Source organism: Anser anser, assembly GCF_964211835.1.
Source record: "Anser anser genome assembly, chromosome: 7".
In the NCBI taxonomy this organism is placed as follows: domain Eukaryota; kingdom Metazoa; phylum Chordata; class Aves; order Anseriformes; family Anatidae; genus Anser; species Anser anser.
Genome location: NC_139727.1, coordinates 32,830,545 through 32,892,691, shown reverse-complemented (window position 1 = coordinate 32,892,691; position 62,147 = coordinate 32,830,545). Strand labels below are relative to the sequence as shown.

Genomic DNA, 62,147 nt, shown 5'->3' with positions numbered 1-62,147 from the left:
CATGAGTTAACACTTCTCAAAAATCATTAATTTCATGGTTCCTGGAGTCACACATAGCTGCAGAGCGTGACAGGTTCTGAATCCTGTGCCTGACCCACCTCGAGACTCTATCACATTCAGGAAGGAGCAGCTGATGCATACAGTGCCTGAGCACTGCTCCTGTAAACAGAAGTAAAAGATGCACTTAAGAGAGAAGGTATCAGACCCGCTTACAGGTGGGGTTTTAAAGCAGACAGCAAGACCTCAGGATTCCAAGCCCCAAGGCATCACTGTCTACCGAAAGCACTGTACCACCCTAACCCGACAGACGGGTACAAATACTGGTGCTTGCATAAAATTAAGCTATTCTAGTCGAAGAATATCATGCACGTCTCTTCCCACACAAAGCTAAACAGATCAATAATTTTGTAATCTGCACAGAAAATATTTTCTTACCTCCACAGCATAGTACTAGTTAAGAATTGACTACAATAGCAAATACTCAAAAAAGAACCAAACCAAACAGAGAATACTCCAGCTACTACAAACACTGTTCATAAATGAAAAGTCTTTTAAGGATTAAAACGAAACCCTGTTGTTTTTCAGTGCTATATCATTTTTATTAAGTTTTTCATTACCTCCATTTCAGAAGCTCCACGTTATTACAGAGTTTCAGTTCATATTTGTTTTGCTTTGAGGATAAAGTTTGTAAGTAAAATTTAAGAGACTGGATGCTATAAATTCATGTATTTCTCATTACATCCTTTGTTCAGACATTATCTCACATGAAAATTTACTTAAAAATTAGATTCTATACTAGCATTTAGATATATAATTCACACAGACTTGATAGAGTTTATCATCACTTCAAGAAAAGACTTCAATTACAGATTAAAAGGAGCAGAGAAAAACAGAACAAGAGGAACCCAAGGCTACATATCAGGAAGTCTAAGAGGTTTCCATATTTCTTGTGTGATTTGTTCTTAATGTTCCACAAGACTTCATCTGAAATGGAGTAAAATAAAGCCTTTGAACCATTCCAAGTCTCTTCTCCATTTCTTCCACTGTCTAGAAAAGGTTAACCGCCAAATAACCTCTCACTGTGTCTAAGTAGAGCACCAACTTCGTTCCATTTTTTTAATGACAGATTAGAACAAGCAAAAATTCAATCTTCATATTTTTCTTTTTTCTGCTTTTCAAATGTAGACAAAAATGACTGTTAGTCTACTGCAAAGTCAGCAACTAGTTGTTTAGTTTCAGAAGATTCGTATTAGCAGCAAGGAACGGTGGTATGTGGAAAAGTGAACAAAAGCTGCAGGAGAACCATAGCAGCAGTGAGTTGTTTTGCATGCAAGTAAATGCTTGTAAAGGTCACACTTGTCCCAGGAGGCTATGGGGACACATAAGATGGACACAGGCGTGTTTCAAGACTGAGGCACTCTAGAGTGCCAACAGAACCAAGTGGAAGAGTCAGTTTAATTACACTGCAAGAATAAAATATAACAAAATAAGAGGCAGGAAAAATATCTGAGGCAATTTAAGTGTAATAAAACATTAGGTCAAACACTTCACTTTCACAAAGAAATTTAATATCAACATCCTTCTACTTTGAACAGAGCCAGAATTTAACATATTTACTTCAAGAACAAAAAATGTATCCCCGCAGCTTTAATAAGCAAGTATCTACTGTGCTCTATAAATAATGATTTGGCATCCCTTAGTAACATTGCCACTGGATTAGTCAGCAATGACAAGAAGGTATCAGCTGCATTAGAGAAATACTGAATCAAATTATGAATGGGCTGTCACATCCCAGAATAGGACTTCTCTATTAGTGTGGAAAAAAAATGACAGGGTTGAAATCTTGACAATGCAGCTACCTGTAAGAGACAGAACAAAGATCTCATACAACTCCAAAATATTCACAGGTGCAAATTACACAGCATAAGTGTAAACAAACACTTGTGCACACTTAAGTGTTTACTGATTTGAGAACTACCTATTTGCAGCCTAACACAAGATTCATCCTTTAACAATACTGAAAACAAGTTTGAGAAAATTTCAGTCTAACTTCAAAGACAGGAAATTATGTTGACAGAAGACTGTAATCAAGATAAGATAGCAAATGAAAGTAAAGAAAGTAAAAGAAAGTAAAATTAATGGTACCAAAGTTGAAGTAAGCTTTAGATTACAGTAATTTTAAATCTAATTTTACATAATATATTCAAAGTGCAATGACCACTCCATAAGGTTATGCGCATTCAATACCTAAGTAAAAGTAAAAAAGCTTACCAACACTGTGGTACCAAAAAAAACCCGAACAGAAAATTTAGCTTGCAGATTTGAAAACACTGAAGTTACATACTTATTTCATAATAACAGTCCAAGCATACAGATTGATACAGTTATTTAAACTGCAGAATTTCTTCTAAGTGACTTTCATTTTTAGTACGATGAATACAATTGCTCTTCCAAAAATGGAATTGCAGTAACCTGGTACGCATACAAACGAAACAGCACGTCACAGACTTAGCAGTCCAACAGTTTTTTCATTTCACTGAACCCATCTGGATTCCCATATTTGTTTAGAAGGAAGAGGAGAATCTGTTCGTGTTTTTTAAGCTGTGGAATAAGCAGAAAGTATTAGAAACACAGTTCTAAAAATTGAAGTGTAAATTTGTAATTTACATTACAATTGTAACTTACAATTGTTGTAATTTAATTTGTATATCCTAAAACTACAAACTCAGCCAAGTCCCACACTAAGTCACTGAATATACTGTTCCTTTCTGTAGTAAAATCTTCAGGGGGGAAGCCAGCAGAATTCTAGCCAACTTGATATTTTTTTATTTTTTAAAAAGAAAATTTCAAGACCAAAATCGACGGAATACTCAAATTATGGCATAGATCAGGTTGTTAAGTTTTTGTTATTTACACACACCTATTTCAGTACAACTTAAAAGATCAGGAAATTGTCTGTCTTCTCTTCATGTCATGAGACTTTGAGCCAAACTTGTTGGAATGAGGAAGGATGATAAAAAGGTAACCAAAGTGAAGTCACATGAGATTAGAGAGAGAACAAGCCCCAAAGAACTGAAAGATCAAAGAGATACAGGGGGGAAGGGAAAGGGAGCTTCAAGAGCCTACACTGGGACAGGGAAATCTACTAGACTCTTCCCAAGCTTAGTTATGTTATCTTTCTGCTACTAAACTGCTGGTAACTACGCTGCCTTTGAAACAGCAAGATCCTGAACCACCAGAAATGCTCTCTTCTTACCTCCCAAATATAGTAGTGCATGTTTTTCTTTTGGCCTAGATGCCTCTGGCTGAAAAATCAAAACACCTTTTCAAAGGTGTTTGCCTTCAGAATTCCAAGTTTTGCTTATTCCTCTGACAAAGACCCTTACTTCAGAAAAGGTTGCTGTACCTTTTCTGGTACACTTTGAGTCGCTTTCAGTAATCTAGAGTTGTTTCTAATATTTCACGAACAGCCTAAGTTAAAGATTAGCGGTGCTAAAACCGGAAAGCTTTCAAAAATTACACAAACATGCTATTTCTGTAAAAACTTTTCCCCTGCAAATAAAGAGGAAAAGATTTTGAAACTAGCAAAGCAGTTACACGTTCCAACTGAACGCAGACTCTCATCCCTAGCACCATGACAAAACGTGGCAGACGTTAACACTCATCTGTGCTACCTGAAATACATATTGTGAGAGTCCTCTTACATGCGCAGCTGTCTGCCAAGTTGCATCCACAGCAAGACACAGCTTTGTTACTGAAAACAATCCAGTTGCCCTTGGTCAAAATGCTACAGTCTATGCAAAACACTGCAACTATCTTTACACAGTAGACAAAATTAGCATCCCTGAGCCCTTGAACTCTACCGGAAAAAAAAACCAGCTGGATGTGTGGCAGAACACACAGAGTGATACATACACAATATCTTCTCAGTTTCGGGATGTTCTCATTACTACCATGTACAAAAACTGAGAAAAGTATTGGGATATTCACTTCACATACCTTCAGTGTTTCAGTTAGCTATTCTCTCCCTGCTCCCATTTGCTTCCCACACAGGGTTTCTTTTAAATTCTGGAAAAACTTAAAGTACTGTTTGGACTGAATCTTACCTGTATTTTTAATTCTGTGCAGCAGCATTTGGTCTCACTTCCATTGCCTACAAAAAGGACAAACAAACCACAGAGTAAATGAATGATCTAGATTAACTAGGAAAGCAGTGCTCATGTGTGAGAGTTGGTATGTGGAATTCCCTAAAATTTCAAAAGAACAAGTCACTCGGGCATCCCACATGTCAAATTAATTCCTAATTCCTAATTAATTCTTCAAATTAAGTTTAAATTAAGAAGTCTGTAAAAATAAGTACCTTGATGCACAATATCTGAGTTTTCAGCTTTGCAGATTAAACCTTCTGTTACTAGTTTGTCAACTATATTCACACTACCATTTTCACACTGTTTCTCCACTTTTACCAAGTTCACGTTTTCGTTGATTCCCTTCACAGTAATTGTGACATATTTATTCAACAACATTTCTTTCAACTTGTCAAGTAACAAAGGAGACCACTCAGCTTTCTTTATTCCTGGAAAAAAGAGAAGTACAATCAAATTTGTTCTATGAAGAGTTACTTTATATCACTTCATCTTACATATAATGTCATCACAGCTTTTGAAACTATAACACTAAATTTTCATAGTAAATAGTTAAGATTCTACAGCTAGTTAAGAACGTTTTCTGAAACAGCCTTCACGGTATTAACCGGTATACTATTTCAACAGATCGTTATGTTTGTTGTTATTAAGGAATGAACACTATATCATCAGGATAGACGCAGATTTATAATGAACTTTTGTTGTTGTTTTTATTTTTTTGTTACCTGCAAGTGAACATATAATTGTTTGAAAAGGAAACTTTAAGTAGGAATCTGTGATCGGCAGGACATTTGAAACTGGTAAAGTTTCTGTGTTCCCATAGTCTGCATATAGTACTTTCACTGTGGACTGAGAAACTTTTAGAACAAGAGCTCTGTACCAACGCCCATTACCTGAAAAGATCAAAACAAGCAGAATCAGACAGATTATGATGAGAACAGAAATATTCAGCTTCACAGTTTCCCAGGAATTTTTAAATACTCTGGTATACAGACAATGCCACTTGACAAGGTAAAAACCCACAGAAGAACAAGAGAACAGTTTCTGATTGCGGTATTTATACTGACTTAAGTGTTTCTTTCAGAATTTTGCCCAAATCATACAGACAAGAGTTTTACTGTGCTACTGTTTTGGGACGTCTATACACCCACCCCATTGCTAGCTCCTTTATCTGTTTTCCAACACATTCCTTTAGCGTATGCTCAACACTTTAGCGTATGCTTAGTGTTCTCTGCCTAGTATTTTTTTAATTCATCTATGCTGTTTTCCATGAGCTGTTATCTGATCTAGCACCTACGTTTATTTTTATAGCATTTTCTAAGTTAAGGCTGTTCAGCGCTTAGCTGGATTTCCTGTAGCAATGCACATGCAGTCAATGTTTAATATTACTCACTATTTTTTTATTTTTTTTAAAGGTGAGCTAATGCATCAGCAGGGAATGCCCTCTTCTAAAAGATTAAGGCAATAAATGAAGGTTCCTAACAGTTAAAAATACCTTTGACTTGAATAACAGTTCACTAATCCCTTGTTAACCTAACAAGGCTGAATTATTAGTTGTTATAGCCAGTGGCACCTACCCATGCACAGAGAAAGCAACAAAACAGAAAAACATCCAGCCACCTACAAAACAGAAGTGGGTCTGTACAGATGCAAGGGCACTATTGCTCTGCTATAAATTTCATGCCCCAAGACGCAGGGCAGCACAAATAAATTTCAGTTTAAGCAGTAACTAGCTATTCTTTCCTCTTCAAGTTCCATACATTTTGCAGTGCACAACATATTCCACATTCTCCTGGTTAAGAAAATATAAGAAAGATGGATTCCCTCACCCGAAAACCTGGCACAACAGGCTTCACCCGTTTTTGGTGTGAATGACTGCATCTTATAAGATTTGCAGTAGTCATCTAGTTCAATCAGCTGCCTAAGTAGTTTCTCATGATCTACAGAAGAAAAAAAATGAATGTAACGAAGAGCACAATTATTCTTAAGCTCCCCTGCCCCCACTCTTGGCTTTTTTTTTTTTTTTAATATATTTGTACTTTTCTCCAATCCAAGCTATGTTTCTATGTAGTTCAGTTCACTACAGGCAATCATTTTATTAACTAGCTCGCAGCAATAACTTCTTACTGGTATTAGGAGCAGAGAACACTGTTTCTTACCTTTACTTTGAACTGGAATAGCATAGAACAAATCTGGGCTTACAACTTCTGTTACACAGACAGGTACGGTTTCATCCATAGCCAATTCTATTGGCTTCCAGCACCCAACTGAGGTTTCTAAGAGGAAGAGCAAGAAAGTGCTTCATGCTGCTTTTTTTCCCAAGCATATACATGTTTTAAGTATGTTACGGAACACACTTTTGAATTTTAGTGACAACCGCATGGCTTTATTTCAAGAAGATAACTATAAACCAAGATAATTCTTGCTTAATTTGGTGTTCATTATCTACTAGGTATAGAAGTAGTTAATTAAAAAGCATTCTGGAGAAATAAGATACAGGAAAGAAAACATGGAAAAAGTTTTCATCATGCAGCAAGCGTACAACTCTCCACTGTCAAACATTCAAATAACATTCAAGACAAACACAGATTTATACTTCTTTTTTTGTCTGTAATGCCACCTGCAGGGCACTTGTGTTCAACTATAAAAACCTCAAGATAATATCAATAGTAAACATACTGTTTTGAGTTTATCTATGGTTAAAGGCTGGAAAGTTGAAAATTGTCGTTCAATCTAAAAGTTAACATTCATTTAGTTACCTTTATTGTCAGACTTATTTGGAAGATTACTTTTGTCTTGTAGATCTTCCCTTACAGCTAGTTTTTCAGAAGTTAGTATCTCATTGATCACTTTTGGATAACCTGTGGAATTATCAATAAGCTCTACACCTGCCCCATCTCCAGAAAGGGAAGTTACTTTGGCTTGAAGCTTCATCCCTGCAGAGAATGCATGAAATCTTTCTGTTGCTTCTGGAATCCATTTGCTGTTAGCAGGCTTTATACCTAAGAAGGAGGAGATCTGTTCAAGATAACTCCATTAACTGACTTTCTCCAACATTGTATTTTCCTTTAAAGATCTAATTTTTATTTATTTTTTAAAACACAACTTGAAATACCAAGGCTACTTTGGCTACCTTAGGAATACACAGTGTACTTCATACTTGTTAGCTGGTCTCCTTCCTTTCCTCAAAAAGGAAACATTTCCTCAGGACTCCCAAGTTTTATTTTCTACATCTTACAATACTCTACCAAGTAAATCCCTAACCCTTAGCACAAATAACACTGAAGACTGTTTATGAAAACGCCATATTAGACTGCTTTATAACGGGTGCAGAAAATCATAGTGTTTTAAGAGACAAAAAGAGCAGAATATGCCTCGATGAAATGAGGCATATTGTTTCCAGACTCTGGAAATAACACAGACATTTATAATAAAACACAGTTCTGTGAAGTATACCATGCATTTACCTCCTTCCCCACAAGCAACAAGTTTCTACATGCAGTAACACTTGTAAGGAGAGAACTCCTAAGAAGATCCACCTGAAAGCCAGCATTTAATTCCTTGAAATGGCAGCTGTAGGAACGAGGATGGAATCTGCCGTATTTTATCCAGTGGTACTTCCTCAACATTCCCGTAGTCCACAAAGCATACTTTAACAATTCCGTCTGAAATAACATTTTGCACCAAAGCACGATACCAGTTACCATCATCTGATTTAAGAAAAGATTAAAGAAAAAAAAAAACACATTTCACACATCTAGTGCATTTACCAGCAGATTTTTTTTTTTTTACTAGTAAATAAAACCAATTCTTTGCTATCTTCTACCAATATAAACTATCAGTTAGGGTGGAGTTTTTTGTGCTTTATTTCACCCTGTTAAACTGAAATATTTTAGTCTGCCACTTACCAGAGAAAAAAGCACAGCAAGGTTCTCCACTCTCTGGCTTAAAAACATTTGGAGGAGTTTTCCGGCAGTATTCAGACAATGATTTATTAAGTAAGTTTAGAGTGCGTAACTCTGAAGAATAGGAAGAATTAAAGACAAGATCAATAGAATAAGTGGGATTGAACATTATCAATACTTCTGTGGTATAGTTTACATTTAAAAGAGTTAATGGAAGATTTCAGTGAAATTTAGTATTTTATTTGAAAGAACTGTGACACTGAATTAACTAGTTAACTTACCAGGCAGACTGATTTAGCAAGAAGTGAGAAAGCTGATCTTTACTGACAAATAGGTAAGTAGCCACAAAGTTTGTCTGCAAATTGCTGTATAGGAGCCTTTGAGGTCTGGGCCTCTTCCACAAGTCTAACAATCTGTGAAAGAGGTGTATCAGCTCTGACATGGGTTGCCAAAATTAGCAGTGACCCATTCTGATTAATAGTACCTCCAATAACTGTATTGCCAGATTTTTTAGTCACATTCGTCAGTTCACATGAATTAAGAGATTTATCTACCACTAAACACCCTTCAGTACTATTCAATTGCTTAACTTCAACATTTTCACATTTCAGTCTCAGAGCCACTACGTGCCCTGATTCAATTTCATCATTTTTCTTGTACTCTTCGCTCTTACATACAAAAATTCAGAGGTAAGACTTGGTGCTATAAACTCACTTGAAACAGCAATGCATTTGAACTATAACAACTGAAAAATCAGGAAGCAAATAAACTATGCAGGAAAACAAAAGCTGAAGAAACTTACCACTGTTTGAAATCTGACAGTAGAATTCTCCAGGATTGTACAGCGTACACACTATCACATCTACTGTTTGTTGAAGAGTTAATTTATTCCATCCCCACTTTTTTTTGTTTGCTGTGTCCTCTAGAGAGGAAAGAGAGAAGTAGAGGAATTAAAATAATTTTTATAGAAAAAAAATCACATCCTGTATATTCATTCTTTGTGTACTATAATTTCTCATTATAAGTAAACCAACAGACTAATTACCAGTGAGAACCTTTTTGTAATAAAAGCAAGAGAAACATGCCAGTTGCTTCACTACAGAGAAGAGCAAGCCATAGGTATTTGGGGAGCGGTGATCACAGAAAGTTTCAGACTAGACAACAGTAATCTGAGCATGAGGGACTCTGTGGAATTGTAGTTCCTAGAATCTAAGTTGGTTCCTTAGTCCCCTACCTATCTCACACTGAAGCTTCGATCACTAAATGCACGAAAGGCAGTTTAGGCCACTAACCCCTTTAGTGTTGAAGTTACACAGGCTACTGCAGTTGAACAGCTTTTGAAAGACTGAACATATGGCTTCAGATGTTAAATATAGACAAAGATGAGCTAAAGGGCAAGGGCATAGAAACGGGCAGGTATTAACCAGTCATATCCTACTTCAACTAGAAATTTTAAGACTTCTGACCAAAGAAAATTAAATTCTTGTAAGATCTTCTACAAGTAAACAATTGCAACTTCACTATGTATGTGCACACATACACAAACACATGATTTCTTCATGGAAAAGTCACAATAACTAGACTTCAGAGCTGTAGAGGCTAGATTTCACAATCTGGACTGGACAAAGAACGTGGTTCTCTGTACATACTCTAGTAGGAGGTTAAATACTACCACTTGAGCAGGACGTGCTTGTACTCACTATTTGCTTGCTTAACATCGCTTATTTCAGTTGCTGGCAAGGAGGCTATCCTTGATTCCTCAGCTGCACAGTTTTTCAGCAGGAGATAGCTCGATATATTTATTTCCGGAATAACAGATGCATCCACAAGCTCCACCACAGATCTATAACTCTCTTTATCCACTACTTTCACTGTCAGCACTTTGTCTTTCACTAATTGTTTCATACGAGAAATAGCTTCTGAGGACCAGGCTCCCATTAGTGGCTTTACACCTGAAAAGTCAAATAGCATGGAAAGATTCAGAGGGCAGATTTCAGAGGAAAGATTCAGAGGGGATTCAGATTTGTCCCAGTGGAGGGGAAGAGACAGAGTTCAGCATTTCAAAATACAACATGAAGTTTTATCTTCTCCTGCAGTGTTAAAGCCACAATAGATTTAAGAACTCCACAAATCCAGCAGGTGACTGAATTTTGCTTAGAAAAAAAAAAAGCACACGCAAACCTAAGAATAGGCACATTAACATAAGAGTTTTCTAAGCATACAAGTCACTAAATAGGTTAGGAAAGATTTTAAATACGTGAGGAAAGATTTCTTCTTGTTTTGTACATATGCTACAACAGTTAATTAAGAATTCTGAAAATTCTTAATTTTCAGAAAAAAGTTTATTTCCTACCTGCCAAGGTACATCTTATGGCTTGAGCTGGCAAGTTCATTAATTTTGGAGTCATAGGACGAAGTCTGGTTGGCTGGAGAACTTCAAAATTCCCATAATCTATGTATCCCACCAGAACAGTATCTTCAGAAGCATATGTTATAACAGCAGCACGATACCAAAGATTGTCTTCTAGAAATGAACACACAGACATTCGTTATACTAGATACTTGCTTCCAAGAACAGAATGATTTTTTGGACAGAACAATATAAAACACAATAGCAATGTCAACACAAGACTTGAAACAACAGAATTACAGTTCATGCTAACCTTGACAAAACCCTGTAGAAGACACATACCACCATCACCCCTCATGGGAGTTAAACGTTACAAACATTCTTTCCATAAAGAAGCCCCAGCACGCAAAGGCATACTGCAAGAAAAAATAAGCACTACACCCACACAATGTAGTTAAATTCAGCGTTAAAAAAAAAAAAACAAACAGGATCTCAGCAGACTGAAATGGCATGCAGTTCAAAGACCACATAACAGATCTAATATAATTTACGTATTTTAATTCAATTAAAAGATTTCAGAAACAGAAATAAAAGCTCTCTCTCAAATTTATCAAGACAGCTGAAGTACTGAACTGATGGTTTTCCCCAGCTAAGCACCTGAAACCAGTGTCCACTCAAACACCAAGACAGCTTATTGACAGTACCAGCTTTTTCTGAATGTGTAAAAAAAAAAGTTTATTTCAGCTTATCTGTTCAGTTTAACAGCTAATTTATTAAAAGTAGCAAAAACATATCAGAAACAAAAATAAATGATGAGGAATGCTCATAGATTATGTAAAGAGGCTGTAACAGCAACATTTCTGACCAGAAAAAAGGTACAAGAGCAGCAATTTTTTGTCTGTTTTAAAAAGGTGAATGAAAAGAAGAAATATCTGTAAGGAGGAGATTCATCTTTACCCTCCTGCTCTCAGGCAAACAGGACCTCATATTCTTACAAATAAAAAGGTATTTCTTTCATGTAGACTGGACAGTTCCAGGCACATAACACTGCCTTATGCAGAATACTAGTTTAGGTTTAAACAAGATGTAATTTTGTAATAAGACTTGTAGAAACTTGACAGTGATGGCTGTCACACAGAAACTAAGTTATGAACATACAGTTCATAATTACCAGGGTTTTGCTAAATAACCTGTTGTGAAGAACCCCATCAGGGCAACAATGCTATATATAATCCTGTCTCTTCTTTACCTTTTTTGGGGTGTGAAATTTCAAGCCTATGCTTATTTCCAGTCACAGGAAACAGCATTAAATCAGTTTCTTCATGGTCTCCTAAAAAGCTCCTTTACTCAAAAATGAATGCAGTGTTGTTTGTTTAGTGATGGGGCCATTTTATGATTCTTGTTTAAAAATTGGTAAATGATGATGACATCTATCAAATACTATTCAATTTAAATTTAAAAAAACCACTATGAAGTGCAATGCAGAGCTAAAACTGGACAAATGAAATAGTCTGTATAAGACATTTCTAAACATAATTGTAAAACTCATTTAAATTTGGCAGGAAGTTAAGCTGACAAATTCAGAGTCGTACTTCCACTTTTACCTGTGAACTGGGCACAGCACAAGTCTCCTGAAGCAGGACGGAAATCTGGATTGCTAGGAAGTCTGTTACAGTGTTCATCAAGACACACCTGAAGCTCAGCAAGATGACCTGGTATTAAAATACACATGTTGTGGAAAATACACTGCCTGATAATTAAGGAAGTATATAAATGTTAAGTTTAAGGCCATAAAGAACAGATTGTAACATAACGGAGGTTATTTCATGTAATGTTAAATGTAATACTAAAAAAAAGTGATCAAACTAGGACTTGCACAAGGAGAGTCTTGCACAACTCTGAGAAATCACTACAGTAAAGAGGACAGGGAACGCCAGTCAGACTCTTTCAGTACAGTAACATAACTGAAGCCAGTAGGAATTGAACACGGATAGCATAATCACGCTGTAAGGAAGCAAAAGGAAGACAGCTCTTCAAACAACAGGTAGATGTCTAGCGTAACTTTTTGCCAAAGGAATCGTAAGCTATGAGTCTACCCAGAATTCAGAGGAAGACTGGGTAAGTATAAAAGAAGAGAAAACCACTCAGGATTAGTAAACATGCCAGATCCCATCCAGCTGCAAAAGCCACTTCAGCTGAAAATAACCGTACACTCAGAGAGTGCTAGGACACAACCCACAAACTTACTCTGCTCTCTCCCTCCCCCAAACATCTGTTTAAGGGCATTGTGTGAGATGCACCAAAGCTCCTCCTAGCCTAGCATTCTGATCCACTGTAACTGTTACTCATCTTATATTCTACTGTATCAGAAGACAACAAAGCAGGGTTTGGGAATTGCTATCCGGGCTCCTCTCCCTTCTGAAACTCAGATATTCTCCCCACTCTACATAACAAAGAAGCTCAGTCCACACACCCAGCCTAAAAGGCAACTTCTCCCCAGTGGCATAGCATTACAGGCATTATAGGAACAAAAAGGAATAATTAGAACTTGACACACATTTCTGAATACCTGTGATAACATGTTTAACATTTAAGAGAACACATTTATTGTTTAAATATACAAATTCACTCAACAAGATTGCTATAATCCATACAAACACCATCTTTCTAGTTTGGACTACTCAGACTGGCAACAAATGATAGCATCGCCTATTAACTTGGAGGTGAACAGCTAATGCTGCCAAAAACATCCTCTACAGCACCATGGCTCTTAACTGAGGCACAGCCTGAAGCCACAGGAAATCTCCATTATAAGGTCAAACTATCAGACCAGCAATGCCTCCCTCTAGAGGATCTCTCTTGAAGAAAAAAGCGCCATACTAAATACCCCACAGCCTGTTTTCAAGGAGTCACTTACGGCCACTGCGCATCTGCTGACAGAAAAAGTTGTCTGGATTTTGAATATGGGAAACCACACCAGGGAACGTGTCTCCAATACATACAGAGACACACTCTGCTACCGACTTTCCACAGCAAAGCAGATCTTTATCTTCAGCTGTTTTTCCTTTACCTCCCATAGAATGGTTTTCCGACACTGCACATTAAAGAAAAAGAAAAAGATGTCACTGATCAAAAGCTAGATGACTTTGCAATGTGCGACCTCACCAGGCCAGATTCAGAGATACTTACACAAATTATGCTAAATTAAACTACAGAATTAAAACATGCTGAAGCAGTTTATTTGTTTTGCTATACTCTTTGGACTTTGAAGGCTCATGCCATTTTATCCACGAAATTAATAGACACATCATCCTCACTCAACAAGCATTTCATACTATTAAAAAGCACAGGTGCCAGTGTCACTAGTGAGCTGAAGGAAGCTTCCCTGGCCAACGTTTAAGTAGGACGTAAAGCTAATGAACAGCTAGAATATGTAAGCTACATAGATTCTCACATATGGGGTGATGCTTTATAAGACTCCCCAACCTTTTTCAGCCCCCTACTTAGAAAGTATGGTTTGCTTACTCACCTTTTGGAGAGTCTGTTCCTTTGGTATTACTTCCTGGAGTTAAATTAGACCTCATTTCTAAAGGCAGTTTATCTAAACAGATGCAAGAAGTAAAGCAGTTTAGCATACAAGGTAGTCATAGTTCAGTTTCATTTAAGAACCATCTTCTGAATCTATCCTATGTTACTATCCTGTTCTTATTTATCAAGCAATTAATACACTTAGAATGTGAGACAGAAGTAGACTCAGAGTAACTCAAGCATTTAAGCTTCCTGACAACATGCATAGCTCCAAGACTGTTTGACTAAACAAACAGTCATGATCACCATTTTCTTGTAGACATTACCAGAAAATACTTGGCTGAAAAGCGATTGAAACTTTTCAATTCTTCACAGCCTGTGTCTAAACTCGCAACACCAAGTACACAGGATTTACAAAGAAATCCTGAGTTTCTCAGTAATTACATATTCCATTTTGGAAGCATGAAACAGTATTTCAAGTTTTCAATATAATTCTTTTCAAATGAAAGCCTGAGTACAGATGTTTAAATTGCTTGTAAGGTCATGAAATGCTGCATGTGTCTATTCCATGACCAAGAGACTGCTGTGATCTTCTCTCCAAGAGGCTGATAAGTTATATTAGTTTGTCAATGTAGTAAAAAGCAACTGGATATGAAATATGCCCAGCACGGTCCTGAAGCAGTGGCATTTACACAGGAATAAGGTGAACCATCCATAGACTGCAGAGACTACGGCATGAAGATAAGCTTCCTGCATGTGAGGAATTTTATCAGGTTAAGAAAATGAACTATCACTTTCTTCAAAATTTCTGGGGCTGCAAATTAATGAAAAGAATATTATCTCATCACTATACTGTACTTGCTCTGGGGCCAGATTAAAAATAGCCCTCCTAATGATGACAGCAGGTACACTTTTTCTGTATTGATCTGGTTCTACAATCAAACCCTTAAAGCTCAACTGAAAATATCAATTCAGACTCAATTTTAAGGTCATTAAACATTAAGATATTTCAGGTACAGGTACTTTAAAATAGCCTCTATTAAAAGGCAAAATATAATTAAAAAAGTATATAAAAAATAAAATCAAGGGGCAGGTGGGGAGGGAGGGAAGCAAAAAAAGAAAAAAAATCCTCTTCCAAGGGTCTTGGGGAGTGTTGTGGAGAGGGAAAGTGAGTATGAAAGACTTAACAGTCGTGTTCCCCACCTCCCCCCTAGCCCATTTCCACCCCCACTCCAAACACTTACAAAAATCTGGAAGAACAACATCTACAGCAAATCTTGACATCATTTCCTCCTGTAATATGTCAACAACAATTACTGAACAGGTCTTTCCCATGAGCTGGGAAGAAAAGATGTCGACGCCTTCATTCCATCCTCTTTGTTTTGGATCATAATTAGCAAAGGAACACTTAATTGCCTGGAAAGAATTACCATTAAAACAAGGAAGGTTGGGGATTATTTGCCCTTTAAAAATATGAATAAGTAATTAAGGCCCTCCAAAATATCATCCGGTCTGTAAGAGTAAAAGCTGCTGCTGAAATCTGAAGCACTATCAATTCAACTAACTTCTTTACAGAACAGTTAAAAAATAGGAAGTTATGTTCAAACTGTACACTGCATTTCCTCAGGACTACAAGGTGTGCCTGTATCACATTACGTCTGACTACGGGTGTATGTCGTAACTTGCCTGCAGGAGACACTGAGGGTTTTAAGACAAAGTTCAGAAGGCTGTCAAAGTCTACTACAAACCCAGCAGAGTCGCGTGAACACACTATGAAAGACTGTTCCGATAGCTGGTACTCAGGGCACCCACTGGTTGAAAGAATGCTTCTTTATTCTTTGTGTCAAGTCAAACATACCGTTTTGACCTGTGGATTAAAGCTAGACCATTTATTTTGTAATGGGAGATATTCACACAGCATGCAACGAAGTCAGTTGGATGATGAACAACTACCAGAACAATTGCAACTTAGACCAAGAGCTGTCAATACTGCAGACGAGGTTTGCCCAAATTCTGAGTCATTTTCACCACTGCCTAAAACCAGATTAAATTACTCGAGCAGGCTGCACCCCCTACCACCCTCCAGCACAGAAGGGAAATGTGAGCCCGAACATCCCACAGTTATTTTACCAGCTCAGAAAACAATTCTAGGACTAAGGAAAAAAAATAATATAGGTGGCCTTCCTCACTGCTATGGAACATTTCAGGACATGAACCTCTGCGTAATATAGCAGGTTTTATGCATCACTTTCACTGAACACAAAATACTGTGATAATGACAGTTACACTGATACAAGAGCTATACTTATTTCAGAGCTACTCATTTAAAATCTCAACTACTGTTACGGAAATAGAACTCACACATGGAGGAAGCAGTTCAATGTCTTTGTGAAGAGCTTTAATCCAGGAGAGTGGAATATTTTCTTCCTTTCCATAATCTATATAGAATACTTGCGCTTTCTTTTGCGATATATCCACATCTTTAACCAATGCTCTATTCCATGTCTGTATGGGAATAAATACTCTTAGTAAGAACACAGCATAACAAACAACCACAATTACTGCACTCCTCACTAAAACACACACTTCAAAGCTTACTTTATTCCACCAGGTTTGTTTTTAAACAAAGGCAACCAAGCAATTTTAAAGCAAATCAAATGAACATGACACACGTCAACACTGACTGCTGTGAAGATAGTTATACTCCTATGGATCTGGGCTTTCCTACAGAGAATCACATCTGCTAACAATGGAGGAGGAAAAAAAAAAGGAAAGAAAGGGGATGGGAAGGGAAATGAGAACTAGAGGTGACTACAAAAAAAGCAATCAGCAACCAGGTAAGAAATGAAATAAATAAGCAGAGGCATACTCCAAACTAACTAAAGTAATTTAGATTTGTTATAAACTCCCATAGCCTTCAAGAAACACTAGGACAAACCACTTCTACACAGTTTAAGTACATAAAAATATATAAAAGTAAACTTTTTAGAGGGAAAAAATAGAGCGCCTTCAATTTGAGTTCCAGGTATTATAAAGTTGCTAACTATCACAATTTCAATACAATAAACAGATGTCTAATTAGCAACTTTCACCTGTAGAGACATAAAAGCAAAACTTGCAAAGACATGATAAGCTCATTATAAAAGTGTTATTTTATGGACAATCGGATCTTACCTGATCCAAAGAATTCCTTGCAACGCAGACTTCTCCTTTGATAGCCACATAATGCTCCTGAATAACCGTGTTAGCGTAACAGTCTTGCAGTTTCACAGAAAGTTTACTGATCTGGTCTAAAACTTCTGGAGAAGTCATCTGTATATAAAATTCACTTGGACTCCTGAATTCTGTTACTGTACCCTGAAGAGAGAACATAACAATGATACAAGAACACCCCGCAGTCCATTATTCAGCACCAGCGTGCATTTCAGTAAATGCATTTCACCCTATACCTGCTGCTGTTCTTTTGTTTTGAATCTAGCAGTAGTATCTACTCAGAACAAAGAGACAGCGATGTTCACTATCACAGAAACAAATCTTTCTCCATTATTCCCTCCCTTTGCATTTACTTATCTTTATAAAAATAAAGACACTTTACAGGCAAACAAAACGATACAGATTGCTGAGGTAACATACAGCTACGCATGCTTAACAATGCTTCAAATGCCTCTTGCATTCTTTCAAAATTGAAGTACCTGTACTTCCATAGCTTTTTTGAGACCTAGGCTCCGGAGATCTGACAACATTATTTTCTTGCACTGCTCTTCTGTCTTGAGGGAATCTGCAGACGTTGAATTACCCTATTTAAAGGAGCTACAAGTTATGTTTAGACTGGAGTTGTTCAGCTGCATCTTTGAGTAATAACAAATGAAAAAAAGAACATTTTATCATCTCAACAAAAGCACATTTGTAGATACTGGTTAAGACCTCCTCATCGGAATTCAAAGACTTTGTATTACTCTTGGAAATAACTATAACATAAATAGTTATATTTAGTTCATAAAATAAATAGTTATATAATAACTAAATAACATTATCAAGAGATACACTGAGGATGAAAAACAAGTGCTGAAGTAGTCTAGGCAGCAGTCATGGCTTCACCTGTTCCTTTCACACAGGACCAATGACTCTGCTATACTTCCTGCTTATGAGGCTCTCGGAAGAGGAATTCAATTCCACCTGCTTCCTTGCAGCTTTAACAGAGTACATTGCAGCTACTGCTTAACAGCACTTATAAAAAAAGTAACATTGCACATTTAGTGTAATCTGCCTAATGCGTACCATCCGTGTCTGCGACACCCTAAAAACATCACAAAAAAATCTCATACACATCCTTAAGGAAAAGTACTCTTATATTCAGACCAACATACTTTGGACAATGCATGACGACAGAGACTGCTGTTATAACTTCCAAATTAATTGCTTACTTGCAACAAAGATTCTTCAGAACATTTCCCATAAAAATGCTCCTCACAGTCCAACGGTAAAATACATTACATATCGAACAATCTTTTAACGTGAGCTCTCTTACTTCCCCAGAACTTGCTTGAGACTCAGAAGATGAAACAGGGAGAAATAAAGCCTTCCATTATTTCAAAATAATCCTCTAGAAATTGTTTATTCATGTTGTATGCCCTCTTGATTTAGAGGTCCCTTGTTACCAGTTTATCAGTTTTAACGGAACAGTTACAGACACGCACAGACAGCAGAAAGCTTTCGGAATGTACTAACAGAAGTCTCATGACCAAAAATGAAGCCTACTTTCTAAATTTTTTCAAGAAGTTAAACAGATGAACGAACAAAATGATAGCAAAATGATCTCCTGCAAAGCTGTTCTTAGGAAGTCCACAGGAAGAAATGTTTGTCTGAAAATAAGATCAAAATGCTATGAAGGAGAGCTGCATCATGTTTAAATCCTGTTACAGCAAACAAGCAAGAGTTCATCTGCATCTGTTAATGTACAAGACTACATGACATGTATTCCTCCAATATTTGCCAGGCTTCCAGCTTTAGCTCATGGATACAGGTAGAAATACAGAATTGTTCAGAACTGGACAAGCTACATCTGTATCCTTCCTAAGATATTTCTCTAGCAACATCATACATCTTAATTTTTAACTTTATCACAAATGTTTGTGGTTTTTTTTTTTCGAACAGAAATCAAGTTTATTGACAGTCTTGCTAGTAGCTCTAGAAGTAACATACTTTTGAATGTCTCTCCTAGTAACTTTTGATTAGAAGCATTAATCTTTCTAAAATGAGTAGGTTATTATCTTTGGAATTTGCTCCTTCCCTGGACAGGTTAGATCATATCCTGCAACTAGCTTACAGTAACTTCATTCAACACATAGTAAAAATCATATTCTATACCTTAAGGTAAAGTCCTGTCTTTGTTTTAGCAGGTATCTTGCCTCCATTGTTATTACTTGAACTGTAATCAAAGAAAAACATGTTAGTTTTGAAGAACCAAAGACCAGAAAAGGAACATTCATAACACCTACTTTCAAATAAAACAGAAAAGCTGCGTTAATAATGAGACGTTTGTGTCAACCCTTATTCCTCCTCCAAGAAAGGACAGAACAAATTTGTTAGTTCTCTGTCACATAACATCTGGTGTGCTTTTTGTGATACCATCAACAAAAACTATTTAATTTTGGTTAAATTGGAGAAGAAATCTCACACTGTTGTGGCATTCTGCTAACACTGCAATCCCAAATAAGCCTTAAAAACTGTAGAAACCGAAAAAAAAGATAAATCTTGCTGTTTCAATTGAACACACAGGTAAAATCCAGATAACGTGCCAGACTGAATCCCCTTCTCCTACACCCGTGATTCAGAGAGTGTAGCAAAACTTGTGAAAAAACACCTCACTCGTAAACTGATTATGGAAACCTGGCTACAGGCTCATGGAAAAATTGCTATCATCACTCTTTGCTAGTGTCAGCCTAAACGCTCAGATTTCCAAAACTTCTCCAAATCCAGGCAGTTTGTACAGTATCATAACCTAACAGAGCTCCATTTAACTGAAACAGACTAGACAGCGATCTCTTGATCATCTCAACTGGCATGTCAAAAAATGATAAAGAGCAGCTAGAGAATGAACTGGCTGAAACAACATCTTCTAATTGCAACTGTGCTGATCAAAAATAAAATATCCATAAAGCTCAATGACGCTACAGTTACATTTAAAATTTGCCTCTTCAGTCTGTTAAAACAGTCCATTAATTGCGCCACTGCTGATAAGTACAGGCTTATTTGTCCTCCATTCCCTATGTCATCAACAGCAATAACACAGGTGATGAACTGGTATTCTTACCACATGCTCACATCATTCCAATACTAACACAAAGCAAAAACATTTCTGTTGACTTAATTCACACTTAAGAACTCTAAACACTATCACGTCATCCTGATGTAATACTAGCCTAAGAATAAGCAACATATTTTACTGTTATAGTGCCCTGATACGGTAATTTAAGTTGTACTAAGAGGGATATCATTATATTTCTGTAAATATTATTTAGCAGAGCTTTTAACAAACTTACTTCTGTTTAACTGGCTCACACACAACACTATGGGATGGCCAATCTTTCTTCTGACAATCTACAGAGCAATAGTATATTTGCTTACACTGCGAACATCTGAGGGATCCTAAAAAAAAAAGTCAAAAGTCAAATAGTCCCATCTATATGGGAAAAGACAACAGCTGTTAAGATACTAACTCCATGTATTATTAAATAACTGCTTACAAGGGGGTCCTACTACAGTTCTAAGCAGATACAAACAGGTGTTTTTATTCATCTGTAGCTACCTATTACTGCTCCAGTTGCCCCAAATTCCTTCTGTACTGAAGAAGGAAAAAAACATTTTGATTGAGAGAGATGCTCTTCATTTTCTCACTTTTGTAAATCCAATTACGTTATGAATAGTCACTACATTTGCATATGACAAACAAAATACATTTCTATGTTAAGGCATTTTTGAGTAATTCTTATGATCCTGCTTCACTGACAAATACACCATGCATCACAGACTACAGAGTAACAGCAACTTACCAAACAGACCACAATGATGGCAAGTTCTCATTTGAGGAGGTGATGCTAGTGAATTGAAGAGACTCTTATCATAGCCAATAGAGAAAACATTCTCATAGGAATATTGCAACTTCTTTGGCTTCTCAATCAAATCAGAATGCGATACCTGTAAAAATCTAAGGTGATTCTTACCAGAAAAAGCAATCCCATTGGATAGAAATATTCTCATGTATCAAAACGTGACAAAAGTTTCAAAGTTCTAGAAAGAGATGATCAATTTATGCTGATCATTCTGCTATCTAGAAACACTCAGAATACGTGGGGCAATTATAAAGTGCAGTAACTCACAGTACGTCCTTTATCAGTTCCAGCTGCTTGTGGCAACTTTCTTCTACTGGTTGTGCCTTCCATGGAACTTCCTAAGAGAAGAAATATTTGCAAAGTGATCTAACAATACTAATGTGTGCCTGTGTTATGGAGTATTTACAGGAAAACACACAAGTCTTCTCTATTTCTACTGTTCTGCTAGCACATTTGAGCAAACGGAGATGTTACAGGAACATTACATATTCTGCTAGTCACTTCTTATCATTCTGATACCGCATTTATTCAAACCCTACCATCAGTGGTATTATTTGAGCAACAGTTTCTCTGCTCTGGTCCTATCACTCAATAGAGGCCTTAATGACCACCATCCATAAATAAGCAAGTACTCAAAAACAAAACACTCTGAAACTACTTAAACAGATTTTATTTTCAATTGAGTGCCTTATAAGCCTTATGATTTCCCAAGTTTATTCTTTATGTGAACGCTTGTCTTGTAGAAGTTGTTTGATAAACCTGCATACCAACGTATTCGGAACTATATTTTTTTTACTACTGGGTAACTCATTCATCTACAAAAAAGACGTTGTTTCAGTCATAGACCACACATGCCTTTTTGAGCTTGTTCCAGTCCAACAGGCTCATTAGTCCCAATTCTCCACTAAGCCAATATAAAGCTTATGCGGCCCTTTTTCTACGTGGAAGCAAATTAATTACATTTAATGAACCCTCCAGATGGCTGCATACCAAGCTACCTCAGATCTCCCAGTAGCAATCCTCCCCCTCTCCCCCCCATTTGGAATAACTGAGAGCATGGAGCAGAGAATAGTGAAGGCAAAAAATATTCCTGAGTGGACTCCGATTCCCACTGCACAATTGCACCAAATTCCCCAGTACTCCAATTACTCTCTTTTTACAGTTATCTAAGGCATTCCTGGCCACCCAAGTCTGAATTATTAGGAATTAGTTGCATTTATAAGCCAAACTTTTACTGCTGATCCTTACAATGATTACGCATATACAGAGGAAAAAGAGTTAAAATACCTTCGTCAAGCTTTGGACAAAATCTCTTTTTATTGCAGTTGTTCACTCTTGTGCTGCAGCTTAAAGTAACACTTTCTGTACTTTTTTTTTTAAACACACACATTTGACCAAAAAAAAGTGTGTAATTGCTTCACAAAATACTCATTTCTGTTATATATTTCACAGGTTCAGCCTCCAAACTGAGGACTTTGCAACAGAAAAGTGGCTCTCCTCTGCTTTAACCTTTACCTGGAACTTTATTACCATTGTCCTTCACGTGAAGGGGCTGGGCCATCATGTCAGCATTCATACCCGAGTATGACAAAGGGCGATTGTATGCCAGGTAACTAAAGAAGCATAGATTTAAGAAATCAATTCAGGCAAGGACACAAATTTAAAAATTGAATATTTTGAAGTCATATTGTGAAGTTATCTTTAAAAATCACTTTTGGAAGGACAATTCACCATCAGTTTACACACTAAGAAGTAACAGCTTGTGCTAAAGGTATTAACAACAGTTCTGACCAAAGGTAAGTAAGCAGCAGTGCTTTACAAGAGGGATTTGCTGAGAAGCAGGAACGGTTGTCACAAAGGGTGACAAGCTAACTGAACCACTCGCTTCAGTAAGTTACATCTACTTGTAGCACCAGCTAAAATCCACCAGTTCACCCACCCAACAATGGGATCAGAGCCCCATGTGAAGGCTCCGCAGCACAGCAGAGCCCTGAAGCGAGCCAGCTTCTGGACCAGCACCGCCAGTGTCTGAGGGGAAGGCAGGCAACGGGATGTTACCAGAAGGAATTTTTAGCACCTGCTTTCCAAATGTTAATGCACCATACACCTATTTTAACTATAAAAAGGTTCTCTTACTACATTACGATGAAGAAATTAAGTTACAATCTACTCACAAATAAAGCAGAGCTGCCTTTGAGCATACCCATTTACATGGCAATCAAGCAAACCACTAACTAACTCTCACAACTGAAACCACATAGAACCAGCAGGCGCTACTTTAACTAACTGGGGACAGAATTAAGCATTTTTAGCCCCAAGACACCCAGCTGGGGCCCGGCCAGGCCAGGCCAGGGTACTGGCTCTCACCCCGACCTCGCCGACCCCCGGAGCACTGCGAGGGACCGGGGCCACCCTGCGCCCCCCGGGCTGCACCACGCGGCCGCTGGGCCTCGCTCGAAGGCCGAGGGCAAACGAAGACACCCCGGCTGCTTCCTCCTCCGCTTCCTCCTCCGCTTCCTCCTCCTCCTCCTCCTTTCTCCTCCTCCTCCTCAGAGCCGCCGTCCCTCCCCCGGAAGGGCCCGGCCCGGCCCGGCCCGGCCCGGCCCCGCGGGACACGTGCTGCAGGGGCCGCTGGAGTTGGCGGTGCCTGAGGCAGCGCCGTGGGGCAGGCACCTTCCCTCTAAGAGCTGTGAAGCTCAATAATCAATAAACTTCTGTTTTAAAGCGATTTTGCCCTGTGGCCTAGAAGATGTGGTGCTTCATCCATCTCCCCTTTCCTCGTGTCCCGGACGAGGCGCACCCTGACGTCCCGACCCTGCGGAGCGCTGTGGTGATCCCAGTGCCATGCAGTTAAACATTCACTGAGAATAAGTGAACCGTGGCTCTTCTGGTGCTTAGGCTGCTGTACCCACTGCCAAGATGTGTAAAAATCAGGTAGAGTTTATTCTTACAAGTCAAGTGGGGCGGGTAGAACGATCTCTGTCACAGACACACAGAGGCGTGGATCTAGGCTCCTGTGTGCCAAATTACTGATCCCTACTAAGTATACTCCAAATGTGTTGTGTTAAGAGCTGGCTAAATTTTTTCTAGACGACTGAGTTATTACCTACCAAAGTCAGAGAAGCAACTCTCCTGGCTCCTGTGAACTTCAGCCCACTGTGGCAAGCAGCAGAAGCTGGCTACAGTGGAGTGGCTGCTGATAAATTTGGTAGGAGTATGTGGTATTGCAGGAAAATGGCCAAATTGCCCACCATTTCACAGCAGAGTATGCACAGCGGGGTTGCAGAGAGTTGGGGCAATCACAATGCAGCCTCCATTACCTCCCTGCACCATGTTCCTCTGTCCCTAAGATGAGCCCAGTAATTAGTGCCTAAGAAGCACTAATAACTGAGGCATTAAGAAATGCTTCCCTGGCATTCAAATCTCTCCAAAAGAAAAAAAAAGTTTATACTATCTTTGTAATTTAACATATCCAAATATTTTTAGTACCTTTAGCTGGCTAACCAGTTCCACCCCCAAGGATGAATCAAAGCAACACTGCTAGTCTGAACAGTCTTTTGGAATGACACTAATTAACCTTACAGACTGAGCTGGAAGAATACTGACAGGATGCAGTGAAAAGGAGAATCAAGGATCCCACTGGGGACAGAACTTTATCAGCACGTGAACTGGCATGAAGTTTTCTTGCAGTTAAAAGTTTCAAAGAATGACTGAGCCACAACGACTGTTCATTTCGTTGTTTTTGTTTCTTAAATGTTACTTGGTCATTTGGGACATTCCATGCCTTAGGATACTGCATCCAGAAAGGGCATGAAATGACAGCAGTGAAAACTAATTCTGAAAAGAAAAAGAACAGGTCTGGCATCGGCAGTGGAAAATGACAAATGCAAAGGAGTGCCAGAGGTAGCTGGGGGTAGTGCTGTTAGCATGGAGACTGATCAGGAGCAACATCGCAGTAGCTGCTGGAGGTCGATGTGCTTTGCCTGCAAATACTAGTCAGAGCTTTGGGCTTGTCCGCGTGCAGGTTTTGTAATACTGTACCAGTGTGTTATTAGCTCTAATTTGTAGGATCCAAGTGCCTAGGAACTAGCTGGGACACCACTGCGCTACATGCTGAACAAAGGGCAGTCTGAGCAACATACAATGAAAATAGTTTTTTCCAGGTATGACTTACTCAGAGTGCTTGTGTAATTACAGTCACGCTTAGGATTGAACGATTCCATGCATAAATTAGACACGACAATGGTGGACAGGCCTGGGCACCAGGACTGCAGCTTCAGCTGCAATGCTGTACTTATCTGACTTGGGGAGAGAAGACAGGCTTCCTGGGGTTTTGGTGGTGGTGCTCCCAAAGACCCATGGCAAGCCATGCTTACTTAGAATAAAATAGTTAGTTAATGAAAGCAATTCTTAATGAAGAAAATAATAACTCTTTAGGTCATCTTGCCATTATACGAAAGGCATGATGTGAAATTAAATCAGCTTGCAGTAATTACATTACAACAGAGCAGCCTGCTGATGATTGCAGAGGATGGGGCCCTCCTCCCAGCTCCTCCTCTGTGTTGCCAGCCACGGCTCTCCAGTGCCCGCGGTGTGGAGGAGTGAGGAGGAGTACAGGGTGTTCAGCACTTCTGCAGCTTCAGCCACCTCCTTGTTTATTTACGCCTAAAGTGGGGATGCTGACACTTCCACAGCTGAAGGGAAGAACAGAGGATCATAAGCCCCTGCAGTGGGCAGAGCTATAAAGATCCTATATAATTAACAAACGCCAGCTAGAAATCGAGCAGTTATGTGAATACTTTTTTTTTTTTTCTTAGAAGACAACAAAATAAGAGGCAAAAGCTCTCCAACTGTGACTTTTTGAAAAAACAGGCCAAATTCTGCTTCTGCCTCTGCAATGCAGAGCTTATGTCTGCAGCAGAAGGGGAGTCCGTGCATATGACTGTCTTTTAGAAGGTAAGTTCTCTCACTCAGAAATTGTCTTCCACACCATTTGTGGTGCCGAATGAGAGCTGTTGCTGGCTACCTAAGAGTTACAGTCATTTGGTTGTTCTTACTTAATTTGAGCGCAGACAGTTTGGGGAGGGAGCTCAACCTGTGGTCTTGGCATTATCATTCACAATGTATCCGTAGCTGCCTGCTGGGGATAAGATAGTGTTTAGGTGAAAATTTGGCTTCAACACGGGTATTGAAAGAGGGTCAGAAGTACCTGAGCCTCCGTGCTGGGCCCAGAGCTGTGGAGAGTCCAGCTGCCTACAAAAGTCCTTTTTGACTGCCTCTCTCGGAGAGCAGAGCCTCGATTTTCTTAACCTGATTTCAACACCGCTGAAAAAAAAAATCGTATGTGTAAGGTTTTCTATGCATATAAAAACAAATTTGCCAAAATAAAGGAGTGGGCTGACCTAACAGCAAAGTCAGCCCTGCCAAGGGGCGGGCGTTGGACATTGCACTCCTGAGGTCCCTTCTGACCCAATTACTCCAAGTGGCTCGTTATGTTTAAGGAGTTCCTACAGGACAGATGCCATTGCTTGGGGTAGCCAAGCTGCTACAGTAAATGCAACTGTTATCATTTGCAGCGTCTGCTAATGTACTTCTATCAATTTATTTTTATTAGATTAAAAAAAGGCATTTATGTTGTCCTCGGGATTCCAAACTGTGTTCCATGGAGCAGTTGCTTCTGTCACCACTAGACACGCTCCAGGCTTTTGCTACCCAGCAAATTTTATTTATTTTTTTAACCCCCTCAGCAAAAAGCGGTGAAGTTCTGGCAGATGCTCGCCAGGGCCAGACCCCGTAACACCCTAACACATGCTATTGCACTGCAATACAAAAGTGAGGTGCCATTCTCTTCATGATGAAGGGGTGAATGTTACTTGGTACAGCACACCCATCTTGGACGAGATGAGAGGCGTCGGGATCTATCTCTCTAAAACCCCGAGGGGCACACAGCTCCTGGGGACCGCCCTCCCTACGACGCCAGCCATGAGGCGCACCCCGCTCTGACAGAATCCCGGAACCACTCCGGCTGGACAAGATCCCTAAGACCATCCACCCACCCTTTACCCCAGCACCGACAACCCCACCACTAAAACCATTCTCCTGAACACCTCAGGCCCGGCCCCTCACGGGACGTCCCCGCGTCCCCTTGCGCGTCCTCCGCCCACTGCGGGCCGGCCGCCGGCATGGCTCCGCCCGGCGCGGGCCCGGAGCGCCGCCCGCCGCCATCTTGGCTGATGTGTCAGGCCGCGGCCATGGGGGAGCTGTCGCCCTCCCCGCCGGCCCCGCACGGTGAGGCGGCCGGGAGCGGGGACAGGGAGGGGGCGGGTGGGTGTCAGCTCGCTGCCGGCCCCCTCAGCCCCGGGGGAGCCCGTGGGTTCCGTGAGGGGGCCGTGCGGGGCCGGGGCTGGGCTCGGGGGGGGGGTCCCCGTGGCGGGGGGGCTCGGTACGGGGCGACCCTAAGCCGGGATGTGGGAGCGCCCCGCTCCGGCCTCTCCGCGTCGTTAGGCGGCTCGCCCCGGTGTCTGGGGCTGCGGGGGGCTCGCTACGCGGTTAAATAATCCGCTGACGAGAATTAGCTTTATGGTGTATCAGTACGAAGGTTATTTTCCAGCGGTAGGGTGAGCGGTGCCCTTGTTTTTGCGGGTGGTGTTTGCTGAAGCCCCTGCTGGGTTGGCGAGCAGGGAGCGCTGCTGCGAGTTGGGTTGTGGTGTAGGTATGTGGGGTTTGGCTCCTGGCCTGGAAAATCGGCTGCCCAGGTGGGTCTGGCGTGGGTGTGCTTCCAGTGAGACCGTGCACGCCGGGGGAGGATCTCTTGTGGGACTGAAACCTGTATGTAGGGATAGGGATAGGGTCCTCTGGCTTTGTTGTTGGTTTGCTTTATCGCGTAAACTTTCCAGAAGTTAAAATGTGACAGGCGGAACGTGCTAAAAAATCCACATGTGACCAGTGTCCTGCTATGTTTTGCTGTATTAAGGAAATTGTTGAAACAGCATGGAAAACAGCTGCTCTTTTATATTGAGAAGGAAATGCAATCACTGACTGCGACGAATGCTTATGTTGCCATTGACTTTAGGAGGGGATGGTTAAGCTCTAAAAGCAGAAGAAATTGAAATTCTGAAGTGGCATCAAGAGACAAGGCAGTCCACTTGAAATGTCATCCATTTTAGAGGGGGGGAAATGTAAACTTGAACCTTATTGCCTCTGAGCTCTTCTCGTCTTTTTCTGGAATTCTTCAATCATCCTTTTTTGCCTTGGCTTTAAAACAATATTCTCTATTGTTTTAAAAGACTTACTTGATTTGGTATTGTTGACAGGTGTTTATTAGTATTGCAAAGTTCAGTATTTCAGTGTTGAGAAGAGGACTAAGGAACGAAACAGAGAGAGTGGTTTCTTTGGTCCTAATTAACAGGTATGTTGCTTATCGTTTCCTTAGGCTAATATTGGATTTCCTGAAGCTGGCTTTTTAAAGAGTTATGGAAAAAAGCAAGTCTTTTTCTGGATAGGCTGTTGTTATTAGGTAAAAGGCAGTGTGTTAAATCAGTAGTCCTTACGGATAGCTTACATTCAGACTATAGACTGAGACCCTGCTGCCTCCAACTGAAACAAAAAATCTCATCAGAAGCAAAACAGTCTCAGAAGAGAGGAGTTGTAGAAGAAAATGATCCTATCTTCAAGAAGGGCATGGAATACTGATGTTTTTAATGTGCAAATGTTACATAATACCTCTTATTAATTAACAGGAGTCCATCTTCTTTAGAGCTCTCAGTTGACTCATTCAGATTTGCAAAAGATCAACTCTTTTTCCCTGTTTGTTTTTTTTCCCCTCAGGGGCTCTGGAGAAGCTCTGTAGGAAGATCAGGTTAGAAAACAGCAGTGCCTTACCATCCTCATGAATGGTGTTTTTCAGTATACAGAGGTCAGGCAGACAGAAACGCCTTGGTTGGAGTTTCACAACCCTGTTGTATGTTCTGGAAAGAACATTTGAAAATAGCCTTTGATTGCAAATATGCTGGCATCTTCAATACTAAATAAGCTAAGACCAGTAGCTTAACTAACACAATACCATGACACTACAGCTTTGTAATGGATGAAACTTCTAACTCGGTTAGCGATGGAGAAGACCTGTCGTAGAATATATGCTTTGTCCAGGCTGTGATCTCAGTCATTCAGGGAGGATTTCTTCTCCTCCCTTAAAGCATTCTGCTCTGCACAGGTGAGAATGTCAGTGTCAGAAAGCGAATGCAAACGAGGCAGTAGTGGTGACTAAACTGGCCGGTATTAGCCTTGTTCTGAGCAGAGTTGAATGCATGATGCTAAAATCCTGAAAGACTGTAATGGTGTTGTTGGTGGTATGGCAGCAGTTGCTGAGCAGTGTAGGTGAGACCAGTTTTCCTTACTTAGAAGAGTAGGAGTTGTGTGCTGAAGAAGCTTGCCCACAGAAGATTGCAGGTCTGTGCATAATCCCGTATGTCTCACTTGAAGCTCAGGGTAAAAGGGCCGTGTTGCTCGTATGTGGTTTTTCCTGAGACACGGGCTTCTGAGCCTGGGGCTAGAGTGACAAAAAAAGCAATACTCAGGGTACCTGATGCCTTGTGTTATGGGGAACAAATCCAGTCCCACTTACTAAACCTTAACCGATAAACTTTATTTTGGAGTTGTGCCGTTACTTGGCTCTGTGTGCGGAGTTAATGGGATTGTGATATTAACCACTTGCAAGACATGGGTAGAAAACCTGGTGATGCCGTGAAGAAATTCATACAGTGTTGCTCAACTGTTTAACTTGTGACATAAACAAAGAAAAGCAAAGTTAAAGTATGAGTAAGCCTGGTCTTCTACAGTACTTGACTCACGTTGAAAGAATTGATAGCGGTGATGAGCTTTGCACCTTAGCATGGGGCTATGCAATCAGTGCGTGTATATAAAGTAAGATTAAAAAAAGAGGAAAAATGAGCTTAAGTATTAAACTGATACAAGCAAGGAAATCTAGAGAGTATTTGTGTATATGCACACTTCCACTCCCTGCTCTCCAAGCGCTTGCATCAATGCAGGTCTTTGTGTGAGCTGAATTGGGAACTGTGTCGAGTTATGCCTGGGCTGGAGAGCTCGGTGTCGCAGCACGCAGCCAGCTTTACCTCTTGTACGTGTCCTGTCTGCACTGTAGCCCTCCAGCGTTTCCACACAGACGGAGCCACGTGTCGATACATCTTCCCTCTCAGCAGCACTGGCTGATACTCCGTAAGCCCTTTACCGTTTGTCTAGTATAGAGCTATATCCAGTCTTTGGTCTAGGGTCAAAATGAGTTAATGTTGGGAGAGCTGGTGTAGGTGGGACTCGGGTGGTTTTCTTCTGTTTCCTACATGTGCCATCTAAATACAAGAAGGCCGTCAGTGTACAAGGCCTCATGGCCTTCCCCTCTCTGTTTTGTATGGCATGCAGGCAGTAGTTAGGAACTAAATGTCCTCTGAAGCTGTTCTTGGCTGAAATCTTTGATCTGTTCCTCTACATAGCAGCTATACAGCAGAGATACTTCTCAGATCTGGTCACGTAAACAAGAATTTATTTCAGTGAATCCTCTTTTTCTTATATTTTTCAATTGAAAACAGAATTATCTCTTGGAGTTGAATTTCCCTCTTTTGCAGCGTTACCTGGTGATGCACTGTTTAGACTGGGAAGGTGATTTGAGGTGGAGCTCTTGTGAAAGATGCCATGCCCAGTACAGGTACGCTGGGTGCTAACTGGAAACAACAGGGAAGTGGGCTTTGCTAGTCACTGTGATGAGCAGTAGACAATAGCTGAAGATATTTGCTTTAGGAAAATAATTAAACAAAATAACCTCATAGTTGACTTGTTGGACAAAGGTAGGTTTGGTCTGTTCAGATTAGTCTAGGTGAAAGTATTATTAGGATTACACTTCAGCTGCCTGCTAACACAAGCTGTAAGATTTTTCTTCCATTTTATTTTTAGTCATGCTGTCAAGTAAAACTTTTAACGAGTTCTTGTGATGACAGGTTGGCACTCACTTAGTGCTGACTAATTATCCCAAATTAAATGATTGTTGTCTAGTAAAGATGTGAAAAGTTCTTGAAGAGTTACATTGTAGCTTTTAAAATGAGCAACGCTACAATACGAAGGGAAAAAATTGTCCTACCCCAGCATCGGTTATTTCCTTAGCAGTCTGCCTGGAGATTCATTCTGTGTATGAGAGCACATGAGCTGTCCTACGGCTTCGTTTCTTACCCAAGTGTAATAGATTGGAAATTAAACCCAAATTAAAATGAAGTAGCAGTTTCTGGGATTCTGAGAGTTGTCTGGTTGCTAATGGTGACTTTAATGTGTTTGTTTTAGGGTAATCTGGTAAAGAAAATAGTACTTATTATTCTGTTGTGATAGAATAATAGGGAGGTGTCCCTGCCCATGGCGAGGGGTTGGAACTGGATTGTGTTTAAGGTCCTGTCCAATGCTAGCCATTCTCTGGTTCTGTGAGCTAAATGAAGTTTCTCTTTAGTTTACGATGAGTGTAGAAGCTAGACCTGAGGTGGAAGGCTAGTGAGAATTGCAGGGCATTTGAAGAGACTGCTGCTTAAAGCTGTTTACTTAGATTTTCTGTTGAGTCTCCAATGGGTGTTACTTTGGGATGGTGCCATCTTGAAAAGCAAGATGGATAATAACAGCAGCTATTTTGTAAGCTCTTGGTCCAGAACAGAGTTTAAGGACGGATCAGGAGGCAAGGATCTCTAATCCCAGTGCAGAGAGCTGCTCTGGAGCAGTTCCAAGGGGCCTGTCCTGTAGGTAGGGGTTTTCTCTAAACGTACTGTGTAGAGGTGCGCAGCGTTTCCGTAGCTAGTTTGCGATACGGGCTGCAGTTTCAGCGTGACCATCTGAATACCTCTGCATGTGGGCTGCTTGTGTTGGTGTCACCGGGTGTTTCAGCTCTTTATGTTTGCCTGGTCATGGTGCTTAGGACCCTACTGCCTGGGGGTGTCAGCTGCCCATGAGCTGTGGAGCGCTTCGTCACTTCTTTCCTTGTCCCACGCCCACTCTGAAACGCATCGTGCCGCTGCTGCAGCTTTAGTCATTAGACTTCAGTCCACTGCTTGTAGGAAATTTGAGTACTCTGCTGTGACAGATAAGAAAGAGGAAAGAGGGTGGCTTTGTAAGTTACATTGTACTTTAAAAATAAGCTTGTCTCGGATTCTATAAAGCCTATCTGGATGCTTTTCACATTTCCAGAGGCGAAGAGCACATGTGGTGTTAGCTGCTGATGTGAGAGCTGTGGTTCCCTGGGTTTGTGGCTTGCATCCCTGCCTCCTTGGTGGAAAGGAGTTGGTGCTCTCTTTGCTCTGCTCCAAGGTCTTGTAGCACAGCTATGAGGGGAGAACATCTATGCAAAGCTGATGCAAACCCTTCATTGTCGGAAGGAACTGACATAAGTGGCTGCAGCTGACCACTACGTTGTTTAATGCTGACTATGTCTGGTGTTCAGTGAACTGCATTTATGGTGTTAGCTTCTTGCTAACCGAACGTTTACTCCTCTTTCACTCCGAGGCACGTATCTCAATACCCTTTACTGCTTCTCAAAATCCACTCTGGTTTGAGCAAGTCTTTGTTGTTATGCACACACTCCTGAAGCATTAGTCCCTTTCTTTCCATCCTTGTCCTGCTTTTCTACTGCATAGCTAAGCTCAGCAGCTTAAATATATTCTTTTTCTGTTACAGCAGTGATTTTTGTCTCCTGGGACTGACCTGAACAGCCAGCCCATGTCCTGGCAGTGCCATGCTTCTGTCACTCTTTACTCTGTTTTGGTAAAAGCCCAAATGTGATAGTTACTTGGTGACAAGATGCGCATTTTCTTTTTTTCCCATACTGTCAGTGATTTTTTTCTCAACAGTCAAGCTTCAGAAAATGCTTCCTATACTTCTGTCATTTAATGAGTCGTTAGATGTGTTTTGAAATTGCCTGAAGCCTCTTTGTTCTTCTCCGCTGTTTACAGCGTACGTGAGGCATGGTTCAAACTCGGCTTCGTGAAATTGAATGCTGGCATTAACGGTGCATCTGCTTAGGAAGTCTTTGTAGTCCAGGATTTAAAAGGATCATGTTTGTGTTCCGTAAGATTGAAAAGGCAGGCGGTTTGAAATGGCATGATATTGAATTAAAATGTACCAGATTCTGAAGGCATGCCCCTAATAACAGGATAGGGGAGGGTTGTGGTCCTGCTGAGAGCTGTGCAGGCAGTGGGAAGCACACAGGGAATTGCTTTCATCATGAATTAACTTCTGGTGGCTGGAAATTAGCAGTGTTGGAACGGGGCTGAAGATTTCTGAGTAGTACAGTGGATAACCTGGTAGACGGCTGAATGTGTCAAGAACATCTTAAAAAGTAGGGTGTATGGTCTTTTCAGCAGAGGAAAAGGGAGGATTGAGTGTTGGAGAAACTGCTCTTTTTTGTGCTCAGTGACTGGCCTCTGAAGTGAGAATTTATTGTTAAAGCACGTATGGGAATGAAGGACTGCTGCTGGTTTTCCTCCCTCTGCCTTCCACCTGTATTGCTGCATCTTCTTTCACTTTTGCATTGGCAGTAGGCAGAAAGGCAAAAGAAAAGCAGAGAGCAGGAGGGAGAAAAGCTGCAAGTTTGAGATGAATGTGGTAGGTCTTAGCTCTCTGCTAATACAGAAAACTTCTTAAATTTTCAGAGTTCTTCTAGTGAAGGTGAATAGAGGAGTTAGTCTGGTGGTTCAGTGTAGGTATTGTTTGAAATACTTTTATTTGGAATCCTGTATCTCGAGCTGTACCTGCAGAAGCTATCCATTGCTGGCTTGTGTTCTGACACCCGGGCGTTTATTGTCATCTCTTAGTGTATTTGGAAGAGTGATCCTAAAACAAGAGTTATTAAATTTATTTTTGTTACTGCATATGAAAATTAATTCTCAATTCTTCAGAACGTATAGCAGTATTAAAATCAGCATTTGAGTTGGAAGAGATCTTAAAAGAGGTGATGTGTCTTCTAACTGCTAATTGGCTTCCTATCGCTGCAGGTAACTGCTATGGTTGTAGTCCAGGAACTAAATATTAATGTCTGATCACTGCTTTCTTAAATAGTTATTTAATGTGGACTAGTAAGTCTTGCATTAATAAACAGTCAAATTACTGTTCAGAGATGATATCACTGGCTTTTCTGGTAATTCTATTTTCATTTCCCTGTAAAAATACCATAATAAACGGGAACCTTACTATCCTAACACATTGTCACAGCAAGGGTATAGTACCATAATTAGACTTTTTTTATTCCAGAAATCCAACGAACGTGCTGTAGCGTGGTATTTACTCGTCGTGAGAGAATGAGAGCAAATCTTGCGTGAGGAAGAGTTGCTTGACTTGTCCACTTAGCAGGTGGATTTCATAGGACGAGTTAAGACCTTGATCTTACTGGCTGGTACTTCACAGGTCAGGTCTGTACTGTTACGGTAGCTAAATAGTAAACATTATTTGACTTAATTTTTAAGTCACTTTAAACCTTGAGATAGGCTACTTGCAGACAATAGAACGTAAATGGATGTAATCCAAATAAATTCCAGCAACCTATACATTTTTTCCTTTGCAAGTTTTACCTTTTTACATGCATTAATTCTGCAAGCGTTTCTGTGTGCTCTTACCTCTTACCTACAGATAGCCCCCGAGGCCAGGGCTTAACATCATGTTAGGGTGCTTGCTGCTGAAGGTAGCTACAAGGAGTATTTTATTTTTTTTTTTGTATTTTACAGGATCATGTAGCAAGGTTTTTGATGTTCCCCCCGGATCAATACCTGTCTTGTATCAGGTGCTGAGCCGAAGAGCTCGAGTGACTGTCACCTCTGTTCGTGTTTCTGCCGTTTGATTAGCAGTTAGAGAGGATGCTTCTGTTCTGGTCCAAAGGCAGTGAATGAAAAAAACACTGCTGGTTTCCTGAGTCTTTGCTTTCTTTCACGTGTATGTCTGTGAGACACTCCCTTAAAAAGTTGTGCTGGCCATTCACTGTACCTGCAGGCCCTCAAAATCTTCCGGAGTTTGATTCCCGGCAGTTTTGCAGCAGCAATTTGTCAGACAAGCACATTTAAGTTACAGCAGTAGGAGAAGGCTGCAAACTGTGGCCCTGCCAGAGCAGCAGCAGCCTTACAGCCTGGCTGCAGGAAGCCTTCCCCGCACCGTGCCAGTGCCCGGCAGTCTCACAAGGTACCTGGGGGCGCTGGGGGTGCGAGGCAGGCACGCTGGGGCTGAGCTACCCTCCCTGTGCTCACCTGACAGTTCCTACCCTGGGCGTCTCAGCACGCACTGCTGCTGCAGGTAGGCTGCTGCGTGAGCCGGGTCCCGTGCGGAAGGGCTGGAGAAGCCTCAGGTGGGTTTTGGGGCCGAGTGACCGTCTGCGGGTGTAGGGGGACGCAGGAGGACGCCGGTGCTCCCCTGGCAGCACTTTGCTTTCTCCTGCCCCGCTGTGTGCAGACTTGCTCTGGTGGTAGGGCTGGTGTGTAAGGAAGTGGTACCACAACTTCGTTATTTCCCTGACCTTTGGAAGAGTCATTTAGGGTAGGTAGGGTGATAGAAGGCGTAGATGGAACCTGGAAAAACATCGAGCTGCTGTCAAGTGTGTATCAGGCGTGTTTGGGACCTGCTGTATTTGTACGCTTGATGTGAAAGAAGCGAATATTATCATATTTCGTTTCAACCAGCTGGGGCTAGGCTGGCAGCGTTGATCTCTTTAAGCTACGCACACAGTTTTGCTTACCAAGCAGGAGCCTTTTCTTTGCTATTGTTACTGCAGTTTTCTGTCTCTGGCCTTACAAACGAGGTCTCTGCTCTATTTAGTTGCCTGGGGTAGACGTGACAAACTTTGGATATGCAAGAGATACGTTTGAATATCAAGGTGAATTTGCATTGACAGCTACCCCGCATGATTTCTTTGGCTGGATATTTCTGAAGATAAAATTCTGATCCTAGCATAAGATCTTATTTCTATTTTAAAAATAGTAATAGGAATGTGGAAACTAGTACTGTGCGGTGGCAGCAGGAGGAAAGAAAACATCTGTTCAGGGCAGGAACAGGTTTGGATCGATTTGGGCAGACAGATGTAGAATTGAATATATTGGAATTGGGCTGGGAACATTCTTAATGTAGGAAATTCCATTCTGGGCACCACTGAGATGCAGAGCAAGTCTGCAGGGAACACTGAATCCTCAGAATTTACTCTTAAGCTTTACCAGATTTGTACAGTCACTTCAAACTCCCCATGCGTTTGATACAAAACCTACACGTCATGGCTGATAGTAAGTACATGATATTATGGATAAGGACTCGATGGCATTTTATTGCTCTGTAACTGCTTGAATTATGCAAATAACTTTACTTCTGCTTCCAAATAGATTAATCTCTATTATTAGTCTCTAATATTAATTCAGAGTCTTACTTACAGGAGGAAGTAACACGACAAGGTTAAAAATCAGTATTCTTTCCAAAGTACAGTCTAACTGCGCTTTATTTTTCTGTTGCTCTCATGTGAGGAGAAATACCATCCAGTTTGCTGACCGGCCTTGAGGTTTAGGTGGAAGCTCCCCTATCTGCTTTTACCACTTCTTTTTCTTGTGGGAGTGAACCGCAGCAGCTGGGCAGCGATGAGCGGCTTTGAGGCAGCAAAACATCAAACAGCTACACAGCTGGGGGGGGTTATAACACTTTAGAAAGTGCTTCAGAAAAGTCTTAAATTGAGCCAGAATTTTCCCTCTGATCATTCCAGAGAAAGTGTCGGCAAGGACTTAAACTAGAGGAACCGCTATGGAAAAAGTTGCACCTCAGCTTTATTCTAACAGTCTTTTTTTTTTTTTTTTTAACAGGCATCTGCTGAGTGTGTGGATTGGAAGCTGCCCGTGACAAGATAGTAGGAGGTGAATTTCTGCCTTCCCTCTGAACAACGGCATTGTTTGCAGATCTGATGGTTATTGACTGTGTTAAATGTACCAGTCTCAATCATTATTTTTAACAGCTTTTTAATTAAGTAGAAGCTAGCATTCTGCTACTGTCGAGCTCAATGCTTTTTCTTGCTGCCGTATTCATTTTCCTTGCTTGCCAATTTAGATCGTAAATGGGGGTTGTTTCATTTATTTTTTTTAGATTAACAGTAGAACATCTTGAACTTTCATTACTAGGAGCTATCAAAATGTAGATAGTTACGAAAAGAGCAGTTGTTTTGGCTGGACAAACTAAGCGGATGGATTCATTGGCTCTGGTATTGACCTAAGCATAAATACTTGAAGCCAAGGGTAATCAGGAATTTTATTCATGTCAGAGAAGATTTGCTTGTAAACTGGGAATCCTTGTAAAAGTTTCACATTGTATGTTGTGTAAGAACTCTGCCGTTCACCACCTCTTTCTCATTTGTAGTTTAGTTACCATTTGTTTTCTAGTTCCCATTGATTTGTACTGTTTTAGAGACTGTGGCGTTTAGTTTTTTGTTTTGAAACCAAAAAGGAAAAGAGGTCTGTTTGTTACTTAAAGAGGTAGAATTGTCACTGGATCATTTGTTACTGTTGCCATAGCATGTTCTCTTTCATACTCAGCCTTAGGTTTAGTTTCCCTTTCTATTTTCCTCCTGTGGATTACCCGGCAGTGTTTTCAGGTACTTGTGGTGGGTCTTTTTTGATTGTGTTCTCTGATAGAAACAGCTGAGCTGAGGCTACTTCTTTTTTTTCCTTATCTGATTTTTTTATCTATTAGTGCATAGTGGTAGCAATTAGTCACAGACATAATGGGGTTCGTGTATCCCTCTGTTTTAATGGGGTAAGCCGTGGTACTAAGTGTTGGTTAATAAGGCAGGGACTTTGGAGGAGTTGAGCCAGGTGGCACAGAGGGCTTCCGCTCGGTCTGAGTTCAAGTGCAGAGTCTGGAGCGTGTAGCTGAACAGCTCCAGTTGTGTGAAATGTGTGAGCGAAAGCTAAACAAATGAGAAAGCAAGTGTGAAAACATGCGTGATGTTGCAAGATGGCAAAGTTACTGCTTCCTTCGAGATAATTGCTGGAAAAGCTAAGCTGAATTCCTAAATGAAAAAATTGACTTCTGTTTATAAATAGTCTAATTTATCCAGTATGGGGGGCAGGGTGACATCTAAAAGTTATGACTGCTGTAATGCATTTCTCCTAATGGAAATGGTACGATAAGAGCTTCTTGTGCTTGATAAAAATGCCAGCAGGCTTTCCAGACACCTGACCATCTGGGAGTCCTGAAAAAGAAGATCCAACTTTATATCCAGGCTGTTCCATAAATGTTCTAGCTATTTGGATCACAGTACGGTGTCCTTCTAGAAGAACGCTTTCTTGCATAGCTTTTCAACTCCTCAAATGTTTGCTCTGCAAGCTACTTTGGGAGAGCAAATCTGCCTCAGACCATCTGTGCTCATCCAGCAAGAGATTTCTGCTGCTTGCTAGCAGATGGGAGAAGAGAATCTCACCCCCAGCCCCCTTCTTTTGGGTTGCTGGGTACAGATAGGTTTCGTTGTATGGGTAATAGGTGAGGATGTGACAGTAAGGAAGTATTTTCTCCCTGGCCGGATAAGGGAGTTGCCCTGTGTTATAAAAATGAGTGAGTGAAGGCATATTGTTGCTTTTAAATCGTGTGTGGGACAATGAAAGCTAAAAAGCACACAATTCTTAGATATTTCTTTGTTATATCTGAAATGTTTTTCAAAGGTGGTTACTTGAACTTTTTCTGGTTTTAAATCATAGAATTATTAATTCTAAAAAAGTTCTATTTTTTTGATTGTGTTGGCATTTACTGTCCCACTCCTTCGTGTTTGCTTTCCTTGATTTATCACCCTCCTTCAGAAAAACTTGGAGAATTGACGTAAAAGGCTAGAAGAACAACAAACTCTGCATAGCTGCTGTATGTAAATGTTTCTGCCCTTTGAATTGTGCTTTCCAGTAGACTTTCTTTCCCCTTTCTTAATCTCTTTTAATTTTGATTTTGAATATAGCATGTTGTCTAATACGAATCCTTCTACATTTCTGAAGGAAAATGATGGAGGAATATGTACCAGCAACGCAAGGCACGCCGGAGCCAGTCAACCTGTCGGGCAATGCCTCTTCGAGGTGCCCAGATAACAGGAGGGCTGATGAAACACCTGGAGCGAAGGACTGCTCAGACGTCGCTTGTGCTGGAGCTGGAGCTGGCGTCCTGGAAATGGAACCGAGGTTGTCGCCCTCAGACCAGGATCCGTCAGACACTGACCTGAGCAGCCGCGGGGGCCTGGCGGAAAGACAGGAGCAGCAGTCTGCGCGTGATGACAGCGGAGGGGCGGACTGTGGTGCCAGTACCTGCTCTGAAAGTAGGGTCGAGGGCTCCACGAAGCCAGGGCGTTTATCTAGCGAAGAATTTGAACAAGATCCGAAAACTAATCAGGACGAACAATCGTTAATGGAAATACTGCAGGAGCTAAGGGAGGAATCTGACTTTGTGAAAAAATCTAGTGATAAAATCTACTCAGAAAGCCCTTACGACACAGACTGCACAAAGAAGCTTATTTCCACCATGCATCAGACTTCCTCACAGGATGATTTGCTGAAGGAAATAGAGTCTGAACTCTTATCTACAGACTTTTCCAAAGAACACAAATGTCCAAACGGTGTGAGGAAAGGTGAACATGCCTTGGCTGTGTTTGAAAAATGCGTGCAAGATAAATACCTGGAGCAGGAGCAAACTATAAAAAAGTGAGTATTTTAGTATTCTCATTGCAGCTGTGGAGGTGTGTACTAAAAAGTTTCAGATGCGTATTCATGAACACAACGTTATGGTATGAAACAAATAGCATCCTGAGTTGTTTTAAGGACAGATGAAGAACATCCTTAAAAAAAGGTCAGTAAGTGAGGAATTATTTTTACGTGTGGAATGTACTTTTAAATAAAAATGCGTGCTTAGATCTCTGAATTCTCGTGGGCTTTGGCAGGAACTGAATGGCCAACTGTTCAGTGGAATAGCTTGCCAGTGTCTAGAATTACTTATATCACCATCACTTTTACAGTATTTAAAAATAGTCCAAGATTCGTTCTGTCCCTGTATGTCTTTGAAGAAACGAACCATTGTAATTACGAACTCTCACTATTTGTGTTTGATTTGAGCTTGAAGTTGCTTGTTTCTTTTTCAAGCAATATCAGAATTCAGTCTTCTGTCATAATCCGGAAAGTTCTAATTGGTTGAGAGTTGTTCTTTGTGTTTGAAATGGTACAGGGGGGCTTTTGAAATGCTTAAACTTTGCTGTATTCAACTGGGCTTAGTAGTTCTACTATCTGCTACATGAAGCATATTTGTCGAAAGCCAGTTCATTGATTTTTATTTTATTTTTTTGATTCCCCACTTGGCCTTTAGCGTTCTGTTACCTCTTCAAAAAGGTTTTTTATTAACAAAGCGTAGTGTGTAACTTTAATTTTATTCCTGCTTGCAGAGCTGGAAATAAGTGCCCTCTCCTTCCTACGAGGCATTCTGATAGTGTGGAACGGGAGGACATCAAAGGGAGGGAAAAATAGGGGGAGAAGCTCCCAAAAAGTAGAGCAGGGAAAGCATTCCCTTGCACCTCACCAGTTGACCTCGTGGCATAAAACATAAACGTGAGGAAAGTGAGCTGATGACGGGAAAGCTTGGGTATGCATGATTATGCATTTAGTAATTGTGGAGGAGGAATGAGACTCTGAAGGGACCGGTGTGTAGCTGGTTCTAACTCCAGAAAATGGTAAGTGAACAAGTCAGTTGGGTTTTACATTTGTTTACAGTAAATTCAAAGGCAGATCAGTATTTTCAGCAGTGGACCAATTACTTAGAGACAAATGTGCATGTAGATATATGTATTTATTACATATACACACAGATTTGTTTTATATAAACATATCTTCAGTCTCTTTCTTTGCCAGCTGCATCCCTTTGAATTTTGGGTACTCACCTCGAGAGCGCAAAGCTGCTGTGGAATACTTTGTTTAGTCCAAAGGGTGTTCTGGGTTGGGCTGATTTTTGTCCCTTTGTTTATGATCAAAAGAATTTCCTGTAACATTGCTCTGGAAATAGTCCAGCTGTCTTTTATGAGCAGATCTGCGATAGGTAAGTGAGCAGCAACTGTGTGAATCTCAACTCCCTTTGAGCATTTGTAATCTTGGAATATTCCTGACTTCTGAACTGTTCTTTAACCTAAGCTTGCTTTCGTTGGTGGTGTTGAAGTTCTTGTAATTTGGAAGTCTTGTTTATTTAGAAAATACTTTTTGAAGGAGGGAAGCTGAAGATGAAAGTATGAATCTAAAGGGGTATTTAAATATCTTGTTCGGGTAAATACATACCACACACAAATTCATGCGCTGGTGGCCTAACTTGCCTAGGTGCTTTTGGAAATACCCACTACCTAACCGTGTAGTTAACCATGTCTTTAACCATTTAAGTACATTTGAGACTGTTTACTCAGCAACTCTGACAATATGACTTCTGAGTTTCACATATTGCACTGCTAGAAGGTCAGGCTAAATCTAGTATTGTCAAGGTGTCAGCCTCAACTCAGGCTTCAAACAGCTGCAAAGGAACGAACTGTAGCTAAACATCTTAACTTTATAAGGGCTACGGATGCTGTTGTAGGTACATGGAACCCAGATTTGCTAAGTCCTATATCTTAGCAGGTTGTGGACTTCAAAGGCTGCTGTGAGAGTTTGTGCCAATCCAGGAAATGAACGCGCTGCCTGTGTTTTCAGAGCTCTGACTGGGGAGCTCTGTGATTGGAAGTTACTGTGTACAAAAGCACCTTAAAATTGTTAACCTTTACAGAGCCTGCTGCTAGTTCTGGAGTGGCATAGAGGCATGAAATATCTCACATCGTCAGGGGCAGTAGAAACCCCAGAATGCTGGAAGCAAGCATTTTCTCATCAGAAAGATGCTGCTGGCTGGTTTAGAGTTAAGCTTCATAGGCACAGCATGCTTTTGTTTTTCGAAGGCTTTGGTGGAGTTCATTAGTGTTTCTGGCTCTAATTGCAATAGGATTTGCAGTCAAGAAGGAAGAAACGTATCTCAAAATAAATAAATCAAAAATACAGTACTGAAGTACCTTACATTTTGTTTCTTTTTCTTTACAGATTGATTAAAGAAAATAAAAAACATCAAGAACTGATTTTGGACATTTGCTCGGAAAAGGACAGCTTAAAAGATGAACTGAAAAAGCGAACAGAAACAGAAAAGCAGCACCTCAACATCATTAAACAGGTACAGACAACAAAACAGAAGTGGCAGCTAGTATCTCACCTGTATGTGGTGCCCCTGTTTAATAGAATATGTGGTAGCATAGGGGAGAAGGAAGGAGTGCCCATGCTCATGTATTCTGAGTATTTGGATTTATCCTCACAATTCTTCCATTCCAAGAAGTATTAACTGGCTGAAAGTGCTCAGTGCCTCTGGCTAAGCGATCTGAATCCAGCAATTCATTTTAGGTGTTCAGGGAGTTCAGCTTGATGAGTTGCCTTGATAGGCGCGTTGTGTGTACCTTGTCTTCCTGCTGGAGACTGTGTATGTTACAGGCCTCGTAAGCCTTTTTGCAAAATGGCGAGTTCAGTCTTTTAGGATGATTTATTTCTTGTATTTAGACAGAAGGGGAATCTTAGGAAAGTGTTTTATCATGCCTCATTTTTTTTGTAGTAGTCTTTACCTTCTGTTGTTAACTACTGCATCTGGCAATAGAGGTGAATGGCTGTAGGTGGACTTGTAAGTGCTAATGGTTATGTGGAACGTATGTAAAGGTTACAGCATGTTAACTGTGGCCTTACACGTTATTTTGGTATTACTATATGCTACATTTGGCCAGTGAATGGTTCAGAACCATGACAGGCCAAAGAGGAGCATAGAGTTTGTGTTGGTGTAGGCTGGCATTAGTGTAGGAGGGAAAGGTATCGCTTCGGGTGTCACTGCTGCTCTATTACAACATTCGTGAGGGAGTCACATGTTGGTTTCTAGTCCCATGAGTAAGATCCCTGATACGGATGTTTGGAGGTGGTTTCAGAAAATGCTGCTTTGGTGTAATACTCGTAGTTGGATAGCAGCTGGAATTGTGAGATACAGTGCAGTGAGAAACACCTGAGTTGTTGGGTTTTGTTTTCTCGTTGTTGAAGTGAATGTTTTTAATGTGATGATTTCTGAATTAATGCGTCCCGGTAGCTTTCAAGGAAATGAAAGTTTGGCAGCACTCGCAACTGCAAGTAAAATGTTTATGCATGCTTGCACGTTTAAAAATAAATAAAAACAAAGGTTTTGTGTGCTAGGCAATGATTCAACTTGCAAAACTGAAGAGGGTGTGATCAAATTCACTGTGTGGCAACAAGTATTTTAGCTTGTGTTTGCTTTGTGTTGTAGCTTAGGTTGCACAGAAATGAGGTACTGACAGTGGCATCTTTCTTCTTTTACACCTTTCTTCCCCACAAAAAAGGCAGGCCTTGGTGAAATGGCTCTTGGTAATGAGAGGGTTGTCCTTAAGGCACAGTTTGAGCAGCCTTAGGGCAGCATCACAGCTTGTCTCGCCACCGCTCGCCCTTGTGCGAGTGCTGTTTCCTCTTGGCCATGCCTGTGCGGCTGTTCAGCGAGCCTGCCCGGGGAGGTGTTCAGCTGAGCGTCAGTGGTTGTTCTTCAGCTGGATCAGGTCTCACCTAGTTCACTGGGTGTCTAAGGAAACGTGCCAGCACAGTGACTAAGCACCACCTTTGTATTTGCTGAGTTGTTTTTCACTGAATTAATTCCCAGTCCAGTTCAGCACGGACGCGTGACTTCTTTGCCAGCGCAGTGCAGGCTGGAGGTGGTGGCACAGGGATAGCAGCAAAAGGGTAGAAGGTGAAGCTACTAAAGTCAGCAGCCAGCATCTCAGCATTTGCTGTCAATCTAACTTTTTTTTTCTGTAATAAACTACTGTGCCTCCTGTTCTACCTCATTTGATGCAGTTGTGTCACTGAAGATGAAAATTGACATCTTTCATGCTTGTACTTGAATACAAAGCTAGGCGTTGATACGGATAGTTGCAGCTTGACAAGTGTAAAGTACAGGTAAAGATCTGTTGAGGCATATAATTTGTGTGAAATGTTCCTGCCTGTACAAAACATGATGAAAGTCTTATTTTTCCTATAATTATATCATAATGTTGTCTTCTAGCTAGAAGCAAGAATAGAAGAGCTTATTAAAGAAGTGAAAGCTGGTAAAGACAAACTTTTAACCCAAGATGCAGCAGCCAAAAATGCTATTCAACAGTTGCATAAAGAGATGGCCTATCGAATGGAACAGGTAAGACAGAAAACCTTTAATTACAGAACATCTCATGAATGAACTTGATTCCTGTAGGAAATATGCAACGTGGTTTTGGCTCAGAAGCAGGGTAAAAGCTGGCAGTGGCTCTTACTTATGCTAACTTATCAGATGAAATATCTCTCTCAAATACGGCACAAAGCTTTTATTTTTGTCTTGTGTTACTGAGAGTTGAGGTTTTTTTTTCCTTCCTAATACATTATGCCAAGTATTTTCTCTACTATGTGAACTCTAAAGCTCAGTTTCTGATTCTTTTTATTTTCTTACATGAAACAAAATTTATTAATGCTGGGGTAGGGGGGAAGCCCATCTGAAAAACAAGCCACTAAATGATACTGAGGTTGGCATGTGGACAAGCAAGACAGAGGATTGGTACTGGGTTTTTGCAAAAGTATTTTGTGACTAAATCTTATGAAATACAACTCTTTCCTTCTGAAATAAACTTGTGGGGGGGTAATTCACATGAGATGTTTAGCTGTGAAGCTGCAGCTGCTTTGATGCATTTACTGTTACAAGTAATTCCAGGTGAATCAATTGGACTCTTGTGATACTTATGTGGTGGTCTAATGCTAGGCTTTGCAAAACTGGTGCTATTGAGCCCTACTTTGATATGCTCCTATATTGGATGTCTTTGGAGTAGTGTCTTCCAAAAGCAAACCAGAATGAATCAACTTTGTATTTCCTATTTAAATATTTTTCAAGGCAAATAAGAAATGTGAAGAAGCACGCCATGAAAAGGAAACAATGGTGATGAAATATGTCCGAGGAGAAAAGGAGTCACTTGACCTCCGAAAGGAAAAGGAGATACTTGAGAGAAGAGTGAGAGATGCAAACAAAGAAATTGAAAAGCATGCTAATAAAATCAAACAGCTTTCTCAGGAAAAAGGAAGATTACACCAGCTCTATGAAACTAAGGTGCTCTGAGTATTGCTGCGTGACTTGAGTGAATGATTAAAAGCACTATCAGAACAAACTTTTATCAACGCTTGTTTGCTACTATACTTGGGGAAAGAAACATGTTTTCATTTTGTTTTGACGTATATCTGTGGAAAAAAACCCTTTCCTCTGAGGGAAGGGGAAGAAGTAACTGACTTCTCGTTATCTTTTTCAAGTTCCATTTAATATTTCCCTAATTTATTGTATTTAATAAAAAAGAAAAGACGGCTTATTGCAGGTCCGTGGATTTTTGAGGGACTTTCTAACTTTTTTTGAAATTTTAAAAGGCTGTAATGGCACTAAATTATTGCAGTCTTTATTATAATTTTTCTGTCTTTACTCTGTTCTCTTTTGTACTTCTAAAAATTGGTGGTATGGCAATCGGATTTTTCAGGCCTGATTCAAATAAATAAGTAAATTGCCATTCAGTTGTAGAAGCCAGTAAGATTCCCATCAGGCTCCTAAATTATCCAGGTCTTTCTGTACTGTTTTGCAACTATTTCATGTGGAAGACCCCAAAACTGATAAATGAGTAGGGTTCATGCTGATTTGGGTCTCTTCTGATGAATTTTACTATGCTCAGTTGACAAAAGAAGAATCAGAAAAATACAACTGAAAGTGATAAAAATTATGACTCTGAAGCAAAAAATCAGTGTTCTTTCTCACATGAGCAGGAAGTGGGAGCGTGGCTTCAGGTTTGCTAAACAAAACTTAACCTCCTAAAAAACCTCCTAACACCTCATGATTACACTAGAGCCTTACAGGAACTGTACTGCCCTCACACGGTGCATCCGTAAACCTGTATTGAGCAGTTGAACCTGTCATTTCTGAAACAGTTTGGAGGTGTGGGTTGCTGCTGTATCTGTGGATGCTGGTATAGAAGTTTGGGCCAGCAGCGTGCCTCTCTTAACGTCCTGACTTGACGCTGACTTACAGGCTGGTGGTGTGACCTGCATATGTTGCTGCCAGTGCTCACGCTGCACATTTATAGCTGGTATTACCATTCTGTCAGCGTCAGGACTTCTCTCTGTAGCCTTGTGTAATACATAACTACTGCTTTGCACCTGCGTTTCCTCATCCTGTTGCCAAAAAAAGAACAAAAAGGGGCCTGTGCAGCTTACTCGGGAGATTCTTATTGTAGACCAGAACTCTAGTCTGTGTGTTGCAAGAAGCGCTGAATGATTTATATCCTTAAAATAAAATTTGATTTTTTTTAGGATGCTGAAGCCACTCGACTCAACAAAGAAATAGAAAAACTGAAAGAAGAAATCAATTCTCATGTTATCAAAGTGAAATGGGCTCAGAACAAATTGAAAACTGAAATGGATTCGCACAGGGTTAGTAAAGTGCTACCATGACGTGAAACTACAGTCAGAGGAGTGTAGTTGTGATACTGTTCTCTCTTTAAATAGTACTAAAATCTATTTTTAAAGTGTTTTGAATTTGAACACCTGCAGCAGAAGTTGGAATAGTGCTTTAGATACTGTTACTGAAGTGGTAATGGTGGAAGGATGCGAGGAGGGAAATGCAGAGCGGGTTCTGTTTAATTTGATCATCAACTTTTAATTTGGATTTTGTATGATAGATTTAACTGTCTTTTTAATTTAGGTTTTGTGTGATAGATTTAATGTGATCTGTCATCTACAGCACATAACCAAGAAGTCCTTTTTTTGTGATTTTGGAACAAACAAAATTGCATAAAGTAGTAGCAGAATGGAAGTAAGAAGGGAAAAAATACTGGACATTTTTGTTGTTAAATCTTTTCAAACTGAAGTAGGAAACTTCTGTTATAAGAAATGTTTTTTTTCTAAATGATGTTATGTAAGTATGTTTAATCCATTATTCATTCCTGTTTCTGTAGGAATCAAAAGAGCGCCTCAAAGATGCAACAACAAAATTAACTCAAGCAAAAGAAGAAACAGACCAGATAAGGAAGAACTGTCAAGAAATGATAAAAACCTATCAGGTAAACACGTCTTGTCAGGAGGTGGAATTAGTGTTCAGGATCTGATTTTACATCCCCCTCTCTCCCAGTCCCCCCATTTCTATCTTAAGCTGTAGCAGGGAAGAATTATCCTGTGTGAGCTACAATGTTGAGATGACCAATCACTGATTGCTTTGATTGGAAAGTTGATAATCAGAAAGGAAGAAGTTTGTCTTGATTGGCATCTGGTGTGCAAGTCTATCTTCACCTTTTCAGAATTATTGGATGCATACCTATGGGAAAGTTGTTCAGTGATGTGAAAAGCTGTATAGATGTTCATAAAACAGGAAAGAGGGACGTAAAACTAAAACTCTCCTTGTATCTTCTATTCTTTTAGGAATCAGAAGAAATTAAATCAAATGAATTGGATGCAAAGCTCAGAGTAACTAAAGGAGAACTAGAAAAACAAATGCAGGAGAAGTCTGATCATCTGGAGGTAAATATTTGGTGTATGGAGGCAGCACAGTTGCCTGGCTACCAGTTAACCTGGTAGTTAAGAGTGCTACGAGTTTCTAACTTTAAATTTTTTTTTTAAGCTGCTTACAGTTCTTGCCAAACATTTTTCTTCTTGGCCTAATACTCCATTCCAGGTGTCTGCCTCCAACTGTGCTTACGGGAGGATGTTTTTAGATGTTACCCTGGACCCACTTCTTAAAAACAAAGCTACCCTCGTTGTATCATGCTTTTCCCATAACTGCTCTTTTCATTTATAAACGTGAATGTTGCCATAATTTTGAGCACAAATCCTAAGGCAAGGCTGTCTTTCTTTGACCAGTATTTTGCTAAACTATGAGTCAGGGGATAGCTTCCATTCTCTGTAGAAATTTGCTATCCCCAAAACTAGATTCTCTAATGAGTACCTGCTCACGTGTGCATATATCATCTCCAGTTAAGCAAGTGTCAGAACGTAGAACTTTCCCCAGGGGCTGTTGTGATGTCAGTTTGTACAACTAAAACTGAAATGTGCAATCCTATTTTTGTCCTTGGTTCTTTTAAGAATAAAGAAACTTCTAGGCTTTGCTTTTTTTTTTTCCCTAGGCTTTTGCTTTTGTTTGTGGTGGCTGTTTACCAATCTATATATAAGCAAAACAAACCTTTAAAGTACCTGTTTTATTTTAAGCCCAGCCCTCTCAGCTGTTGTGTTGGTCTGCATTCGCCTAGAGTTTTTTTAATATCCTGGGGAATGCCAGTGTTGATTTAGATTTCTTAATGAACTTCTCTTTAAAAAGGTGCATCATGCAAAAATTAAAGAACTGGAAGACTTGAAGAGAACATTTAAAGAAGGCATGGATGAACTTCGAACACTGAGGACAAAGGTAACGTGTTGGATTGTAGGAGAGCACAATGCATAGTATTGGCATTTGGAATAAGACTCTATTCAATTTTTTGTTTGTAATTTTCGTTCTTTGAATAAATACTGTGATTAGAGACCGGCTTGCATGAGATCAGAAGGAGCACATAACTGTAACTCTGGGTAGCCTTTCTTAGTGAATCGGTTGGTCCATAGTACAATGTTTTTTTTTATGGTATGCAACTCATTTGAGTGAAAAGTTAGGAGAAACATATTTAGTAAAGATCTTCTGAGTTTAGTAACTTTTGGAAAATGAAAAATATCTGTAAAGTTTTCCTATCAGTGAAGCTAGGTTTGTAGACATCACACATTTGATGTCTGTTGAGGAGGTTATGCTATCCGTAACTTCTGAACTGTCTATAAATTAGCCTGCTGTTTCTTCAACCCAGATCTCAATAGGGCCTTAGAAAAATGGATGAAGACATGACTGGATTTGGCTTTGTAACTGGAAAAAAGATGTCTTTGAGGTCTTTGAGTCCTGTTGCATTAGTTTGAGTCTTTGGACAAGGCTAATGTTAATCACACTCGCATAATTTGATATTTTTTGCATGTATTATTTTATCTATTTTTTCTGACTATGTTTTGTCTGAAAAACAGGATATTACCATTCTAAGCTAAAGTAACTAAAAAGTAATAAAAATGTTTTGTACAAAACGTTAGACATTTGATCAGAATAATTCATCTCCGAAGCTTGGGAGAATAAATAGTTTCTGAATTTTTTCCCATTTAGGTGAAGTGTCTAGAGGATGAGCGCTTAAGAACAGAAGATGAGTTATCCAAGTATAAAGAAATCATTAATAGACAGAAGACTGAAATTCAGAGTTTGCTGGACAGAGTCAAAACTGTAGATCGTCTGCAGGATCAACATCAGAGGTACGGCTATGCACTTTGAGGAGTGATGTGACAGGTTTTCTGGTATTTGGAAAGTTTTTCTTTATTGAAATTACAAAAAGCTTTAAAACATCAATAACGTGCAGAATCCTTGTCCTAATTTAAGTGTGTGTTTCTCACGTGAATCAATCTCCCCAGTAATAGAGATGACCTTAATAGCTTCTAATAAAACTAGTGGATTTAGTCTTGTAAGTCTAACCAGAGTGTTCACTTTTAAGTGTACCCTATAAGAAGTTACATCTTGTAGAAGCCTACCCAGTGTTTGCTTCATTGAAAGATCTATCACTTCAAAATTGTGATGGATGAATTAAAGTATTTAACAGAAAAGTTTTTATATCTTTGATAGTTGCTATATACAGATAGTTGGGAGCACTTGTATTTCTGGTGGATTAGTACTCATTCCGCTCTTCAAAGTTTCCTCATTTAAGAACGTGAGGGATATAAAATCTTGGAAAGGAGTTGGGTTCATGGACAGTTCAGGATTTTCTGAGCATATTTCTGCTTTTGTATGGTGCATATGAACTAGAATACAGAAATGCTATCCACTTCACTGATTCTAAACAAATACAATGGAGGTAGACAACTTTTGGATAAACAGAACCACTCATATGTCCCTTCTGTGCTTCTAAAGAGTTCTTATTTCTCATTGAAAAATACCTCCGTGATTACATGCTCGGGATTTTGAGAATGAAGCGTTTTCCATTTGCTGTATGCTGGTCAGCTGCATTGGCACTGTCTCCTCAGCTTTCCTAGGGAAACTGTGATCTGTTAGAGACAACTGAAGCTTAGACTTCAGTCAGTAACAGTTTTTTTTTTCTCTTGGGATCTTGTTAAATGAATTAAAATGAACTCTGTGATCACAGTGTGAAGACTACAAATGTGTTTTTCCAGTTATCTTTTCCTCTCGGTAGTTGAGATGTCCTTAAATATGTCTCCATTTTTCCTATTAAACTTGGGTTGAGGTGTTTTTTTAACATCTTCTCTGCACAACGCTCACTCCCACTGCATCAATTTTCATATAGTCTTTTATTTCTGTCTTAAAATGACTGACGTGTTTTCAGTACTCCCTAGGATGTTTGACAGAGTCGTGGAATCTCAACAAGAGATTGAAAACTTGGATCAGTAAATTCCTGTTCTCTCCGAAACAGACATTCTGGAATCTTGATCTATTTTTCTTACTGTTGTTTAGAGTAAATAAACTTGCTGCCTTTTATTTTCTTGGAAGCAAGTGAGAAGAATTTTGTCTTAATTCATGCAAAATCTCATCTATTTTCTTTATGAGGAAAGGGTTGAGGAAGCAGGTTCCTTCCTTCTAGAAGGAATCTAGAAGATTGAGGTGAAACATCTCTAAATATGTAAAAAGGTATTATAAAGGGGAGGTTCAGCTAGTCTTTGTGCGCTGAAGCAAGGATAAAAATAAATGGGGTTTTGCAGGAAATATTATTTTAGGTTGGATGCTGGATAACACTTTTGAGTTGGATACTGATTACCTCCTGTGTTGCAGGATCTCTTTTTTGGAGAAGTGTAAGGATCAGTTGGAGATCTCTTTTCAGGACAGTCTAAACATTTAACTTTGGTTTGACCTTGACTGTTAAGTAGAAATTGCTCCTGTCATAATGAAACAACGTATTTGGAAAAGGGAAATACGAGAATATTGGATTTGCAGGCAGTCCTCTTATCTACAGTCTTGTTTCTGACACCCTGTACTGAAGCACGTGAAGTTGAGTACAGACAGGTGGTCACTTCATTTCTGTGTCATTATCAGCATTGCAACTTGTCATGAAATAGAATCTGCAAACTCCCTTTGTTTTTAAAACAATCCATTGATACACGAGGGTCACAAAGTGTTCCTGGGCATTGCTTGGTCTGGACCTAAATGCTTTTGTTTCACTAGGGTTTCATAACTGATGTCTTCAAGCTCAGATTATTCCTAATAATATGCAATTCTTTTGGCAGAGATGAACAAGATATCAGTGCTTTAAAGGAAGAAGTAGATGGTCTCAATTCTCTTATTGCTGATCTCCAGAAGGACATTGAAGGTAGTCGGAAAAGAGAATCTGAGCTATTGATATTCACTGAAAAATTAACCAGTAAGAATGCACAGCTTCAGTCTGAAAACAATTCCTTACAGAGCCAGTTGGATAAGCTTTCTTACAGCGAAAGAGAGCTGCAGAATCAGGTGGAATGTGTTCGACAGGCTAAAGATGATCTGGTGAGTACAGCATGCAGCTTGTTCATGCATTACTGAGATGTTTGGGGACCATGAATTCCGCCACGTGTTTTTCCTCACCTGACTGCAACTTGTTGAGTTTGCCAGTCTGGTAGAATGAACACCTCCTCTTTTTAAGAAGACAGAAATCCCAAGGCACGTGGCGCTGAAATGGGATGGGGGTGTCCTTGCATTGTTCTTTCTGTCTTGCAGGACAGAGTTGCGCTCTATGCAACTGACATTGAAACAACCAAAAGATTGTAACCTGTGAATTGTATTACTGTTAACTGTTTCTTAGGTAATCTTGATAAATATAAGATAAACAATTTTTAATGATTTCTGTAAAAAAAAAAAAAAAAAAAAAAAAACAAAAAACAAAGTTAATGTGCCTGTACTGCATCGTATAGATGTTTTAGAGTTCAGAAATCTTACTGCAGCATCGCGCTGTGCTGTGCATTTATTTGCAATGCTAGTTTTTAGCTTAACAAATGTAAAATGCAAGAGACTCTCATGTGGAAAGCAAAGTACAGAGATAGAACTATTGAGTGTACAGTGTGGTTAGGCAGGAATTCTTTTGGTATATGACTTACGGTCAAACTATAATTTCAGGCCACCAAGCTGCAGAAGGAGGAGGATCAGCGAAAGCTAGAGGTTGAGACGCTACAGGCTCAGCTGGCTTCAGAGCAGAAAGAGCTAACAGCGCTGAAGACCCACGTGGATGAACTGAAAGATGAACTGACTACCCAGAAGCGCAAGCATGCAGCCAACCTGAAAGATCTCACGAAACAGCTTCAGCTAGGTTGAAATTCATTTCAGATATAATACGTCAGCCCAGTCTGTAAGCCCCTTCACAGAGTCTGATAGAGACTAAGGCTCCCATCTGTGTATGCGTGCTGTTTGAGCGTAGCCCTTCTCGCTCTCCCTGTCCCAAAAGAATGAGCGAACAAGTTAAGACTTGAGAAAACTGCAGTGGCAGTAAGCAGGCCCTAGTCTCAGTTGTCATTAAATAAAACTTTTGAAATGGGCTTAGTTATAAACTGAAAGTTTTATCTTGAGAGCTTTGTCTTTGTTATCCTGTACGTGACTGCCTAAATGTCACTGTGGGTAGGCACGGATCCTGGTCTGTGTATGAGTATAGTCAAAAGCTGCCAGAAGTTTCCTAGCTCCTGACTTATCTGGAATTATTGGTGAGAGTTACTGTTTAGTATGTTAAACAGAGCAGTTTAGTTATTAAAGATGGATGGACGTTGAGAGACTGATGATTAATTTTGTCAACAGAAATCATTAAATACTCGATAGCACATATGTTCTGAATGCAGATAGATTTGAATGTATTCAGACTTCTTTGAAATGTATTTGAAAGAAAAACTCTTACAGCCATAGTGCAAGAGAAGTTATTTGTCTCTTTGTACATATATGAACAGCTGCGCATTTTCCCTTTTCATCCCTACTGAATGAGTGGTGCTTCTGGCTCGAGTACTACTCTCAGCTCCCAGTAGTGACAGTCATGAGATCCCAGAACAGAGCTGCCGCTCTGTCATTCAGCGGTTATTTCCATAGCAGTCCCGATCAAAGGTAAAATCAAATTCAAGTCTTGTTGTTCCCAGATAACCCTGTTTATGACATTACTTCAGCTGGAAATTGTTGCAGGGTCTTAGCAGATGTTGCGTCCAGGTACTTCATGGCTGAGTGCAGGGAGAGAAGGGAGCTATTTTGGTTCTTGTTTTGTCTTTTCCCCATCAGATTTTAATTGCTACCATTGTCTTTAAGTAGTCAAGCCACGTTAAATTATTGGAGGTCAGAGGATTAGAGTGGTTGTTGTGTCACACTGAGTCTTGGTTTTTAATCTCCTGTTGGTAACAATCACTTTATTATACTTTTAGCACGGAGGAAATTGGATCAGATGGAAAACGGTAATTATGACAAAGAAGTCAGCAGCATGGGGAGTCGTTCCAGTTCATCAGGTAATATAGCAAATAGCAGGGCTGCCAAAACAATCCTTCGATCTTAATAAGGTTGCCATGGAGTGCTGCTTTGAGTCGTGCTCTTTCTGTGGTTTGTGCATATGCAGTGTGTGGGCAGTCTCCCATTCAACCTGACAAAATAGCCTTTAAACACCAAAATGCACTTGGCTGAATGCAGTTAAAGGTGCTTATTCTTATTACAAGATTAAAGCTTGATGTTTATATGTTTTGGGTCTTCTTAAATGCAAGACTTTTTGTTGTTGTTGTTTCTTTTATGTTTGGAGGAAGCTCAGAGGACTGCAGTTTCTAGAGAACTCTCTTAAATGCAGCTGTGGCAAAACAAAAATTAGCAGCAGCTTCCAAGATTGTTTAATTGCCTTATTGACAGTTGCAACTGTTTAACTGATAAAAATCAATTAGCATGTTTAGAGGCATCAATGCATTTGTGTAGAATTCATTACTTTATATCCAGTTAGAAGTAGAACGGTTATCTGTAACGCTGAATACAACATCTGTTTTCTTCCTCAGTATCTTTGGGTTTTAAATTGGGTTAGGTATGCTGAAGTATTTTGTAATCTCTCTGTATAAGATCTGAACAGAAAGGAAAAAAAAAAATACTTCAAGCTCTAAGTGAACGGCGCTGCAGATGGTTTACAATGTAGGGCTCTTGTCAGTCTGTACACAGTTCTCATGGTTGTGATTTTAGTGGACTCTAGAATAGATCTGTTTGAAAATCAGCTCAGTCTTGTACAAAGTAATATTAATGAATATGACAGTACTTCTGCAGGACTAAGTGTTACTGAAGTACGTACAGTGATGCTAACGGAATTCTGCCCATAACTAGGGGACTACACGCTGTTCCGGCATGCATTTAAATGGTGTAAATACTGTTTATTGTAGAAACCCACTCACTTGTAAGGGAAACTGACATTCTGAAGAAAATATCCTAAGCTACTAAAACGTAGTGAACGTGGAGACGTTTTATTTGTGGCAAAAGTAAAAAGAGCTTTAAAATCTGAATGTGTTGGCAGGGTCCCTGAACGCGCGCAGCAGCAATGAGGATCGGTCACCTGAGAACACTGGATCTTCAGTGGCTGTGGACAGCTTCCCGGAGGTGGACAAGTCTATCTTGGTTGAAAGAATACTGAGGCTACAGAAAGCACATGCTCGAAAAAATGAAAAGATGGAGTTTATGGAGGATCACATTAAACACCTTGTGGAGGAAATCAGGAAGAAAACTAAGTATGTTCTGAGTTTGGTTCATACAGTTTTCGATGTTGGGTGTACATATACTGTAGTATGCATGAGACTGTTTTTCTTCATAAATTCTTAGTGTAGTTCTATTACTATTGTCAACTTAAAAGTTGTTGAAATGATTTGGAGAAGTTATGACTTAAATGAGCAGCATTGTTTCAATGACCATTCAAAAACAGATGAGTTCAACTGTGGGTGTTGGCTTAAAAATAAAAAGGCAAAATATTGCTCCCCAATTGTCTTGCACTTGGTGTTTCCACGGGTTAATATCACTTGATACTTGAGGTTGTTTGATCTTTCAGCAAAGAAAAATAGACACATCTTTTAGTACCTTTTTTTGCTCCAGTAGCAATATTACTTTCTCAAAGTACTTCAAAGTATGTAAAACTTGCGCGTTTTAGTGTCCTGGCTTTCTTTCCATCACCTCCTATAGCATCTGTGGTATCTTGGGTTTTCTGCTGTCATGAAATTGCAGGTGTTTACTTTGTTGCCTTTGCAGTAATACAGTACTGCTTGAATTTAAAATTATTGTATGTCAGGAATGTGAAGTTATTTCAATGTCTGCCTTCTTACTACCTTGTAACGCTGTGATGTCTTTTTAATTTTTTGCCCAGAATTATTCAGAGTTACATTTTGCGGGAAGAAGCTGGCACGCTGTCCTCAGAGGCCTCTGACTTCAACAAAGTACACTTGAGTAGACGAGGTGGGATTATGGCATCTCTGTATACATCTCATCCCGCAGATAGCGGTCTCACGTTAGAACTCTCCTTAGAGATCAACAGAAAGCTGCAGGCTGTGTTAGAAGATACACTACTGAAAAATATTACGCTGAAAGTGAGTATAGCTTTTGTTCCGTATGCTCTCCTAGTTCTGAGATGCTCTCTTCAAAGAGATGCATGCTGTTAAAGGGAGGAGGCTTTTTGGAAGTCAGCTCCCTGTGAATTGGTGATACTGGTAGCATTGGTTAATCAAAGGGTGCTGTAATGTGGTCCACTCTGAAACTCTTTCAGGACCCTGTCATATGCTGTAGTGGAGGGCTAGTTCTCAGCAGTAAATGTAGGGCCGCCAGTTTGGCAGAGAAAAGGCCTTTGCGCGTTCCTCTTGTCATGTGGGGGCTGCTTGGGCTCTGCGTGCCTGGTCCTGTGCCAGTTGCTGGGTACCAAATGGAGCCGCTGGGGCAGCGTGTCTGCTGTGAGGAAATGGCAGCAGGCTGGGAAGAGCTGTGCAGCCTGCCACCTGAACTGCAACGTTCTGCGGGAGTTGGACGTCTCTTCCTGGGGTTATCATTCCCCTTAAACACTACGCTTTGTAGAGACAGCCTGTAGAAGTAACTTAAGAAGTAACTATCGTAGTAAGTGCAAAAAAAGACTTGCTCAAAGGATCGCATCCTTTACTGAAATGAGCTTGGTTTTCTCTACCTCTGTCTAATCATTTGCATTTGTTCGGGATACTTGAAAGTATCAATCTGCTGACATAAATAGTAATTTTGACTTATTAGTGCATTTTGTGCTGATTTGGTTTGTTTTCTCTCGCTAACTTAACCCATCCCTTTTTTCCCCCAAAGGAAAACCTTCAAACTCTAGGAACAGAAATAGAACGACTTATTAAACACAAGCACGAACTGGAACAGAGAATAAAGAAGACATAACTAAAGCTTCTGTGGAATAACTGATACGAAGATGCAGAAAAGGCAGGTGCTACAGACCACTGTTTTTCTACATTTTTCCTGAAATTTGATTGCCTGCCAGCACAAGCATCCAGTATTTTGTATACACGGCCTTTAGTCATACAGGCTGTTCTTACTCGTGAGAGATATACAGGGTATGGCATCAGTGTGGTTCTGTCTACCCAATACCAGCCTGAGGTGTTGCTGAACTTTCCTACACACTACATTTATCTAAAACTTTTATTTGAAATGACATACAGATGCTTTGCAGTGCATACTATGTTTTCAGTGAGTTGCAGTGAGATTTTCATTTCTACACTGTATAATTAATCAGTCTTTTAATGATGGAGCTTGAAAAAATAAACCAATCATGTTTTAATTGCTGTTGAACATATCCAGTGCTACTGAGCTTTAAGGGCTTTCAGATATTATTTCCTTTCTTGCATATTACTTCTAATGATTAGGTTGATCGAGCATTTTTGACAAATGCATGGAAAAATGTCACAAAATTTTTAAGTGATGACTATGACATTGTTTATTTTCTGCTTTGGATTAGCATTCATTGGGTCAGTTTCTTTATTCAAAAGAAATGAAACAACAGTAAAACTAAGGGATTAAGGAACTTTCTGAATCAATTATTGAGTATGTGCAACAGAAACAAACATCAATTCAGCAAATTCTGTAAACCCTTGATCTTTAGGTGTATGGGTCTAAAGAAGTCTGATCTCCGATAACTGGTTAATAAAACATTGTCCTTTTTTATAACTAACAACATTTTAAAAAATAGGAGTTAAACTGCCCACTGTTACATATGTACAGATAGACATTATGCTTGCATCTGTTTTCAGATGAAGGAAAAATTTTCAAAGACAAATAGAAGCTTACTAAGTTCTCTCATTAGCTATGAATAGACCAGCCCATGAAAGTGGTGCTAAGAAATGGAAAATATGTCTAAATGGGATTTCATTCTGTTGGTTGGACTGTAAAAGTGGCATAGAAATGGGTGTGACTCCTTAATTTTACTGTTGTGAAGAATTAAGACAGTTAAAATGGCGTGAACTGAGAATTTTTGTTTAATCCCTCAGTGTCTGAGAGGGTGATAGCAGAAGAGGACCAAGGTGACAAGTTTTTAGTTTCACAACATCACATTTGCATTTTAATTCCAAGGTACATAATTCACAGGATCTGAAATGTCTATTCCAGCAGTAAATGCATTATCAGTGTGTTTATTGCCTTCTGACCAAAATGTATTGATCAGTTCACCCTGTAAATACATACGTTGGGTTTTTCTTAAATACTTGAACTTCGTATTATCATGAAAAAAAAGATTCAGTGTACATTTGTATGCTGGAGCACACAAGGAGGAGAGTTTATGAAAGCATCCAGGTGACTTAGGGGTGTGTACTCCATTTTCATGTGCCACTGAGTCACTTGAGCATTGTAATGAACCAAACTGAGCAAAACAGTTGGGGACAAGAGAGTGGGATAGGCACTTCTGAAAGCACTTGCAGGATCTAGACCTGGTTTGTGGTCCAGGGAGCTTCAGGGGCTCTTTGGATAGCCGGTCCCTTCAGTGTCAGTGGAGTAAGTGTTTGGACAGGGAGGGTGGAAACAAGTGATGTAAACCCTGATGAGCGTCGTAGAAGCTGTGAGCCTTTAATCTGGGTGGGTTTTATACACATATGTATATTTTTTTTAAACTCCTGAGAACAATGTTTATTGAAAACATTAGGGAATTTTGACCAGCGCAGTCGTGGGACTACCTCCGCTTTATTGTTGCTTAAGTGATGTGAAGAGGGAAATTCCTGGCTCTGCTGAAATAGATTTGTCCCCAACTTCTGGGAAGCTGAGATTTAACCTCGAGCGAACAGGCAGTTGGTCGTGACAGAGCTAGACCTTCTGCTGAAGGAAAGTATTTAGAAAGACCAATTTGCATGTCGAGACATAGCTTAGCTTTTGTATGTTTGCGTTTTCATGCTTTAATGTACCAGATCTCTGGATATTTTCAGGTGTTCAGCTGAATGACTCCAGTATTTTAGATACGATGTTAATATTGTAATCATTTAATATATGTTCTCCAGGTGTACAATGTGAATGAAGGAGAGGTGTGGTGCAGATGGAATAAGTGCAATGACATTGTGGAAATTCTTATTTCTTTTTGGCATGGTTGTTTCTCCATTTAAGTTATTTGAGGAACCTAGTTAGTTGCCCTCCTGCCCTGCTGGAAATGCTGCTTTCCTCTCTGTAGCACCAAAAACTTCCCAGACTTTTTCCCCCCTGCTTACGGAGACACACAAAGCTGCCGAAATTTCACTTTGCTTATCATGCATGGTATTTACATAGACTAAAGGCATCATCAGGAGGCTTTATTTTAAGCATACCTGTTAGAGATAGAAGCTCCGCTGTGGTTGGCACATTAACAAGTGACTCCATACAGTTAGCCCAGAGTGCGAGGAACACACAACAGGGCCAGCCAGCAACTCTGCGTAAAGGTGTTGCTCAGTCCTGAGAGCTCATGGTGTACCGGCCACGTAAATGTTGGCTGGCCACCTGCCTTTTGTTTTGGTGGGGTAGGTTGCCAGCAGTGTGATCTCGTTGGTGCACACAACAAGAACCCTTGTGAAAAGGTGTTTCTGTGGGGTGACTCACACCGTTGAACACCAGTGGGTGCAAGGCTCGGTTTATTACATTTCACTTACCCTTGTTCTGGAGACTTTTTGTGTTACCAGCAAGAGATTGAAAACTATCCTCAGATAAAATAAATTTTGCTGATGAACTGATAAACTGATTTTGAAGACAGCCTGGAGCAGTGAGCTTACATACCTGCCACTGAATTTCAGTGCCCATTAGATGTGTAGCTAGTTGTATCCCACAGGCTAAAACATCTGATTCCTAAACACTCAGGGTGCTCTTTTAATCCAAACATCTCACATCCAGATGTTCTCAGAGGCCCTACAGGAAGGCTGCCGGTGCTTTTCCACCCTCTGTAAAATCCTGTGCTGTCACTGTCTAAAGCTAGATCCTCTGAACTGAAGAATTCTTTTTTTTTCCTGTAGAAATCACTGGCTTTCTGCTTCGTAGGCTTGTGCAATATGTTTAATTTCAGTCTCCAGAATGCATTGGAGGTCAGTTCGTTCTCAGATACGCTCTCATCTTCTTAACTTGTTGCTGGCAACACCTACAGTATCTCCAGCTGCTAAAACTGAAGTTACTCTTTTGAAATAGTTTTCATTACAATAGTTTAGTTCATAACTAAAGGAAACAATAACAGATCAGATCTCTGGCTTCCACTGAACTGAGTGTAAAGCTGTTCGCCTGCGTGCTGCGGGGACCCTGCAGGAATCTAGGAAGCGGTTCAGAGCTCAGGGCCCGACAGCCCTCTAGGAATGGGCTTCGACCCTTCCAGCTGCCAGTGTGATGGGAAATACCAACGGTAGGTGGCACTAGAAATCAGATTTATCCCGTCTCCCCAGCCACCTGAGACCTTTCAGAAGGCAGACAGCTGAGCTGCAGAGGGAGTTGGGTGGCATTTACAGCTTTTCCAAGACGGATGGCATTTCCTTCCTGTTTTCATGTTCAAACTGAAACTATGTTAAATCTTCCAATATATGTATGTACGTTGTCTGAATATACAGAGTGTCTATTGATTTAATTTTGTAGATACTTGTTTCTGTATAAAGTTTTTGAAGATATCGCTATACATTATGTATATATTGTACTTTGAAATAATAAACCTACAAATGAGTGAAAGTCTGCTGCGGGTCTGTGGTTTGTGCCTACGTACCGCTGCCTGGCGCCGGGTCGCACAGGTACCTGCGTAGCTGCTTTTTTCTGCTGCACCATCTAAGCAAGAGGTAGGTGGCAGTGTGTCGTTGCTGCGTACCGCAGGTGCTGGCAGCCAGTCTAACAGCAAAGCCAGGGAAAAGTAGAGCTGGGCATGTCTGTACTTCATCTCTGGGAAACTGGGCTGAGACTTTTCCATCCTAAAGACAGGCGATAGGTGTGCTGTAATTAAATGCTGCTCTGAGCTGTTAGCAATTCCAGTAAGTGGCCTGAATGCTGGAGTCTTCTTTTTTCCTTGTGTAATGTGAATTTGAAAATCCCAGTAGCAAAGGCCCCATTCCCTTGGCCACACTCTGCCTCCAAGATACCGCGTTTGCTGCTCTGGTTTGTTTATTCACTTATACAGGTGTAACATAACAGCGGTATTACTACAATATGACTACAAGCTGTGTTTTTTTTTTTTATTTTAAGTGATGCCGTCAGATTGCAGGCTGTTCGTTGTGGCTACTCTTTTTTAATAGAAGTCCAGGAATCAGATTTGCAGAGGCTGTGCTGCCCTTTCAAACTGATTGCATGGAGACTGAGAAAGGGGAAGAAGGAAGACCAAGAATAAGATAATATAAGGAGTTTATTCTAGTATCTCCTAGAGAATGTTAAGTGAAAGAAGGGAGGGGTGCTATTTTCTGTTGGAATTTTAATGGCAAACTAGCACTGGCTTTCTGGGAGTAGGGTGAGGGTTCCCAGCGTGTTTTCTGGTTGCTGTTATCTGCATCGCCCTTTGCTGGAGTTGTTTGCAGTTCACTGTCTTTCTTCCAGCCTTTTCCACTGGGAGCAGATGCAGCTCTTGCTGACAGACGAAGCGAAAAGCTGGGCTTTATTTGTGCTCCCAAGTACTTAGCAGTGCTACTTGGAAACATCAGCTTGGAGCAAAGCTTCCTCAAATAGAGATCTTAGTTTGGGTGGTAGTTGCAAGTAGCCACCTGGGGGGGAGAAGTTTGCCGTTTTGCAGATACGTCTGTGTTTTGGACGGGCACAACTGTGTTTGCAGAGGAAAGGTCCTCAGAGCGCGCTGTGAAGCACTCAGCCCTGCAGCAAGCCAGTCTGATACCGGAGCTATTGGGCAATAAATACACAACCCAGAGCTAGCAGACTACTTCTGTAGCTGACTGTGAAAGAGGAAATCCGTGCTGCTATTTTTCTCTCCCTGCCCTATTTTAAGGGTTTTTAATAGAGAGACATGGTTGGGGTTTTGTTGTTGCGGTTGTTTTTAGGCTATTTTACATTAAACCACAGTGGGTCTGTGCCAGATTTTGCAAGATTTTTGCATGCATAAAGTAACTTCTTGTAGAAGAGTGAGTGCTGATGAACAAGTTGTTCTCATACCCTGTACAAGTATGCTGTTAGATATGTTTATGGCTGTTCTGCTCTGGTGGATGCCCTATATTCAGGAAATCTCCAGCCTTCAGGTGTTGCACGGCTCTTCACCGTGTGCAGCTGGTCTCAGGGCTGCTGTAACGCCCCAAGTGAAGCACCTCACTGACTAAAAGGCTGAATTAATTCTGGTCTTGAATGCCTATGGGCTACTTAAGGAATTTCTATTCAGAAAATAATCCAGAGCGTAGGAAAGCAGCTCATGAGAGCCCTGAGAAGTCTGCTCTCTAACAAGATGCTGGTGTTTGTGACATTAGGTAGGTGAGCACAGCCTTGCAGGCATGGCCTTTCCTTTTGGGGTCGCTGGCATGTCCTTAAATGC

General features: G+C 40.2%; 2 protein-coding genes across 13 annotated transcripts; one reads left to right on the top strand and one right to left on the bottom strand.

Annotated features, from left to right (window-relative positions):
• Positions 1 to 1,545: 1,545 nt before the first annotated feature.
• On the bottom strand, positions 1,546 to 24,427 carry TDRD1 (tudor domain containing 1). 9 transcript variants are annotated; one of them, XM_083843135.1, is made up of 25 exons: positions 23,215 to 24,427; positions 22,556 to 22,653; positions 21,308 to 21,378; positions 20,981 to 21,135; positions 20,471 to 20,576; positions 19,296 to 19,356; positions 17,621 to 17,725; positions 17,103 to 17,285; positions 16,290 to 16,433; positions 15,173 to 15,344; positions 13,930 to 14,001; positions 13,318 to 13,494; positions 12,005 to 12,112; positions 10,404 to 10,574; positions 9,751 to 10,002; positions 8,853 to 8,972; positions 8,054 to 8,164; positions 7,685 to 7,855; positions 6,905 to 7,147; positions 6,305 to 6,421; positions 5,975 to 6,085; positions 4,871 to 5,038; positions 4,361 to 4,576; positions 4,107 to 4,153; positions 1,546 to 2,601 (listed from the first exon to the last, which is right to left on the bottom strand). In XM_083843135.1, exons 2-25 carry the CDS (start codon positions 22,571 to 22,573, stop codon positions 2,509 to 2,511), a joined length of 3,192 nt encoding a protein of 1,063 aa, XP_083699261.1. In that variant the 5' UTR covers positions 22,574 to 22,653; positions 23,215 to 24,427; the 3' UTR covers positions 1,546 to 2,508. The 9 variants fall into 9 exon arrangements, with proteins under 9 accessions (XP_083699261.1, XP_083699260.1, XP_083699258.1 ...); XM_083843134.1 differs by having other exon boundaries at positions 23,408 to 24,427; XM_083843132.1 differs by having other exon boundaries at positions 20,981 to 21,125; positions 23,215 to 24,426.
• A 2,769-nt stretch (positions 24,428 to 27,196) lies between these two features.
• Positions 27,197 to 60,361, top strand: CCDC186 (coiled-coil domain containing 186). 4 transcript variants are annotated; one of them, XM_083843138.1, is made up of 17 exons: positions 27,197 to 27,328; positions 36,898 to 36,948; positions 39,067 to 39,762; positions 42,154 to 42,280; positions 44,207 to 44,335; positions 45,059 to 45,271; positions 46,510 to 46,629; positions 47,154 to 47,258; positions 47,614 to 47,712; positions 48,506 to 48,592; positions 49,358 to 49,500; positions 51,475 to 51,730; positions 52,337 to 52,526; positions 53,611 to 53,691; positions 54,723 to 54,933; positions 55,560 to 55,779; positions 56,510 to 60,361. In XM_083843138.1, exons 3-17 carry the CDS (start codon positions 39,071 to 39,073, stop codon positions 56,591 to 56,593), a joined length of 2,757 nt encoding a protein of 918 aa, XP_083699264.1. In that variant the 5' UTR covers positions 27,197 to 27,328; positions 36,898 to 36,948; positions 39,067 to 39,070; the 3' UTR covers positions 56,594 to 60,361. The 4 variants fall into 4 exon arrangements, with proteins under 4 accessions (XP_083699264.1, XP_083699267.1, XP_083699265.1 ...); XM_083843139.1 differs by lacking the exon at positions 27,197 to 27,328 and adding an exon at positions 30,807 to 36,333; XM_083843141.1 differs by lacking the exon at positions 36,898 to 36,948 and having other exon boundaries at positions 27,223 to 27,328.
• Positions 60,362 to 62,147: the final 1,786 nt, after the last annotated feature.

Excerpts from the sequence above, each read along its gene's own strand:
- TDRD1 (XM_083843129.1), bottom strand. The coding sequence starts at position 22,430 with ATGTGTGTGTTTAAAAAAAAAAGTACAGAAAGTGTTACTTTAAGCTGC. Across the intron at positions 20,577-20,980 it reads CCATCATTGTGGTCTGTTTG|GATCCCTCAGATGTTCGCAG; the intron begins GTAAGTTGCTGT and ends TTTTTTTTTTAG. Across the intron at positions 10,003-10,403 it reads CATAAGATGTACCTTGGCAG|GTGTAAAGCCACTAATGGGA; the intron begins GTAGGAAATAAA and ends TTGACTTTTCAG.
- CCDC186 (XM_083843138.1), top strand. The coding sequence starts at position 39,071 with ATGATGGAGGAATATGTACCAGCAACGCAAGGCACGCCGGAGCCAGTC. Across the intron at positions 48,593-49,357 it reads TTCGAACACTGAGGACAAAG|GTGAAGTGTCTAGAGGATGA; the intron begins GTAACGTGTTGG and ends TTTCCCATTTAG. Across the intron at positions 51,731-52,336 it reads GACAGGCTAAAGATGATCTG|GCCACCAAGCTGCAGAAGGA; the intron begins GTGAGTACAGCA and ends CTATAATTTCAG.